At 39.4% G+C, this 72089-nt stretch overlaps 2 protein-coding genes and 1 pseudogene across 3 annotated transcripts; all 3 read right to left on the reverse strand.

The window, feature by feature from the left end:
- Positions 1-9261: 9261 nt before the first annotated feature.
- Positions 9262-20374, reverse strand: LOC119529680 (alcohol dehydrogenase E chain). Its single transcript, XM_037830304.1, has 9 exons — positions 20242-20374; positions 17431-17532; positions 16650-16788; positions 14801-14888; positions 14483-14702; positions 13858-14118; positions 11821-11956; positions 11087-11225; positions 9262-9437 (listed from the first exon to the last, which is right to left on the reverse strand). The coding sequence occupies exons 1-9, from the start codon at positions 20257-20259 to the stop codon at positions 9413-9415; spliced, it is 1128 nt and encodes a 375-aa protein (XP_037686232.1). The 5' UTR covers positions 20260-20374; the 3' UTR covers positions 9262-9412.
- Positions 20375-28078: 7704 nt separating this feature from the next.
- LOC119529681 (alcohol dehydrogenase E chain-like) lies at positions 28079-39483 on the reverse strand. Of its 2 annotated transcripts, XM_037830306.1 has the most exons (10): positions 39420-39483; positions 39017-39089; positions 37237-37338; positions 36460-36598; positions 34595-34682; positions 34276-34495; positions 33651-33911; positions 31788-31923; positions 30848-30986; positions 28079-29186 (listed from the first exon to the last, which is right to left on the reverse strand). In XM_037830306.1, the coding sequence occupies exons 2-10, from the start codon at positions 39032-39034 to the stop codon at positions 29162-29164; spliced, it is 1128 nt and encodes a 375-aa protein (XP_037686234.1). In that variant the 5' UTR covers positions 39035-39089; positions 39420-39483; the 3' UTR covers positions 28079-29161. The 2 variants fall into 2 exon arrangements, with proteins under 2 accessions (XP_037686234.1, XP_037686233.1); XM_037830305.1 differs by lacking the exon at positions 39420-39483 and having other exon boundaries at positions 39017-39114.
- A 32195-nt stretch (positions 39484-71678) lies between these two features.
- LOC119529683 overlaps positions 71679-72089 on the reverse strand; it is a 5895-nt pseudogene continuing 5484 nt past the window's right edge.

A 72089-nucleotide genomic window follows, 5' to 3' on the forward strand; every position in this document is an offset into this window, starting at 1 on the left:
CACTTTTACAAATTTTATAGTCAGAGACACCTCTCATTGATTCTGTTTCCCTAGAGAACCCTAATACAGCTTGGTACCAGGAGTGGTTCTTGAGAAACAGAATCTTAAAATGGGCTTTTACAATTTGTTTTCTACTCTTATTAGATTCAAAGGCACTAATGACTATATTTCCAATAATCAAGAGGGCACTGACAGTCCATGGCATGAGTTGGCAAAGGCGATACACAAAATAGCACCGTTTGATTCTCCTTATCATACTCTAGTATGATGCAAGGTTCTGGGTGACAGTGTTTTCGACACCTTCACAGAGTTTTGCAGAATTAAGAGGTATAATGATGATGGCTGGCTGCTCTTAGATACTTTGGATAAAGTTGTAAGAGAAAGGGATGAGCTAAAGGCTTCAAATTCAAAACTTAAATGCCGTATGACAGATGTAAAGGTTTCTATGTGTGCTCTGAAAGAAAATCTTATTTCCTGTGCCCACAGACAGGAAGTTTCTGAAAACCAGATACAGACTCTCATTGTGTGAGTAGCAGATTTACAATGTAAACTAAAATCTCAACCTCTCAGAGTGTCTGCTGCTAAAGTGAAGGCATTGATTGGAAAAGAATAGGATCCAGAAACTTGGGATGGGGACATATGGATTGATAATAATGGCAGTGAGGACATTGGAACCCTGGATTCTGCTGAGTCACAGTTAGATTTACCTGTAGAGGGCTGTCCTGAGGAAACAGCTTCCCCACCTCCAGTCTGCCCTAAGGAGCCTGCCATCCAACCTCCACCTAAAGAGATTAACCCCTCCATGCCTGCTAATCCTGTAATTACCTTCTCTGAGGAAGCAGCCCTCACTCCTTTGTCTGGAGAGATTAATCCTGTTTTAAGAGATAAAAATGTAGCAGAATGTGCTGAGGTAAATGGCTTGAGGGATAATTCTAACTCTTTTCATGACCCACCCCCACCACGAGTCTTTGCTTCAAGACTTATAACTAGGCTAAAGTCCCAACAGGCCCCAAAGGGTGAGATACAAAGTGTGACCATGAAGAGGTATGCTATATCCCAAAGGAACTGTATGAGTTTTCCAACTTATACAGATAGAAACCAGGGGAATATGTGTGGGAATGGATATTAAGGGTGTGGGATAATGGTGGAAGGAATATAAGGTTGAATCAGGCTGAATTTACTGATATGGGTCCACTAAGCAGAGATTCTGCATTCAATGTTGTAGCTCGAGGGGTTAGAAAGGGTGTTAACAATTTGTGTGGTTGGCTGAAACATGGATCAAAAGGTGACCAGCATTGCCAGAGGTTGAAATGCCAGAACTGCTCTGGTACAATGTGGAGGAAGGGATTCAAAGGCTTAGAGAGATTGGAATGTTAGGGCAGATTTATCATGGAAGATCTGCTCACACAACCCTGGAATGTCCAGAGGACACACCTTTTACCAGGAGTGTAAGGAATAAATTTGTGAGACTAGTTCCATCATCCCTGAAGAGCTCTGTAGTAGCCTTTCTCTGTAGGTCAGATATTACTGTAGAAACTGCTGTCACTGAGCTGGAATAATTAAACACAATGGGGATCCTCGGGTCCCAAATTGGCAGAAGCCAAGTGGCTGCAGTGAATTGCCACAGACAAGGTGAGTGTGGCTACCATAATGGAAAACAGGTTCAAAGCAGCAATCAAAATAATTTGATTCACGGAGACTTATGGTGTTGGCTAGTGGATCATGGAGTACCAAGTAGTAAAGTAGATGGGCAATCGACTAAATTCTTGTTTCAACTATATAGGCAGAAGAATTCTAGGTCACATGAACAAAAGTCTCCCTTTAATTACAAAAACAGAGAGTCATGGCCCCTTAATCAATTCTCAGACTTGAGACAGTTTACAGATCCAGAGCCCCTTGAATGAAGGGAAGGCCAGTTACCCTTGGGGAAGGACCCTGTTTACACTTCCAAAAATTTGTACTCTTAATCTTCCTCCCAGCCTTCCCCAGGGGGTCTATGGCCTTTTATCAGGGTAACAGTGCATTGGGGAAAAGGAAATGATCAGATATTTCATGGATTATTAGACACTGGTTCAGAAGTGACATTAATTCCTGGAGACCCAAAACATCACTCTAGTCCACCAGTCAGAGTTGGGGCTTATGGAGGTCAGGTGATTGATGGAGTTTTGGCTCAGGCCCATCTCACAGTGGGTCCGGTGGGTCCCTGGACCCATTCTGTGGTTATTTCCCCAGTGCTGGAATGCATAATTGGAATAGACATACTGAGCAACTGGCAGAATCCTCACATTGGTTCCCTGACTCCTGGAGTGAGGGCTATTATGGTGGGAAAGGCTAAGTGGAAGCCACTAGAACTGCCCCTGCCTAGCAAAATAGTGAACCAGAAGCAATACCAGATTCCTGGAGGGATTGCAGAGATTAATGCCACTCTTAAGGACTTGAAGGATGCAGGGGTGGTGATTCCCACCACATCCCCATTCAACTCTCCTATTTAGCCTGTGCATCAAACAGACGGGTCTTGGAAGATAAGTGTGGATTATCATAAGCTTAACCAGGTGGTGACTCCAATTGCAGCTGCTGTTCCAGATGTGGTATCATTGCTTGAGTAAATCAACACATCCCCTGGTACCTGGTATGCAGCTATTGATCTGGCAAATGCTTTTTTCTCAATTGCTGTCAGTAAGGACCACCAGAAACAGTTTACATTCAGCTGGCAAGGCCAGCACTTTATATTCACTATGCCACCTCAGGGTTATATCAACTCTCTAGCCCTATGTCATAATATTGTCCACAGGGATCTTGATCATTTCTCCCTCACACAAGACATCACACTGATCCATTATATTGGTGATATCATGTCGATTGGACCTATTGAGCAAGAAGTAGCAACTACTCTAGATTTGTTGGTAAGGTATTTGTGTGGCAGAGGATGGGAGATAAATCCAACAAAAATACAGGGGCCTTCCACCTCATTAAAATTTCTAGGTGTCCAGTGGTGTGGGGCCTGTCGAAATATTCCTTCTAAGGTGAAGGATAAGCTGTTGCATCTGGCCCCTCCTATGACCAAAACAGAGGCACAATGCTTAGGTGGCCTCTTTGGATTTTGGAGACAACATATTCCTCATTTAGGTGTGCTACTCTGGCTCATTTACTGAGTGACCAGAAAAGCTTCTAGTTTTGAGTGGCAACTGGAACAAGATGAGGCTCTGCGACAGGTCCAGGCTACTGTGCAAGCTGCTCTGCTGCTGGGACCATGTGATCCAGCTGACCCAATGGTGCTGGAAGTGTCAGTGGCAAAAAGAGATGCTGTTTGGAGTCTTTGGCAGGCTCCTATAGGAGAATCACAATGCAGGCCCTTAGTATTTTGGAGTAAAGCTTTACCATCCTCTGCAGGTAACTACTCTCCATTTGAGAAACAGCTGTTGGCCTGCTCCTGGGCCTTGGTAGAGACAGAACGCTTAACCATGGGCCACCAAGTTACCATCAGACCTGAGTTAGCTATCATGAGCTGGGTATTGTCTGACCCACCAAGCCATAAAGTTGGGTGTGCACAGCAGCACTCCATCATAAAATGGAAATGGTGTATATGAGATAGAGCTCAGGCAGGTCCTGAAGGTACAAATAAGTTACATGAGGAAGTGGCCCAAATACCCATGGCCCCCACTCCTTCCACCTTACCTTCTCTTTCCCAGCCCATAGCTATGGTATCTTGAGGAGTTCCTTACAATCAGTTGACTGGGGAAGAGAAAACTTGGGCCTGGTTTACAGATGGTCTGCACAATATGTAGGCACCACCCAAAAGTGGACAGCTGCAGCACTGCCGCCCCTCTCTGGGATGTCCCTGAAGGACAATGGTGAGGGGAAATCCTCCCAGTGGGCAGAATTTCGAGCAGTGCACCTGGTTGTTCACTTTGCTTGGAAGGAGAACTGCCCAGAGGTGCATTTGTATACTGATTCCTGGTCTGTTGCTAATGGTTTGGCTGGATGGTCAGGGACTTGGAAGGAATATGATTGGAAGATTGGTGACAAAGTAGTCTGGGGAAGGGGTATGTGGATAGACCTTTCTGAGTGGGCAAACAACGTGAAGATATTTGTGTCCCAGAAGATGATTTTAATAGCCAAGTGGATAAAATGGCCCATTTGGTGGATACCAATAAGCCTCTTTCCCCAGCAACTCCTGTCATTGCCCATTGGGCTCATGAACAAAGTGGTCATAGTGGTAGGGATGGAGGTTATGCATGGGCTCAGCATCATGGGCTTCCACTCATGAAGGCTGATCTGGCCACAGCAACTGCTGAGTGTCCAATCTGCCAGCAGCAGAGACCCACACTCAGTCCCCGATATGGTGCCATTCCCTGAGGTGATCAGCCTGCTACCTGTGGCAGGTTGATTACATTGGACCACCTCCATCATGGAAGGGGCAGAGATTTATTCTTACTGAAATAGACACATGGTCCAGATCTGGTTTTGCCTTCCCTGCATGACATGCTTCTGCCAAAACTACCACCCATGGACTTACAGAATGCCTTATCCACCATCATGGTATTCCACACAGCATTGCTTCAGACCAAGGAACCCACTTCACAGCAAATGAAGTGAGGGAATGGGCACATGCTCATGGAATTCTGTGGTCTTACCATGTTCCCCATCATCCAGAGGCAGTTGGGTTGACAGAATGGTGGAATGGCCTGTTGAAGACTTAATTACAGCACCAACTAGGTGGCAATACCTTGCAGGGTTGGGGCAGTGTTCTCCAGGAGGCTGTGTATGCTCTGAATCAGTGTCCACTCTATGGTGCTGTTTCTCCCATAGCCAGGATTCATAGGTCCAGGAATCAAGGGGTGGAAACAGGAGTGGCACCACTCACTATCACTCTTAGTGATTTACTAGGTAAATGTTTGCTTCCTGTCCCTGCAAGCTTAAGCTCTGCTGGTCTATAGGTCTTGCTTCCAAAAGGAGGAGTGCTTCCACCAGGAAACACAACAATAATCCCATTGAACTGGAAGTTAAGACTGCCACCTGGCCACTTTGTTCTTCTTATGCCTCTGTATCAACAGGCAAGTAAGGAGATTACTGTACTGGCTGGGGTGATTGGTCCCGACTATCAAGGGGAAATAGCACTGCAATGACACAATGGAAGTAAAGAAGAGTTTTCCCGGAATACAGGAGATCCCCTAGGGCATCTCTTATTACTACCATGCCCTGTGATTAAAGTCAATGGAAAACTGCAACAACCCAATCCAGGCAGGTCTACCAATGGCCAAGAAACTTCAGGAATGAAGGTTTGGGTCACCCCACCAGGCAAAGAACCACAGCCAGCTGAACTGCTTGCTGAGGGTAAAGGGAATATGGAATGAGTAATGGAAGAAGGTAGTGATAAATATGAACTATAGCTACATGACCAGTTACAGAAACGAGGACTATGATGGCATGAATATTTCCTCCGTGTTTTGTTATGATTATGTTTGCATTTGTCTGTAAAGGAAATATCTTTGTTTTCTTGTCTGTCTTATCCCCTTGTCACAATGCATAACCCGTACTGTTCATTTTGTTGTATTTAAACTTAAAGGAAATCAATTTTAAGAGCTAATGTCACCCAAGGACTTGCACCCTATTCTGGAGAGATTTGGTGCATTTCCAGTTGTATGCTGCACAGGGGAGTATTGTTAGGCAAAATATATGTCTGTTATTGTTTTCTACTTAGAGATAAAGTATTGTTTTAGGTGTGTGTATAACTGCCAAGTTGACAAGGGGTGGACTGTGATGGTTAGGTTCATGTGTCAACTTGGCCAGGTGATAGTACCCAGCTGCCTGGTCAAGCAGACACTGGCCTAACAATTGCTGTGAGGACATTTGAGGCTGGTCAATAAACCAACAGGCTGGTTTATTAAATCATCAGTCAATTGACTGCAGCTGTGACTGATGACTCACCAAAGGGCATGACTTCCACAATGAGAGATTGCAATTGGCTGGATTAATCCAATTAATCAGTTGAAGACTTATAAGCGAGAGAGATAGAGGACCTTCACTTCTTCTTCGGCTGCTCAGTGAGGCGTTTCCTGAGGAGTTCGTCGAAGTTGCCGGTTCGTTTCCTGAGGAGTTCATCGAACACGTTTGTCGAAGATCCCAGTTCATTTCCTGAGGAGTTCGTTGAAGTTGTGGGTTTGTTTCCTGAGGAGTTCATTGGACATCTTCCTTGGAGTTGACAGTTTGCTGGCTGCTCTACAGAATTTGGGCTCGTGCATACCCACAGTTGTGTGAGTCACTTTTACAAATTTTATAGTCAGAGACACCTCTCATTGATTCTGTTTCCCTAGAGAACCCTAACTAATACATATGGATTCTTGTTGTTGTTGCTATATGACTCTTTTCTTTTTTTTTCTTTTCTTTTCTTTTCTTTTCTTTTCTTTTCATTTCTTTCCTTTCCTTTTATTTTATTTTATTTTACTGTATTTTATTTTATTTTATTTCCTTTTATCTATTTTATTCTTCATTTTCTTTTTCTTTTCTAAGTCTTTCATTGTGGAAGAAATGGAAATGTCCTGATATAGATTGTGTTGATAAATGCATAACTGTATGATTGTACTGGGAATCATTGATTGTTTACTTAGGATGGATTGTATGGTGTGTGAATAAAACTGTTTGAAAAATAAACAGAGATATAGAAGTGCTGGAGAAAATATGAAGTGAGGGATGCGCCTAATCACTGTTGGTGGGGAAGTAGAATGGTGCAGCCCATCTGGAGGACACTGTGGTGGTTCTAAAAGAATCTAAGTATATGGTTTCTATATGGTCCTGCACCCCTATTATTGGTGGTACACTTGGAAGTGCTGAGAGTGGGACACGAGTGGCAGTATTCATGATTTGCAATGGATGAAGGTGGCCTAAGGGTACATTGACTGATAAACTTAAAGGTGAACTGTGGTGTCTACATACAATGGAATGTTGAGTGGTGTCAAGAAGGAATGAAGTTGTGAGATATGCAATTAGGTGAATGGACTTTGAGGAGAGTAGGTTGAGTGAAATAAGCCAGAAATGAAAAGACAAACATTATAATGACTCCCTAATATGAACTAACAATAATGTGCAAACTCTGACAGTTGAATCTGGGAGCATGGGTTATCAGAGGGAGGCTTATGTAAAGGTTCCTAGAGTGTAAGCTCTTACAGCAGTCACTTCTATTCATGAGTGGTAAGAATTATTTCTAAAGTCTGAGATGTTGAGCTGTTGTGTGTGACCCGGTTGGTCCCTTAAACTTTGGATGTCTGTGTGGTGCCTGGGACTTGGACCCAGAGTTCGGCAGCTATGAGTGCTGGCATTGCCCCATGCAGCAACTGTTAAAGAGGCTGAAAAAGAGATCAGACTTTGATTGGATATATGAGACTGGGGTAGATCAGATTAAAGGGTAGAGGATGATATTAACTATGTTTTAAAACTTTGGCTTCTGTGTGGGACCAAAGGAAGAGATGTTTATTTGGTACAATTTTTTTTTTCTGTAGCACAGTATATAATTTAACTTGTATGGTCAGTTTACTCAAAGCACCATAATTACATGGAAACTTGAATAGGGAGTAAGATTTGGTTAGTTTGTACAAGTTAGCAATATATCCCAGAGTAATTTGGGCAGAATAAAAAAACATTTGTGGGAATATTAAACTTCCCCAGCTGGGGAATTCCTGATATTCTCACAAGCATTGGGGACTGCCAGTTTGGTAGGCTGAGCCCTTGATCTTGGGGCTTGACTTTATGAAGCTTCTTACTGCAAAGGACAGGCTAAGCCTACTTATAATTGTGCCTAAGAGTCACCCCCAGAGAACCTCTTTTGTTGCTCAGATGTGGCCTCTCTCTCTAAACCAACTCTGCAGGTAAACTCACTGACATCCCCCCTATGTGGGGCATGACTCCCAGGGGTGTAAATCTCCCTGGCAACGTGGGATGTGACTTCCGGGCATGAGTCTGGACCTAGATTCGTAGGATTGACAAAGACTTCTGGATCAAAAGGGGGAAAAGAAATGAAACAAAATAAAGTTTCAGTGGCTGAGAGTTTTCAAATGGAGTTTAGAGGAAATTCTGGAGGTAACTGTTATAAATTATATAGACATCCCTTTTTGGTTTTTAGTTTATTAGAATAGCTAGAAGGAAATATCTGAAACTGTTGAACTGCAATCTAGTATCCTTGATTCTTGAAGATGATTGTTTAAATATATAGCTTATATTGTATGACTGTGTGATTGTGAAAACCTTTGGCTCACACTCCCTTTATCCAGTGCATGGAAAAACGAGTAGAAAAATGGGGACAAAAAATAAATGAATAATATGGGGGAGGAGGGGTATGGGATGTTTGGGGTGTTCTTTTTCACTTTTACTTTTTTATTTTTATTTTTTGGAGTAATGAAAATGTTCAAAAATTGATCGTGATTTTGAATGCACAACTGTATGATGATACTTTGAACAGCTGTACACTTTGCATGATTGTATGGTATATGAATGTATTTCAATAAAATTGCATTAAAAAAACTTAACAGGTAATATATGGAATATAGTATGGATGATCTAGTTAAATGAGTGACATTTTTATAACTTTAAATTCCTTTCCTTAATGTCTTATTAAAAGTTGGTTAAAATTTTCTAGTCATCTTAGCTTCCTGAATTTCCTATCCAAATTGCTACTGAAAAACTGTGTAAAGATAGACTGTTTAGAAATAGATAAAAAGAGGCTTCTAGGGTTAAGCAATGTTGTAACTTTGACAGGTATTTGCCTTGTAACTATTTGTTAAACTGTACTTTGAAATTTGTTCTATAACTGCTTGTTAAACAGTACTTTGAAATTTATCACTTTTCTGCATACGTGTTATTTTTCACAATAAAAAGTTTTAAAAAAACCTACCTGATGTTCACCATTTCATATGTCTCTCATTTGCATAGATGGTGGATACATGAAATTATGCATTTGTAAAAACCTATAGAACTGTGCAACACAAACCGGGAAACTAAAGTAACCCATGGACTTACGTTAATACTACTACTACTACTGCTACTACTACTACTACTACTACTAATAATAATAATGGATCAGTATTGGGTAATGAATTTTTACAAAAGTATCACTCTAATGTATATGTCAATAATAGGAGAAATTGCCCACAGGGCTGGAGGAGGGTGAGTATATGGAAAGTATTTCCTGTGCAATTTTTCTGTAAACCTGAAAGTTCTCTAAGAAACTATTTATATTTAATCCTCAAGACAACCACTTTTTCACAACAGTTTCTGTTTCTTTTGTATTTATTGATAGCATGTGTATTTATTGACAGCATCTCTGAAGGGCAGGGTCAGTGCTGGAGTTGGTCTCATGTTCTAGATGATGAGGGCATGGGGCAGCCAGAAGGAGGGGGCAAGTGAAGGCGTCTGCATGGCCTTAAAATGTCAGGATGGTGCGGATACTGAAACAGAAAAGAAAATATATTAATTATTTTAACATTAGACATTTGATCTCTTTCTCTGAGAGTCCAAGGAGGATTCCACGTGTCTTAGTGGAAACCTGGCTGTGTTTCTAGACACTTCACTCCCATCCCTATACCTTCAAGTACAAACAAGTAAAATGAAGCTCATTTTTACTGCTTCTCTCTCATGATTTCTTCAAATTTAAGCTCACAGATCACTTTGAAATATGTATCTTCCTAGACTTTATTTTATATTGGCATCTTCAAAAATCATTTTTGAAATTCTGAGTGTCAGGCATATTAATAAAGATAAACCAACAATGGGTAATGACTTGTAATTAATTCTTGCTATCTGCCATGAACTTTGTAGATGCTTTTCAGGCATTAGCTCATTTAAACCTCAGCCTAACAAAAAATGCCCACCATGGGGCAACAACTAAGATTTGTTGACTACTGTGTCATATATATATACATATATGTGAATATGAACATATATGTATATGTATATATAAGTATATATGTATAAGTAGGTGTGTGTGCATATATGAGCTCTTGTGAGTCAGTGCAGTATAACAGAAAATAAATAGGCTTTGCTAAGAAACAGATCTAATTGAATTCTGGCTCCCTTGCTTACTAACTGCATGTCATTTCTGAGCCTCATTTTCTCTATTCTTATATAGTGAAATTAAAACTAGATATCAGCATTCCTTGGGAATCTCATGAGGTAACACAGATAACACCATTTGTATAGTACCTAGTGATATGCATTAGCTTCTTAGTTTTCTCAAGAATATACACATACATATGCCTATTTTTTTTACCAGATGCAGTGTCTCATAATATTATATACATGTCATTATTTAAGATACAATTTAAATTGGAAATCTCATGAGAAGAGTGAGGTTGCAGAAAAAGCATGGACTGTTCAACAAGAAGTTCAGGGTGGAATAAAATTGCCTATTACTTGTTGTGACTCATATCAATGCAGGTGACACAATTCATCTTATTAAGTAATTGTAAGAGTCAACTGTTAGAGGTTGAAATGGCATTGGCCCATCTTCCTAAGATATCTTTAAAAAATAGCATTTTGGACCCTAATCCTTTAAAATAACTTTTATTTGTGAACATATCTTTGAATACTGCAAAACGAAATAACAGTAATAGTCAGTGTCCTTTACGAAGAATAGAAGACACAATCCCGGCATAGCTCCACTAACAACTATAATGAAAGTCTTGGGATGTCCTGATTAGAATCTAAATTCCCGTCCATCAGTGGGCAGCCTGTGTTAGGGGCCAGGCAGAGGCTGCAGGAGTCCCATGGTCTGATGAAGACTGTGTGACTCTGACCCTCTTTCCTTTCAGGGGGAGTGTCCTCCTGTCAGGAGGTTGAACTGCTCTGATGATTCAGATTTGTGACAAGCCACAAAATTTGACTTTCGCAGAATCAAAATTCAAAGCAACAACTGTTCTTGGATCCTCACAAGAAGATATAAAATATTCTAAATGAAAATGAACTGGTAAGGGAAAACCAAGCACTCCACTGTTTTTCTCCTCCTTTTACTTCTCATCTATGTGCCAAATCTATGAGCAGATAAAATTTTCTCTGTAAGCCTAGCCCACCCCATAAAGAAGATGGAAAAATAATCTACCTTTTTCCAGAGCGAAGCAGGCCAAATCCCTCATTGATTTCTTGAAAAGGTAAAACATGTGTTATTAATGGGTCCAGTGGAAACTTGTTGGCCATAAAATCAGCCACAAGTTTGGGGACAGAATCTTTACTCTTAAAGCCTAGAAAGAAGAAGACATCGTTGGTAGATTCAGGCAGCAATAAGTAGAATTGGTGAGGATACTTTTCAAAGAGAATAAATTCACATTGTATAAAATGAGCTGCATTCCACAGGCTGCTATACTGGGGTTAATAAGAAATAATGTGCAAATTGTATTTTTTTGTGTTTTTTTTTTTTTTACCCCTCAGTACATTAGCACTCTTCATTATTAGCTCTGTCAGAGAGAGAGTATAGTATGGATGATTATGCCCAAACTCATGGAGTCAATTTAGGGGTTGCCTAAATTTGGGCAATGAGTGCAAATATGAACTATGGAGCTATGGATTTCCTGGGTACTACTGGATATTTCAGTGCCTTATCCAGGCACCACCTTCCAAGGAGATTTTACTATAAGTCCTACTAGTTGGATTATCAGAGTGTGTGCCTTGGGAGCTTCAGGCTGCATTCGTTCTACATCTAGTGGATTTGGAGCCTAAAGATACATGAGGACCATTAATTTATCTTTGACTACATTGCTTTCAAAGCCTAGCCTTGTTATTTATAAAATGGAACAAATCCTGTGGTAAGAATTCACCCCCTTAAGCCTTATGACATACCTCCAAAAATTGCCCCTTTCCAGGTGCGCCCAGTCAGCAGCAACATGGGGTCCATGGAGAGGTTTTGGGAACCTGGAGGCACCCCTACAATGACACTTACACCATATGCCTCATGACAGCATGACAGGGCCTCCGCCTGGAATGAAATCAGTATTCAGCATTGTAACAACAGGTCCTCTGATTGTTCCCACTCATGGCACACTCTAAGAATTTACATAAGGTCAGTTACATAGTGAGTATGTGTAGGATAGAAATTTTGTGTTTTGCTTCTATTTTCTCCATTGTTTGTACCTGAGTGCTGTGGAATTAGCAAATGGGCAGAAAATATCTTTGGATAAGAGAATTAAAGGCTGTATTTGTTTGTACATAGTTTTTTCTTATAAAGTATTAAAGAGGCAAATATTATTACAAACATAGAAAAAGTTGGTTCCCCCAAAAAGGGTAAAATTTTATCATCACATGAATCTTCAGTCATCTATGAGGTGGTTAATCATTTCTCATTTATTTATTGAGTAGTCACTTTTAACCTCATACTTAGACCAGTTATATTGGTGGTAAACAACATGTAACATTGATTGCATAATTAAAATTTGTCTCTAGTCCACTTGATGCACTTTGTTTAATGGATTCCTATTTTACTATCCATCTCTAAATTGGGCATGTTATAAAATTTATATTTATCTCCTGTAATGTAATTTGGTTTTATCTTAAACTTCACCTATTATTCTGGAATCTCAAAAGACAAGTCCACAAGACTTTGGCTCATTAAGGTTTAGAACACATTCTCTAGTAAGAAAATTGTTTAGGAATCCCCAGAAATGTATACTTATTAATGCTTTGAGTTTGGAGCATGGTTTGGAAGATCAGATATCCATAGAATTTGTGGATATCAGCCACTTGATATCATCAAATAAAATAACAATCCAGTCCATGTGAAAATATGGGAGAAAGAAAATACAGTAAGAACCTAAGAAGAAAAACTGACATCTCACAAAAAGTTAGATTCCCTTGGAACTTCAGTTGTTTGTGGCATATTGTCCCAGATCAGGGCTGCAAATTCAGTACTCTCAGGGAGCTGCACCATGTTACTGACGTTGCTTGATCTTACCAGGGAATCTCAACAATGGGAATTGACTGGTCTGGGGACTGTTTCAGTAGAGAATTTTGTTAGGTGGAATGGAGCCATAGATATGTTTTCCATCACAATTGAGGATATTTATATTTATATGAAAATAATATCATGGACATGCCAAAGATGTCGAAAGTACTTCAAGATTGTAAATAGTATGTTATAATAATAACATCAGCTAACGTTTATTGATGCTAACCACTACCCAGGTAGCACTATTCTAAGAATTTTCATGAATTGTAAATTCATGAATTGTATGTAATGCTATTTTATACATGTAATGGTATGAGACATGTATGCTTTAATTTTGTTTGGTAGTAAAATATGTCAATCTTTTATAGTTTTTGATACCACATAGAGAAATTGGGTGATTATTAAATGCCAAGCACTAGGCTCTCTGCTCTGGGGATATCTTAGTAAGGCATTAAAAGAGTAATTTCCTTTAATGTAAAATTTTGTTAATAATGTTTTTTTTTTGGCCTTATTATGATTATTTCTTTTTGTCAAACTATGACATGTGAAAAGAAATCTTAATTCACAGACATATAAAAAAATTAACACTTTTTTATGAATATGGGGAAAATCCAATTTTCTCTGAGAATAGAATATTTATTATTGATATTTCCTTCATGTTGAGATTTTTAACAGAAGTTAATAAAATAAATTTATAAAGCCTTAATATAAAACACCCTTTCACCTGGAACTTTGACTTGAGACATTTTTCCTTAGCCAAAGGAATGAAAGTTTCCTTATAATAGCAGATAAAATAATCATTAGTAAGAAACAGGAGATAGATTATTGCAAATCATAATTTAAAAATAGTATTTATACACAATATTAATATTCTGCTATTTAAAAACATGGCCTTGATAAAAGATGCATGAATTAGGGCATGTCATGATACATACCATGGTGTCCAGCCGACCAATGACTTCAAAGGAAAAGTCCACACCACCCCCAGTCATTTCCGTCAGCACCTCATGGATGGGTTTCTGGAAGTCCTGGGGGTTGATGCACTCAGTGGCACCCAGCTCCTTAGCCTTTGCATATTTGTCCTTGTTGATATCCACCCCAATGATCCTGGCTGCTCTAGCTGCCTTACAGCCAATGATGACAGACAAGCCGACTCCTCCAAGGCCAAACACAGCACAGGTGGAGCCCGGGGTGACCTGCATTTTCAGAAAGGACAAGAATGGATTAAGAAATGATTGTGAGGCAGAGTGTAAGCTGGACTAGGTGCCACCATTGACTGTTATCAGGAATTACTTGTATTCTTATGCCCAACTTTCCTATATAGCAACAGCTTGTTGTTCTTTGACAAGCAGGTGATTTGTTTAGGATATGCTCTCAATTTCTTCTGGGGCCATATTTTACCCATAATCACATCCCAAATTCTAAGATGTGTATGAAAGCTATAATGGCAGCAGGGGAGAAGCTGTCACTTAATTTAGAGGAATGATTCATGATTCCTGTGAAATAAATGTTTCTGACAGTTTGAGTACATGTGGTGTTATTGCCTGTGGTCATTCCTACTTTGGCAACTTTGACTGCAGACCCAAAACCAGTAGAAAATCCACAGCCAATGAGGCAGACTTTCTCCAGCGGTGCAGCTGCATCGATCTTGACCACAGCAGTCTCATCCACCACTGTGTACTCAGAGAAGGTGCTGGTGCTGACGAAGTTGTGGATGGGCTTCCCTCTGCAGGTGAACCTGGTGGTGCCGTCCTGCATGGTCCCCCGAGGGTTGGTCAGACTGGTGGGTGTAACAGAGACAGAAACAGAAGGGCATGAGACAGGAGCCTCCTGTTGTGCAAACTCATTGGCTCTACATACAAAGTATCAACAACCTACTCATTTTTCACGCAGAAGTTGGCTTCTGGGTGTTTACAAACGACACATCTTCCACACTGGGGAGTAAACAATGGGATGACTTTATCACCTGGAAGAGGATAAAGCAAATGCTTTTTAAATTTCTACCCAACAATTGCTAGAACAAGAACTGAAAGCTTAGGTGCATATATTAGACTCATTTGGTTTGGAAAGATGTCCCAAGAAATACAGTGCAGTCAGCACTATGTCATTGACTGTCAGCAGTGTTTATCAGTTTGATTTTATACTGGTCTGAGGATTCCCAAAGGAGAAATGCAAATGTGGAAAGCAACATGAATTAGGGTTATTTCTTCTGTATGAATAATTATCTTTTATCATGTCTAGATTTCTATGGGGGATTTACACACTTAATCTCATTTAATTTTAGTTAATTAAATCTTAAGTATTCTCACTATAAGTGTTAATATAAATTTTAGTTGCAAGCAGACTGTCATAATGGTGATCTGATATTTTGCACTAGTTTGGATTGCAGTAGTATGAGTGTTCTTAAAAATATGATTTGCAAAATCTCTTCCTTATCTTTGTTTTGAAGTGAATATTAATTGTTAATTTAGTTATTTTCCTGGAAAACTGAAAAGAATACATCAAACAATAGGAATTCAAAAAATTGTTCTGACTATGTCAATCATTCCTGAGTCAAACATTTTCTTGTAGAATTTCAGCAGTTAATTTTTAAATTATCTATTTTTTCCTCCACGATGGAAAGAGCAGAGTTGTAATGTGAGGGTATCAATTTATTACTTATATTTTTGTAAAAAGGAAATACTGAAAGTTCAAACTCAAACCAAACAACTATATTTTTCTCTTCACAAGTCATTTTAATATATATATCAGAGGGAGAGAGCGTATCCACTGGCTAAAAATATTTTTTTTGAATTAAACATTTTTATTTTTAATCCACCAAACTACCTATTCCATAAGATCAAAATAATGATTGGATCATTTTACCTAATAGATAATCTTTAAGTGGAAATGATAGCATGGACATTTTCTATTGTATTCACCCCTTACCTCTAAAGCAGTCATCTAAATTAATATAATTAGGATCAATAGTACAGTGCAATTAGGATAAGTTAGATGCTAAAGATGGAATTTAGTAGTTCATAATCCAACATTTTTTTCAATGGTTAAAGGTAATAAAATACATGCTCTTCTGGCAGGATGCCTTCTGCCAGGCCTCCTCCATCTGGTCTGTTTCACTTGCTCTATGTTCAAGAAGGGAGGCCACATAGGAAGAGGAATCAGTGCACAGGCTCCACTGCTGGACATAAAAGATTTCATGGTGATTCAGCCAGAGCCTCCCAGCCCCATCCTGTGAACTCAGCAAATCCCTGTTGCCATACAGTAACCCAGCGTCTCCAGACATAGACATATGTTTTTTCCTTGACTCATACAGTTTTTCCCTTGCCCATATTTGTGATTCTGTTCTGGGCCTTGAAGGAAGGCAGTGCTCAGGAACACTGAAACAGCATTATTAGAGTGTGAACCCCAGGGTAGCAGTTACTCTGTGTCCTTTGGTCTCCCAGCATCCCCAGGATCTACCCTGGCTCCTGACGTCTAGGAGGAACCCATGAGTCACTGCTGAAGGAGAGAATCATGAGGTCTGTCCTGGAGCCATGGCTGGACACAGGGAGGAAGTGAGGCAGGGAGAGGGGCAACAAGGACATCCCTGTCTAGTCCTGATCTGCCATTGGCTGCTGCTGGACCATGTGCAGGTCGTTCACCTCTCACTGCCTCAGTTTCCCCCTCCAGGCTGCATGACCTTGGGAGGGCTGAACAGAGACACATTCCCTGAGTGAAAATCCTGTACCTGGTTTGACTGCAGTCACCCCCTCGCCAATGCTCTCCACAATGCCAGCTCCCTCGTGGCCTAATATCGCTGGGAGTGGTGTGGAAAGGTTCCCAGTGACCACATGGTCATCTGAGCGACAGATTCCTGTGGCCACCATCTGTGAAGGAAAGGGAAAATACTTACATTCAGAAAAATTTCTGTCCCTCAGAAAGACTGACTGCCTCCAATTCCCTGAAGTTGGGCTCCTAAAGAGTTTTCAAGGTATTTGCTAATTCCCCACTCTTCCCAAATAAAAAATTCAGTTTACTCCTAAGATTAATCAGTATAAATCCTCCACTCCTTTCCTTTCTTGCATTAAAAAATATGGGATAATCTGTGAAAAAAGTGTTTCTGTAATATGTATAACTTTTATTATATGTAAGATACAGGAATGCATGCTTTTTACTGAAGTAGAAATTTAAGATTAGAACCTAGAAAGTGGCCCTTTATATTATATAATACAATGCTAATTCATTTTGGATCTTAATATATATCCCTTTGCACTTTTTTCCTGAAGAAACACAAACTTTTCTTTATTTTCCTAGAGTAATACAGTACATGCTCTTTAACCACTTCAAGGAAATTTAATGATATATAGGCCATTTATACCTTTTCTTGATAACCAGTGTAATCCCATTGTTCTGATTACCACAATTTATATAAGGAGCTTCTTTAATGGATTTTTGGTTGTTTCTACATTTTTATATTCTTTGATTTTTTTAAAACCTTAATTAAATAGAAGGAGAAAGAAGTGTTTCACCTTAATACGAACTTCATAGGCTTTGGGAGGCACGACCTCCACTTCCTCAATTGAAAAGGGTTTCTTTAGCTCCCAAAGCACAGCAGCTTTGCATTTTATTACCTGGAAAATCGAACAGAAAGGTGACTCTAGTTTTCTCCCCCGTTTGAAGCCAGGGATTTTGTCTTTTCATCTTTGTGTTGCCACATTATCCTCAAGTTTATACAAACAACTGCTATACAGAAAAAGAACAGAAATATACTTTTAAACAACAACAACAAATCCGTGTAAAGCATAAGGAAAGTAGAAAGAGAAATAGCCATAATTAGACATTAAGATAAAGCTGAATATTCTCCTAAGTCATTCTTAGATGTTTATTCCTCCTTTCTAATGCTGTCCTGAAAGTGGTTGTTTATCCACAATTGTTGGCAATATATGAAATTCTGAGTTACCACTATTTCTTTGACAGAAAGATTCAGTGTCTGTTCACATAAAACCTACTGCTCTCTTGCTTAATTCTTTATGAAGCCCAAACAATCTGAATTTATGAAAACAAGTTATTACTTGCTTCCCTGCCTAGAATGGCTTCTCATTGTCTGTTTGTTTGCTGTCCTCTTTCTTTCGTTTTCCCTCCGCCACCACTGTGTGCTTCTTGTTTGCTTCATTCTTTTTGCACTTAGCTTTGCAGCCCTGTTTTGTTTTCAGATTTATGTGTAGGTATTCCTTCCAGATTACATTTGAACCAAATACTGCAGGGCTTAATGCTAGAGCGTAAAAATAACAAACATACATTCCCATTGCATACATACATATTTTAAAATAGGAGAACTGCGTTTGTGTTTTAATTTCTAGCTAGGATTGCTAAAACAGAGATGTGTTTCAAAATAAAGGTTGAACATGTATTTGCAGTGTTTGAGAATACATTTTAAACTCTTTTCATTGCTCTAAAGTGTGTACAGTTAAGAGTGCTTTTTAATGGCAAATTGAGATAACTGCAGATAAGATAAAATCAATTTGATCGAAATGCATTCCTTTGAAACTCATTAGCATTATTATTTTTCAAATCCTTCCAATTTTCAGGCTCTTTGCTATGGCTAATGCAGCAATAAGTTTGAGAGTTCTTGAAAAATGTACACTAATGGCAGTAGGTCCTGAGTGTTGGTGCCTATGATTGACAGGCACTCTGTGTCTTGTCCCGGGGGCTTTTCATGCTTGATCTTTAATCCTTAGAGGTATGCTACAGGGTGGTATTATTGGATTACTAGCAGTATTTTCGAGATGCAAACATCGAGGCTTTAATGGACTGAGTAATTTCCCCAAACTCTCTAAGCTACTGTCCAGAGAATTAAGATAAATCCATTGTCATATTTTTCCTACCCAATGGTGTCCAAATTATTTAACAGGACATTAAATAACCTCTTCAGCAACAGTAATAGCATTGGCTGACATTTATTGAGCTCTTTCTATGTAGCAGGTACTATTCTATGTACTTACAGTATTAGTTCATTAAATCCTCACATTCACTTCATGTGGTAGGTATTATTACTATCCCTATTTAATATTTGAGGTAAATAAAATGCAGAAGGGTAAACAGTTATGAAGTTTTATCATAAAGCTAAAAGTTATTGATGTTGCAATATAAGGAGAAGGATTGATCACTTATTTCATCATTTATCATTTTCATTAATAATCAGTATACTCTTTTGCTCTATGAACTCTTTCTTATTATTTCTTTTATGCTGATTTTTATTATATTTAATCTTTCCTTTTCCTTTGGAATGTACCATTGTCAGTGCTAATCAGTAATGAATGAAAACAAAGACGTGGAGTAAGAACTGACAAGTGACCACCTATGGGATTCTCTACCCATCTTATGGAAATAGACCTTCCTGATATCACACAGTATCTGTGTAGAATCCTCAGGAACTTTAATTGAGTTGTCATATCAAGATATTATACAACATGATCCACTCTCATTACAGCAAATATACTGGAAAGACTTGCACAGGCTTTTTGCAATTAAAAACTGATTATATTGAGTGAACACATGCATTTCTCTATACTTGCAAACACCTTGAGCAAATAGGAGCCTGAGAACCAAATATCTCTGTTTCCAGTTCTAATAAGTAGTTTGAATTATATTAGCATTAATTTTCTGAAACTTCGTATTGACTTTTGTATGGAGAAGATACTGTTCTGTAGGATTTCTGGAGAAATTTCCGAATTGTGCAATAATGGTACCCTTATAATCCGAATTTGTGTGTTGTTGTCAACTGCTTAACCTTGATGATTTGAATACTTTGAAATCAAAGTGCCTTTTGTGAGAGGCTTTGTAGTAAAGTTCAAAGGACATTTCAGAGTCTTGGGAATCAAATTCCTTTTATAAAACTTTTATCAGACTGATAAAGTTATGTGTTCGTAAAAAGAATATGATCACACAGATTAACACATTTAAATTATGTTTTCTTAATATGAAGACAACTTCTTAATTAAAACATTTCTAGACTTAGATTTACAAATTAGTCAAGATTTGCTTGGACAAACTATCACAGTAACTAGTGTGTATTAATTCAGTGGTAGGAAAGAAGAATTAAGTAGATTCTATACATTCTGGTAAAGTTATATGGGAATAACCTTTTTCCAAGTAGTTTGAAAGCATTGTATATTGTGGTATAAATTTTATATTGTATTTTATAATATATTGCTTCTAATTTAAATAGGAAATTTAAATTATTCCTTAAAAATTGTATACCTTTACTTCTTATACAATAAATAAAATATATTTAATTATTATATGAAAGAGAAATTAACTCCAAAGTAAAATTTGCTTACTTTTCCTGCTGTGCTCATGTTGGTTCTGTCTTCTCTGTAGGGCTGGTGAATTCTTCTGGACTTCCTCCCTGTTCCAGGAAACAAAAACAATATATTGCCAGATATTTTGTTGACATGAGTAACGGCCAATTCAACATGTGATCTCCGGTCTTTAATCCACAGCCACCAGTTTCTTCTCAGACCAAGTCAAATCTGTAACAGGACGCTGAAGCAGTATTCAAAACTAGACTTTGTTTGCAATATGCCAAATTCAGATAACGTTGTGATTACTTTTGGTTAAATGTTTTCCTACACATAAATTTTAATCACTCTCTCTCATTTTCTTATTTCTGCTTCCTCAGTTCCACAAAGGTAGTTCTGCTTTCTCTTGGTCTGCACTGAACTCCAACTTCTAATCTAATTGTTGCAGTTAAGGTAAGAGGAGGAAAGCAGAGGGCAGAGGAGGCAGGGCCGAGAGAGCTACCAAACTGAGGAAGGTGCTTGATTCAGCGCTCTCTTCTCCAGAGCAGAGAAGACAGCCACCCAAAGAGTCACAGCAAAGTGCTCACTGTCCCTGGAAGTTCTTCTTCACTCAGTACCAGTCAGACTGACTGAGCACCTCCTGGTGCCAGGTGCTCATCTGGGTACAGTGCGGGTGACAAGAATGAATAAGAGATGGCCTCTCCCCAGGCTGAGAGACTTTCTGGGCAGTGGCTCTGTTCACGGCATTTGGGTCCAGACCTACCCAATCACTTACTAGCTGTGTGAATGTGGACACGGTATATAACAGTTCTTTGCCTTAGTTTCCTTACCTCTGAAATGAGGATGAAAAATGGTATCCACCTCACAGGACTGTTTGGTGAATAAACGAGAAAATCCATGTAAGGCACTTTTCATGGATCCCAGCAGAAAGGAAAACCCTCATTAAACGTAGGCTACAATTATTATTTATGAAAGGTCACAATCCATGGGCAAATGAGACAGATAAGCAACCAAACCTATTTCATGTCACTGTGTCTAAGAAGTACTGTACATTAGGTAGAAGACAGTGATTTCGGAGCAGGGAAGGGGTGGGGTGGGGTGCTGTGCCAGAATAAAGGAATTTGAGTCTAAAATGGAGGCTTTTTAGAGGCGCAAGCATTTGAACTAGACTTTAAATTATCTTGGAAAATGGAGACAAATCCTCACTTTGGTATTTCTGTTGCCTTTGATTCATTGTAACTAGTATGTGTGGGGTGGCCAGAGATAGGAGTTTGATTTTTCTTTAATCCACACTGGGAAGTCCTGAAACCCATAGTGCATATTGTTATTCATTTAGATGTAACCTATCACAGGGTAAGTATAACTTAAAGGACATATTTCTCTGGAATTTTATGACTAGTTCAAGGCTATGTGAGCCATGTTTTATGATGTGGTTTTTCAGAGTCACAGCAGGGCTGGAAATCATTTCTCCAGCAGAGATGCAAGGGAGGTCCTAGGATTTCAAAATGCTTCTACTTAGGAAAGGTTTGAGGAAAGTAGAACGTAGAAAGTCCCAAATCTTTGGTCTGGAATTCCCCTCCAAATGTGTTTGCATCCTACTCCCTGGAAACTGAATTTGTCACCTTACATGGCAAAAGGGATTTTGTAGATGTGATTAACTCAAGGACTTTATAATGTGGAGATTACACTACAATATCCAGGTGATCCCAATCTAATTATAATGGTCTCAAAATTGGAGAACCATTCCAGGCTGTGTTTAGAGGAGCAGATGTGACTTAGAGGGTCATGCTTGTTTCATTCATTCTCTGTTGTTCCTGGGAAAAATTCCACGCACTCTCTCAGTGGTTAGCAGGAAGGCAAGAAATGGCATCCAACATTTTCTCATCTGTTTCAATTCATAGAATTAACTGATAAGATAGATATCAGTACCATGCACATTTTACAGATGAAAACACTGAGGCTTAGTGAGTTTCCCTAAATTTCTCAAAGCAACACAGCTGATGGAGGAGCCAGAATTCTCCTCTTCCTCCTCCTCCTCCTCATGGCATTCTTACCATTGTTATGTACCATTTTAATTGCTTTACATTTAACAACTCATTTACACCTCACTATATGAGGTAAATACAACTATTATCACTTTTAAAAGATGAATGTTTATTAATAGTGTTCTTGTCATTAAAACCACTTTTTGAGTCTCCTTGCACAGTGTTCCAGAACATGTCAACTATCCTTCCATCTGTGGTGCTTAAAGCACAACATGTTTTATATGTTACTAGGATAAAAATCTGCTACTCATTATTATTTGAAGATTTTGGAAAGATAAAAACAAATGCCTTCAAATTTCCTTCCATTAATAAAAGCATCATAATTAGATAAGCATTATCTGGTGATTTTCCGACCTTCTTTCATTAATAATAAATCTGCTGAGATATTTGGTGACAGGCTACATACCTCAAGGAACAAGTTTGGAAAAGGACACTAGATACTTTTCTCTCTTTAGTTATCTTTGTATGTGACTTAGTAAGTAACCTCAGGATGTTCTTGATGTTTGTGGTTACTGTTGTGCAGATGGTTTTCTGCACCCTGAGTCCTGAGTGGGTGAATTCAGCCTTGACTGTGCCCTCCTGCTCCCCACTCTTCCCTATTCCCTACAGTCTGGGAGGGAGGTGGGTTGGAGGAGTAGTAGCCTTTGTGCAACTAGTGGGATTTTATGCCCACCGTCCTGTCATGTGCATTTAGAGCCCTCCCCTTCTCTGTATTCCAAAACATCACCACTAATATAAAAATCTCAGAGAACCCAGCAACAGGCAGTGCCCCATGATTTATTTCTGGGACATTCTGAAGGCTGCCTTGACCTCCAATGTCTCCTGCAGTCTCTTTGACAGAATAATTAAACTATTCCCAAATTCACATGGTGCTTTGCATTTATAAACTGCTTCCACAATCATCATCTCTGTGATCTTCCTAAATATTTGATGGGTTGGTGGAGCAATTTTTTAAAACAAAAGACAAAACAGGCTCAGAATGTTAGAATGACTTACTGAAGGTTACACAGTAAATAGAATATCATTTTCTGTAATTCTGAAATCCTGTCTACAATACCAAATACATAGTGGACTTGCCAGCAAATAACACATTTGGAAATATACAACTTTAAACTTTTCATGTCACCTTAAAGTTCAAAATGCAAATCTTCCCCTGCAAGTGGGAAAGAAATGTCAAATAGGGAGCATAGGTTTTCTATTTCCACATTACTCAACGAACTTCAGGTTTAGAAAATGATTTAAGACATAATAGTTAATAGACTGAAAATAATCTTATAAAAATATACATCCATATTTGTGTATATATCTATGTGCTTTGGATGCTTGTGATAATTCTTGATAACCCAGTTTACATGCTGAGTTCACATTACTATCTCTTACTTCAAGCACCTGTTAATTTTTTTAATTCAGTTTTATTGAGATATATTCACATAACATACAATCATCCACGGTGTACAATCAGTTGTTCACAGTGCCATTATATAGTTGTGTATTCATCACTACAATCAATTTTTGAACACTTTCATTAACACACACAAAAAGAATAAGAATAAAAGTTAAAGTAAACAAGAACACCCAAAATATCCCATACCCCTCATCCCTCCCTATTATTCATTTACTTTTTGTCCTCATTTTTCTATTCATCTGTCCATTCTCTGTATAAAGGAAGTGGTAGCCATAAAGTTTTCACAATCACACCGTCACAGGTGTAAGCTATACAATTATACAATTGTCTTCAAGAACAAAGTCTCCCGGGTTGCAGTTCAACAGTTTCAGGTATTTCCTTCTAGCTATTCCAATACACTAAGAAGTAAAAGAGGTACCTGTATAGTGCATAAGAATAACCTCCAGAATGACTTCTCAACTCTATTTGAGATCTTTCAGCCATTGAAACTTTATTTGGTTTCATTTCTCTTCCCCCTTTTGGTCCAAGAAGGCTTTCTCGATCCCATGATGTCAGGGCCAAGCTCATTTCCATGAGTCATGTCCCAGATTGCCAGGGAGATTCACACCTCTGGGAGTTGTGTCCCATGTAGCAGGGAGGGCAGTGAGTTTACTTGCAGAGTTGGCTTAGAGAGAGAGGCCATATGTAAGCAAAATGAGATTCTCTGGGGGTGACTCTTAGGCACAATTTTAAGTAGGGCTAGCCTCTCCTTTGCAGTAACAAACTTAATATTGTGCTCCAAACCTCTCTCTCCTGTTTTTTTCCTATCTGCCTGTAGTGCTTCCTTTAGTATTTCCTGTACAGCAGGTTTCTTGTTCACAAACTCTCTCAGTATCTCTCTTTTTTTTTTTTTTTAGTAGGAACAGGAAAGCAATGCAGCTCTAGATAGACTCAAATAGACTGAGCACTGCCACACTGCACAGACCTTGTCTATTCTTTTTTTTTTTTTTTCATTTTTATTGAGATTGTTCAGATACCATACAATTATCCAAAGATCCAAAGTGTACAATCACTTGCCCCTGGGTACCCTCATACAGCTGTGCATTCATCACACTTAATTTTTGTTCAAATTTTAGAAACTTTTCATTACTCCAGACAAGAAATAAAATGAAAGATGAAAAAAGAAAAAAAGAAAAGGAAACTCTAATCCTCCCCTATCCCTAACCAACCCCCCTCAATTTTTGACTCATAGTATTGATATAGTACGTTTGTTACTGTTTATGAAAAAATGTTGAAATACTACTAACTGTAGTATATAGTTTGTAATAGGTATATAGTTCTTTCCTATATGCCCCTCTATTATTAACTTCTAATTGTATCATCATACATTTGTTCTGGTTCATGAAGTGATTTCTAGTATTTGTACAGTTGATCATGGACATTGCCCACCATAGGATTCAGTTTTATACATTCCCATCTTTTGACCTCCAACTTTACTTCTGGTGACATATATGACTGAGCTTCCCCTTTCTACCTCATTCACACACCATTCAGTGCTGTTAGTTATTCTCACATCTTGCTACCAACACCCCTGTTCATTTCCAAACATTTAAGTTCATCCTAATTGAACATTCTGCTCATACTAAGTAACCACTCCCCATTCTTAAGCCTCATCCTATATCCTGGTACCTTATATTTCATGTCTATGAGTTTACATATTGTAATTAGTTCCTATCAGTGAGACCCTGCAATAATTGTCCTAATGTGTCTGGCTTATTTCACTCAGTATATTGCCCTCGAGGTTTTGTCATCGACCCATTTTTTTTTTAATATGGTTTTGTTCACTCACCATACATTCCATCCCAAGTAAATACTCGATGGTTTTCTGCATGGCCATACATTTATGTGTTCACCACCTTCACCACTATCTATATAAGAGCATCTACATTACTTCCACAAGGCAGGAGGGAGAGTCAAAGAAGGTAGAGAGGCAAAAGAAAAGGAAAAAAAGAAAATGACAGCTAGGAAGCAGCAAAAGGAAAAATAACCTTAAATCAAAGTAGAATAAAGAATCAGACAATACCACCAATGTCAAGTGTCTAACATGCCTCCCCTATCCCCCCCTCTTATCTGCATTCACCTTTGTATATCACCTTTGTTACATTAAAGGAAGCATAATACAATGATTCTATTAGTTACAGTCTCTAGTTTATGCTGATTGGATCCCTCCCCCAATGCCTCCCCATTTTTAACACCTTGCAAGGTTGACATTTGCTTGTTCTCCCTCATAAAACAACATACTTGTACATTTTATCACAATTGTTGAATACTCTAGATTTCACCAAGTTACACAGTCCCAGTCATTATCTTTCCTCCTTTCTTGTGGTGTCTCACATGCTCCCCATCTTCCTCTCTCAACCGTATTCATAGTTACCTTTGTTCAGTGTACTTACATTGTTGTGCTACCATCTCCCCAAGTTGTGTTCCAAACCACACACTCCTGTCTTCTATCACCCTGTAGTGCTCCCTTTAGTACTTCCTGTAGGGCAGGTGTCTTGTTCACAAAGTCTCTCATTGTCTGTTTGTCAGAAAATATTTTGAGCTCTCCCTCATATTTGAAGGACAGCTTTGCTGGATACAGGATTCTTGGTTGGTGGTTTTTCTCTTTCAGTATCTTAAATATATCACACCACTTCCTTCTTGCCTCCATGGTTTCTGCTGAGAGATCCGCACATAGTCTTCTTAAGCTTCCTTTGTATGTAATGGATTGCTTTTCTCTTGCTGCTTTCAGGATTCTCTCTTTGTCTTTGACATTTGATAATCTGATTATTAAGTGTCTTGGCGTAGACCTATTCATATCTCTTCTGTTTGGAGTACGCTGCACTTCTTGGATCTGTAATTTTATGTCTTTCATAAGGGATGGGAAATTTTCATTAATTATTTCCTCTATTATTGCTTCTGCCCCCTTTCCCTTCTCTTCTCCTTCTGGGAAACCAATGATACGTACATTACTGTACTTTGTTTCATCCTTGAGTTCCCGGAGACGTTGCTCATATTTTTTCATTCTTTTCTCCATCTGCTCCTTTGCGTGTAGGCTTTCAGGTGTTTTGTTCTCCAGTTCCTGAGTGTTTTCTTCTGCCTCTTGAGATCTGCTGTTGTATGTTTCCATTGTGTCTTTCATCTCTTGTGTTGTGCCTTTCATTTCCATAGATTCTACTAGTAGGTTTTTTGAACTTTTGATTTCTGCCGTATACATGTCCAGTGCTTCCTTTACAGCCTCTATCTCTTTTGCAATATCTTCTCTAAACTTTTTGAATTGATTTAGCATTAGTTGTTTAAATTCCTGTATCTCAGTTGAAGTGTACGTTTGTTCCTTTGACTGGGCCATAACTTTGTTTTTCTTGGTGTAGGTTGTAATTTTCTGTTGCCTAGGCATGATTTCCTTGGTTATCCAAATCAGGTTTTCCCAGACCAGAACAGGCTCAGGTCCCAGAGGGAAGAAATATTCAGTATCTGGTTTCTCTGCGGGTGTGTCTTAGAAAATTGCTCTACCCTTTGATGCCTCGGGTCACTGTGCTTTTCTGCCCAGCAGGTGGCGCCTGTCAGCCTATAATTCTTGACTGGTGTGAGGAGGTATGACCATGTTCCCCCAGGCTCTGGGGTCTGGTTCTGAATCTCTCAGTATCTCTTTGAGAATATTTTAAACTCTCCCTCAGTTTTGAAGGACAGTTTTGCTGGATATTGAATTCTTGGTTGGCAGTTTTTGTCTTTCAGTGACTTAAATATATCATACCACTGCCTTCTTGTCTCCATGGTTTCTACTGAGAAATCTGAATAGTCTTATTGAGCTTCTCTTGTATATGATGGATCACTTTTCTCTTGTTGCTTTCAGAATTCTCTCTTTGTCTTTGACATTTGATAATTTGATCATTAAGTGTCTTGGCACAGGTCTATTTGGATCTATTCTGTTTGGGGTATGCTGCACTTCTTGTATCTGTAATTTTGTCTCTTTCATAAGAGATAGGAAATTTTCAATGAGTATTTCCTCCATTATTGTTTCTGCCCCTTTCCCCTTCTCTTCTGTTTCTGGGACACCCATGGCATGTATATTCATGTGCTTCATGTTGTCCTGTCTTCCAGTTTGTGTATCCTTTTTTCTGCCTCTTCAGATCTGCTGTTGTATGTCTCCATTGTGTTTTTCATCTCTTGTATTGTGCCTTTCATTCCCAAAAGTTCTGCCATTTCTTTTTCAAGCTTTCGAATTCTTCCTTATGGTCACTCAGTGTCTTCTTTATATTCTTCATCTCTTTTGTCAGATTTTCATTCAACTTGCTGATTTGATTTATGCTGCCATCTTGCCCACCTCCAACCCTATTACTTTTTAATTGCCTTATATCTCAATTCCTAGTTAATTATAATCAAGAAAATTATTTAACCAATAAAGCACTTTTTTTTCCATAAAGCACTTTATTGAGTACAAATTGCCAATATGTTTTTATGGTTCTAGGAATAGTTCAGTTTTTACTTTAATATCTGATTTATCACATGCAGCAGGGCACCTGCTTTTATTTCAAAGGACAATTCTATATTCTCTGCAAACAAACACTATAAACAATAAAAACCAATTTCTTTTACTTTATGAATATGTTTTGTGTTTCCCTTGGGTTACTAAGAATTTCACTGGATTTGGAAGTTCTGGAACCTCTCCACTTATATATCTAAGTCTATACAGTCTCTTGTTATAGTTTTTACCCTAGAACTTTTGATCATTTCATAAGTAGGGAAATATACAGGCAGTGGGAAGAATTGTAGAAACCAATGGCTTCATGCACAATAGCCTGTCATGTGTGTGTTGGGGGCAGAAATAATGAGAGTTCCCTCCAGTAGGCTTCAGTGACTAAGGGAGCCAAAAGTACAAAAAGGGTATAAAGTCACAAGAAATACCTTTGCTCAATGGGAAAGACAACACATATAAAATGATCAAGAAGGAAGGTTTACTGACTTCAATTATCCAGCTAATGTTTGCCATTTCATCTGTCTCATGTGCATTTCAGACATGCTGGAGAAGTGATTTCAGGGAACACAGGGCATTTTTAGGGCAGTGACACTATTCTATATGATACCATAATGGTGAATACATGAAATTATGCATTTGTAAAAACCCACAGAACTGTGCAACACAAACAGGGAAACTAAAGTAACTCAGGGACTTATGTTAATAATAATAATAATAATGTATCAATATTGGGTAATGAATTTTTGCAAATGTATCACTCTGATGTATGATGTCATTAATAAGAGAAATTGCCCACAGGGCTGGAGGAGGGTGAGTATATGGAAACTATTTATATTTAAAACCTCAGACAACCACTTTTTCACAGCAATTTCTGTTTCTTTTGGAATGCTCCCATGTGTATTTATTGGTAGCATCTCTGAAGGGCAGGTAAGTGCTGGAGTTGGTCTCATGTTCTAGACGATGAGGGCATGGGGCAGCCAGAAGGAGGGGGCAAGTGAAGGCGTCTGCATGGCCTTAAAATGTCAGGATGGTGCGGATACTGAAATAGAAAAGAAAACAAATTAATTATTTTAACATTAGACATTTGATCTCTTCTTCTGAGAGTCCATGGAGGATTTCATGTATCTTAGTGGAAACCTGGCTGTACTTCTAGACACTTCACTCCCATCCCTGCGTATTCAAGTGCAAACAAGTAAAAGGAAGCTTTTTCTTTCACTAATTCCCTCTCATGTTTTCTTCAAATTTAAGCTCACACATCACCTTGAAATATACATCCTTCTAGACTTCATTGTATATTAGCATCTTCAAAAATCATTTTTGAAATTCTGAGTGTCTGGCATATTAATGAATATAAATCAAAAATGAGTAATGATGTGTAATTAATTCTTGCTATCTGCCAAGATGCTTTTCATGCATTAGCTCATTTAAACCTCAACCTGATAAAAATGCCCACCATGGGGCAATGACTAAGATTTGTTGACTACTGTGTCATGGATATATATATTCATACACACATGCACACACATATAAGTAAATACATACATATATGTATATATAAGTATATATGTATATGTAGGTATGTATGCATATTAGCTCTTGTGAGTCAGTGCAGTGTAATAGAAAATAAATCAGCTTTGCTAAGAAACAGATCTAACCTTGAATTCTGCCTTCCCTGCTTACTAACTGCATGTCACTCTGAGCCTCATTTTCTCCATTCTTAAATAGTGAAATTAAGACTAGATACCAGCATTCCTTGGGAATCACATGAGGTAATGCAGATGAGATCTTTTGTATAGTAGCTAAGGATATGTGGATATTAGTGTCTTAGCTTTTACAAGAAATACTTGTACATATGCCTATTTTTTGTCAGACATCGTGTCTACCATAATATTATATGCATGTGGGTGCTCAGATATACCACTTAAATTGAAAACCTCATTGGAAGAGTGAGGTTGCAGAAAAAGCATGTACTGTTGAGCTAGAAGGTTGAAGTTGAATAAAATTGCCTGTTAATAGTTGAGTCTCATTAACAATGCAGTTGACAAAATCATCTTATTAGGAGATGGTAAGAGTTCCATGTTAGAGTCTGAAAATAGCATTGGCGTATATTCCTAAATAATTTTTAAAAAATAGCATTTTGGACCCAAACTCTTTAAAATAACATATTTGTGAAAATTTTTTGAATACTGAAAAATGAAATAACAGTAATAGTGTCTTTTATGAAGAACTACAAAGATTAGTATGGGAAACAATCCCAGTGTAGCTCCACTTACTCCTATAATGAAAGTTGTGAAACATCCTGATTAGAATCTAAATTCCCATCCATGAGTGGTCAGCCTGTGTTAGGGGCCAGGAAGAAGCTGCAGGGGCCCCATGGTCTGATGACGACTGTGTGGCTCTGACCCTCTTTCCTTTCAGGGGTGAGTGTCCTCCTGTCAAGAGGCTGAACTGCTCTGATGATTCAGATTTGTGACAAGGCACAAAATTGGCTTTGGCAGAATAGGAAATACAAAGCAACTGTTCTTGGCTTTTCACAATAAGAAGAAAATATTCCACTAGCAAATGAACTGGCAAGGGAAAACCAAGCACTCCACTGTTTTTTCCCTCCTACCTTCTCATCGATATGCCAAATCTCTGAGCAGATAAAATTTTCTCTGTAAGCCTAGCCCACCCCATAAAGAAGATGGAAAAATAATCTACCTCTTTCCAGAGCGAAGCAGGCCAAATCCTTCATTGATTTCTTGAAAAGGTAAAACATGTGTTATTAATGGATCCAGTGGAAACTTGTTGGACATAAAATCAGCCACAAGTCTGGGGACAGAATCTTTACCCTTAAAGCCTAGAAAGAAGAAGACATCACTGGTAGATTCAGGCAGCAATAAGTAGAATTGGTGAGGATACTTTTCAAAGAGAATAAATTCACATTGTATAAAATGAGCTGCATTCCACAGACTGCTATACTGGGGTTAATAAGAAATAATGTGCTTTAATATACTTCTGCAACAAATTGAATTTTTTTGCATTGTTGTTAACCCCCCTCCCCCAGTAAAGTATTGCATTGTTGTTTAACCCCCAATAAACTTTGTTATCATCTCTCTTACAGAGAAATTGTAGTATAGATGATTATGCCCAAAGTCAGGGAGTCAATTTAGTTGCTGTCTAAATTTGGGCAAAGAGTGCAGATATGGTGGAAATAATTGAAATTGTGGAACTGTAACTCATAACATTCTTTGACATTTGCTCTCTAACTACTTGTCAAATCTTTTCTTGGACGTTAACACTTCTCTGTATATATATGTTGTATTTCACAATAAAAAAATGTAAAAAAAAAAGGTGCAAATATGAACTATTGAGCTATGGATTTCCTGGGTACTACTGGATATTTCAGTGCCTTATCCAGTCACCATCTTCCAAGGAGGTTTTACTATAAGTCTTAGTTAATTTATTGGGTCATCAGAATATGTGCCTCGGGAGCTGAGGGTGCATTTGTTCTACATAAAGTGGATTTGGAGCCTAAAGATACATGAGGACCCTTGATTAATCTTAGATCACATTTCTATTCAAAACTTGTCCTGTCACTTACAAAATGGAACAAATCTTGAGGTTAGTAAGAATTCAGCCTTTAAGTCCAACTACTTACCGCCCCAAATTGCCCCTTTCCAGGTGCGCCCAGTCAGCAGCAACATGGGGTCCATGGAGAGGTTTTGGGAACCTGGAGGCACCCCTACAATGACACTTACGCCATATGCCTCATGACAGCATGACAGGGCCTCCACCTGGAATGGAATCAGTATTCAGCATTGTAACAACAGTTCCCCTGATAGTTCCCACTCATGACACACTCTAAGAATTTACATAAGGTCAGTTACATTGTGAGTATGTGTAGGATAGAAATTTTGTGTTTTGCTTCTTTTTTCACCTTTATGTGTACGTAATGCTGTGGCATTAGGGAATGGGCAGAAAGTATTTTATGATGAGAGCATTAAAGGATGTATTTGTGTGTGCATATTTTTTTCTTATAAAGTATTAAAGAGGTACACATTGCTATAAACATAGTAAAGTTGGTTCCTCCTAGCACAGTAATTTTTTAAATCACCATATGAATCCTAGGCCATCTATGAGGTAATCATTTCTCATTTATTTATTTAATAGTCACATATAACCTCATACTTAGAGCAGGAATTTTGATGGTGAACAAGATTTGATGTTGATTATCTCATTAAAATTTGTCTCTAGTCCACTTGATGTACTTCCTTTAAACAGATTCCTATTTTATTATCCATCTCTAAATTGGGCATGTTGTAAATGTTACATTTATCTCCCAAGATGTATGTTGTTCTTACTTTAAACTTCACCTATTATACTGGAATCTCAAAAGACAGTCCATAAGGCCTTGTCCTCCATTACAGTTCTCTAGAAGAAAATTGTTTGGGATTCCCCAGAAATGTATACTTATTAATCCTTTGAGTTTGGACTATGGTTTGGAAGATCAGATATCCACAGAACTGGTGGTTATCAGCCATTTGATATCAAGAAATAAATTAACAATCCAGTTCGCATAGGAATATGGGAGAGAGAAAATACAATAAGAACCTAAGGAGAAATACTGCCATCTTGTAAAAAGTTGGATTCCCTTGGAACTTCAGTTGTTTTTGGCATGTTGTTCCAGATCAGGGCTGCAAAGGTCCTTACTTTCAGGGAGCTGCACCATGTTACTGATGCTGCTTGATCTTATTGGGGAATCTCGACAATGGGGATTGATTGATCTGTGGATTTTTTCAGTAGAGAATCTGGGTAGGTGGAATGGAGCCATAGATATCTTATCCCTCAAAGTTGATGATATTTATATTTATATGAAATTTAATGCATGTAATGCTATGAGATATGTATGCCTTAAATTTGTTTGGCTATAAAATCTGTCAATCCTTTATAGTTTTCAATACCACACAGAGAAATTGGGTGACTGTTAAGTGCAAGCACTGGGCTGTTTGCTGTGTGGCTATTTAGTGAGGCATTAAAAATTAACTTTCTTTAGGGCATAATTTTGTTGCTAGAATAATTTCTTCACCTAAAAGTGATGATTGTTTCTTTTGGTTAAGCTATGACATGGAAAAGAAATACTAATTCACAGACATATAAAACATTAATAACAAATTTTTTAAGAATATGGGGAAAATCCAATTTTCTTTCTTTGAGACTAGAATATGTATCATTTATACTCCCTCCATTTTGAGATTATTACCAGAAGTTAATAAAATAAATTTATAAAGGCTTAATATAAAACACCCTTTCACCTGGAACTTTGACTTGAGACATTTTTCCTTAGTCAGTGGAATGAAAGATTCCTTATGATAATGAATAAAATAATCATTGGTAAAAAACAAGATATAGAATATTGCAACTCAACTTAAAAACAGTACTTACACATAATATTAATATTCTGCTATTTAAAAACATGCCCTTGATAAAAGACACATGAATCAGGGCATATCATGGTACATACCATGGTGTCCAGCCGACCAATGACTTCAAAGGAAAAGTCCACACCACCCCCAGTCATTTCCATCAGCACCTCATGGATGGGTTTCTGGAAGTCCTGGGGGTTGATGCACTCAGTGGCACCCAGCTCCTTGGCCTTTGCATATTTGTCCTTGTTGATATCCACCCCAATGATCCTGGCTGCTCCAGCTGCCTTACAGCCGATGATGACAGACAAGCCGACTCCTCCAAGGCCAAACACAGCACAGGTGGAGCCCGGGGTGACCTGCATTTTCAGAAAGGACAAGAATGGATTAAGAAATGATTGTGAGGCAGAGTGTAAGCTGGACTAGGTGCCACCGTTGACTGTTATCAGGAATTACTTGTATTCTTATGCCCAACTTTCCTGTATAGCAATAGCTTGTTCTTCTTTGACAAGCAGCTGATTTGTTTAGGATATGCTCTCAATTTCTTCTGGGGCCATATTTTACCCATAATCACATCCCAAATTCTAAGATGTGTATGAAAGCTATAATGGCAGCAGGGGAGAAGCTGTCACTTAATTTAGAGGAATGATCCATGATTCCCGTGAAATAAACATTTCCGAAAGTCTGAGTATATGTGGTGTTATTGCCTGTGGTCATTCCTACTTTGGCAACTTTGACTGCAGACCCAAAACCAGTAGAAAATCCACAGCCAATGAGGCACACTTTCTCCAGCGGTGCAGCTGCATCGATCTTGACCACAGCAGTCTCATCCACCACTGTGTACTCAGAGAAGGTGCTGGTGCTTAGGAAGTTGTGGACGGGCTTCCTTCTGCAGGTGAACCTGGTGGTGCCGTCCTGCATGGTCCCCCGAGGGTTGGTCAGACTGGTGGGTGTAACAGAGACAGAAACAGAAGGGCATGAGACAGGAGCTTATGTGATGTGGAAACTCACTGGCTCTACATACAAAGTATCAGCAACCTACTCGTTTTTCACACAGAGATTGGCTTCTGGGTGTTTACAAACGGCACATTTTCCACACTGGGGAATAACCAATGGGATGACTTTATCACCTGGAAGAGGATAAACATATGCTTTTTAAATTTCTACCCAAGAATTACTAGAACAAGAACTGAAAGCTTAGGTGCATATATTAGACTCATTTGGTTTGGAAAGATGTCCCAAGAAATAGAGTGCAGTCAGCACTATGTCATTGACTGTCAGCAGTGTTTATCAGTTTGATTTTATACTGGCCTGAGGATTCCCGGAGGGGAAATGCAAATGTGGAAATCAACTTGAATTGATGTTATCTCTACTGTATCAATAATTATCATTTTTCATGTCTAGATTTCTACTGGGGCTTTACACACTTAGTCTCATTTAATCTTAGCTAATTAAATCTTAAGTATTTTCTATGTAAGCTTTAATATAACTTTTAGTTGCAGCAGACTGTCATAATGGTGATCTGATATTTTGTAATAGCTTGCATTGCAAAAATATTGTGTTTTCATAAAAATGATTTACAGATTCTTTCCTCATCTTTATTTTTAAGTGAATTTTTACTTTTTAGTTCCTTTCCTTGAATAGTAAGAAAAATTTGTCAAACCATGGGAATTCAATAAATTTCTCAGGATATCTCAATCATTCCAAAGTCAATTACTTTCTTGTAGAATAATAAATATGACTGAAGTGGATTTAGACAGTTAATTTTTTTAACTATCTATTTTTTCTCCTGTGGTGCAAAGAGCTGGGGTGTAAAGTCATTTTATTACTAATATTTTTTTAAAAGGAAGTACTAAAAGTTCAAACTTAAACCAGACAGCTTATTTTTTTTTCTCTTCACAGGTCATTTTCATATATATGTCGGAAAAAGAGAGCATATCTATTGGCTAAAAAGATTTTTTAGAATTAAACATCATTTTTATTTTTAATCCACCAAACTACCTATTCCATGTGATCAAAATAATTATTGCACTCTCATATCTAGCAGGTAATATTTAGGTGGGAATGATAGCATGAGAATTTTCTATTGTATTTACCCCTTACCTCTAAAATATTCATCCATAGTAATACAATTAGGATCAATAATACAATACAATAAGGATAATTTAATTGCTAAAGATGGAATATTTAGTCCATAATTCTTAATCAGACAATTTTAGCTATGGCTGAAGTTGATAAAATAGACACTCTTCTGGCAGGATGCTTTCTGCCAGGCCTCCTCCATCTGATCTGTTTCACTTGCTCCATGTTCAAGAAGGGAGGACACATAGGAAGAGGAATCAGTGCACAGGCTCCACTGCTGGACATAAAAGATTTCATGGTGATTCAGCCAGAGCCTCCCAGCCCCATCCTGTGAACTCAGCGAATCACAACTGCCCTATACCAACCCAGAGTCTCAGGACATGGAGGTAGTTTTATTCTTCGACTCATATAGTTTTTCCCTTGCCCCACATGTGGTTCTGTTTTGGGCCCTGAAGGACGGCAGTGCTCAGGAACACTGAAACGGCATTATTAGAGTGTGAACTCCAGCATGGCAGTTCCTCTGTGTCCTTTGGTCTCCCAGAATCCCCAGGATCTACCCTGGCTCCTGACGTCTAGGAGGAACCCATGAGTCACTGCTGAAGGAGAGAATCATGAGGTCTGTCCTGGGGCTATGCCTAGACCCATGGAGGAAGTGAGGCAGGGAGAGGGGCAACAAGGACATCCCTGTCTAGTTCTGACCCACCATTGGCTGCTGCTCGGACCTGTGCAGGTCATTCATCTCTCACTGCCTCAGTTTCCCCCTCCAGGCTGCATGACCTTGGGAGGGCTGAACGGAGACACAATCCCTGAGTGAGAATCCTGTACCTGGTTTGACTGCAGTCACCCCCTCGCCAATGCTCTCCACGATGCCGGCTCCCTCGTGGCCTAAGATCACAGGGAGTGGTGTGGAAAAGTTCCCAGTAACCACGTGGTCATCTGAGCGACAGATTCCTGTGGCCACCATCTGTGAGGAAAAGGGAAAGTAATTACATTCAGGAAAATTTATGTACCTAGATAGACTTAATGTATCCACTTCCCTGAAGTTGGGCTCCCAAACGGTTTTAAAGAATTTCACTAACCCTTACTCTTACCAAATAAAAAATTCAGTTTATTCTGGATATTTTCAGTTTACAATCATCCTATGCTTTCCTTTCTTGCATTAGACAATGTGGAATATCTACAAGATAATAGTTCCTGTAATGCGTAAGTCTTACGCAATATACAATAATGCATGCTCTCTGTAGAAGTAGAAATTTTAAATTGACACCAAGAAAATAGGCCTTTATATTCAATCAACCACTAATGATTTTGAAATCTAGATACATAACCTTTTGCACTGTTTTTCTTTATAAACACATAAATTCTTTTTTAAATTTCTTGGTTTTGTGCTGCACATTTTTTCTAGGGTCACTTTGATTGCTTTAAAATATTTAATTACATATGCAGTTATATAGTTTTTTGATAACTAATGTCATTCCATTGCACTGATTACCATAATTTACATTAAAACATTCTTTAAATGGATTTTGTGTTGTTTCCACTTCTTAATATTTTTCGCTTTTTATAAATCTAAATTAAATTAGAGGTAGAAAATAGTTTCACCTTAATGCGAACTTCATAGGCCTTGGGGGGTGCCACCTCCACTTCCTCCATGGAGAAAGGTGTGTTTAGCTCCCAAAGCACAGCTGCTCTGCATTTTATTACCTGGAAAATCAAACACAAGATAATACTTGTTTTCTCCCAATCTTGAAGTCAGGGAGTGTTGTCTTTCCATTTTTGTATTGCCACATTTAGCCCCACGTATAGTACAAACAACAGCTACATTGAAATGGGCAAGCTCTGGGTAGGAAAATAAACATAATGTTTTAAACATGTAAAGAATAACATAGGGAAATAGTGGAGAATTTGTCATTATGAGACATTAAGATAAATTTGCATAGATTTTTTTTTGGGCTATTTTTATGTATCTTTTTTTTCCGTGAATATTTATTCTTGGTATATGCTAATGCTAGCCTGCAATGGGTTGTTGACCAACAGCTGTTGGCTTAAACATGAATCCCTGCATCAGTGTTATTTCATGGACACTGATAGAAAGATTTTCTATTTACATAAGACTTACTGCACTCTTGTTCAATTTTTTGCTTAAGCTAAAATAATCTGAATTTATAACAGGTATTAATTGCCTCCTGTCTAGGAATATTTTCTTTGTCTCACTGTTTTTCTGCTTGCCTCTTTTTATGATTTCTTCCTTCCCCACCACTTCTATATGCCTCTGTTTGCATTACTCATTTGGAACATAGTCTTTGCAAAAACTGTTTTGTTACCTGATTTATGTGTAACAACTCCTTCCAGAATACATTTGGACCAAAATTGACAAGTTAAGCCAGACACTGGTGAATGCAAACACTCCCAGATGAATACACATATAATTTAAAATCAGGAGATCTGTGCCTGTGTTTGAATTGCTAGCATATATAGCTTAACCATAGATGCTCCTCAAAATAAGAGATGAAAACATATTTTCAAAGTTTGGGAAGGTCCTTAAACCCTGCTTTTAAGGTGGTAAAGTTAGACTGCCTTTTTAATAGCGAAATGACATACTTGCAAATATGATAAAATCAATTATATTGAAATATTTTCTTTTGAAATTCATTCCCATTATTTATTTTTGAAATCTTTCTAATTTTTAGGCTTTTTTGCCATGGCCAATGCTCCAATAAATATGAGAGTTCTTGGAAAATGTACACTGATATCAGGCAGTGTGTCCTGAGTGTTAATGCCTATGATTGACTCTGTGTCCTGTCTTGGGGGCTTTCCATACTAGATCTTTAACTTTTACAGGGTTGCTATTGGAGGGAAATACTGAATCCTGGCCTTATTTACAGATGAAAATATTGGGGCTAAAATTGACTGAGTAGTTTTCCCCAAGTCCCAAATCTGGCTGTCCAAAGAAATAAGATGCATCCATTGTTATCTTTTCATCACCACATAACAGATTTAAATTATAGTTTTTGAATATATGATAATTTATTGATTAAAACATTTCTGATTTAGGTTTACAAATTAGTCACAATATGCTTAGACAAACTACATCTCCACTAGTGAGCATTTGTTTAACAGAAAGAGAGAAAACAATAAATACACATGGTATATATTCTGGCAAAGATATAGAATAGCCTATTTCCATTGTAGTTGAGGATGCATTGTATATTTTAGTATAATTGTATACTGTATTTTACTACATATTTTTTCTAATATAAATATGAAATTTAAATTATTCATTAAAAACTCTATCCTTTCATTAATTATACAATAAATACAATAAATTTATATTTATTATATAACAGATAAAATATTTCTGAAGTAGAATATTTTTGCTTACTTTTCCTGCTGTGCTCATGATGTTTCTGTTTTCTCTGCAGACTGGAACTGATGACTTCTTGTGGACTTCCTTCCTGTTCAAGGACACAAAGCAGATATTGCCAGATACTTTGTTTGCTTGAGTAATGCCCAATTCTACACCTATGATCAGTGGTCTTAAGCCACACCTTCCAGTTCATTTTCAGCCCACATAGAATCAGTTAGGAAAGGATGCTGTCCCAGTATTCAAACCTGACTTTTTTTGCAATAAGCCAAATTCAGATATCTTGTTTCCCTTAGGTTACATATTTCTCTACCCATAAACTTTAATCATACTCTCCATTTAGCTATTTCATGTTTACCCCTTCCCCAATCCCACCCACGAAAGTAGTACAGAGGTCTGTTTTCTCTTTGTTTGCACTAACTTCCAACTTGCAATCTATCTGTTATAGTTCAGTAGGAAGCGCTGAGAAGCAGGGGAGATGAGGCAGGACAGAGAGAGCTAGGAGCCAGAGGAAGGTGCTTGACCCAGCTCTCTCCTCTCCAGAGCAGAGAAGTCAGACACCTAAAGGGTCACAGTAACATGCTCCCTGTCCTTGGCATTTCTGTTCTGCTCAATATCAGTCAATGTTGACAGAGTGCCATGCTGTGCCGGGTGCTAATGGCCTCTCCCCAGGCTGAGAGCCACTATGGGGACTGTGTTATGGCCTTTGGGCCCAGGCAGACACTATGTTTTACTAGCTTTGTGAATATGGACACATTATTTAACTTTCCTTTGTCTTAGTTTCCTCATCACTAAGACAGGGGTGAATAAAAGTACTCACCTCTTAGGACTGTTTTGTGAATAAATGAAAAAAATCAACAAAGTAACTTTCATTGAGCCCAGCAGATAGAAAAACCCTTGGGAAATACAGGCTACATTATCATTCATGAAAGAGAGTCACAATCTATAAGCAAATGGTTCATGTAGGCAACCAAGCCTTTTTCATGTCAGCCTATCTGGAAAGTATTTTATATATTATGTTTAAGATAGTGCTTCAGGAGCGAGAAGGGGAGGGGGGGGCATTGTATCCAGAATAAAAGACTCTGACTCTAAAAAGGAGACTTTTTAGAGGAGCATGCATTTAAACTTGACTTCGAATTATTTGGAAAATAGAGGAAAATCTTCACTTGGGATTTCTTTTGTCTTTGATTCAAGAGTTTGATTTTTCTTTTATCCATTCTTGGAAGTCCTGTAATCCTTAGTGCATTATTTCTTTGATCAGATATAATATGTAATGAGACTATTATAACATAAAGGACATACCTCTCTAGAATTACTGTGGGAACAATTTTATGGCTAGTTCAAAGCAGTGTGAGTAATGTTTTATGATATAGTTGTTTTGAGTCACACCAGCCTTGGAAAACCTTTCCCTAGCAAAGAGGTAAGGGGGGGGGGGGGTGGTCCTATGATTTCAGGGTGCTTCTAGTAAGGAACGTTTTGAGGAAAGTACAAAGTCCCAAATCTTGTCTCTGGAATTCAAGTCCCTCTCACCTTACTCTAAACTTCTCATCCACCTCGCTCATCCCTAGTACCATGTTATTTAAAATTTGTGTCTCCATTGTCCCACAAATCTAAGTCCATTCCTCACTCCAGATCTTACTCACTATGTTCCTTCAGAGTTGTGGGAGGTGGGCTGGTTCGACCTGGCTCAAAACCCCAACCCCCTAATGACATGGTTGGCCTTTCTGGTGTGCCCAGTCGCCACCCCAAGACTTCACGTCTGGCTGGCCCCTTCCTGTAGCTCTCTGGTGTTCCCCTTGACTCGCCATGAAGAACAGGAGATCCTCTTCTCACAGGAAGTTCCAAAGATTTAGAGGTTTCTGTCCTAGAAACGGGGGACAAGGACCAGCTATGCTTCTCATTATACCACAGGGGTGCTTGGAGATTCAAATAGAAGTCATGTGCAGAATTGAGAACCATGCAGGTAGATCCAGAAAGTCTGTTCTATTAATATCTTAAGACTATTAGTCAAATCTAGAAGGCATTATAATAATCTCATATTTAGTAGCTCTAAATGTTTTATTCTAAGATCTGTGACAATTTTGATACATCTTGCCTCATATATCTGCTTTAGATAACCTCAGTTTCTTAAATGACCTGGTAAAAAAAATAAACATATGTCCTTGTCAAGTTTTCTATGAGCTTTTGTCCCCTCCTAAGAATATGGTATAGAGAAGTTTGAGAATATGAACATTTCAGTTCTACTTAATCCCTCTGATGTTGTTAGTTTTCCTGAAGAAAACTTTTATTAAATCAGCTGTGTTGGCTGCTTTAATAAAACAGCCTGCCATTCCATTTCCTCTTAGATTGTCTGGTAGAACTAGATCTTTCTGAGGTTTCCTCTATCCCTGAGTTTCTACAATTCTTGAGGAAGCAGAAGTTTGATGCTTCAAATGGGCAGAGAAATCTACTTAATTAGGAGACATGCCAAGCTTGCCACAGCTATCTAAGGCTGGAGTTAGGTTTGGTAATTCATGAGTCTTGCCACTTGATGCTTTACTAAAGCTAGACCCCCAGAGTTACTGCCCATACTTCTGCTTACTCAGCAGAGGAGCATGTGACTCTTTTTTTCTGCTGTGCCGGTTTGAATGTGTTATGTCCCCCAGAAAAAGCCATATTCTTTGATGTGGTCTTGTGGGGCAGACACTTTGGTGCTGATTAGATTTGCATGGAAATGTGCCCCACCCAACTGTAGGTGATAACTCTGATGAGATATTCCCATGGAGGCATGGCCCCGCCCATTCAGGGTGGGCCTTGATCAGTGGAGCCATATAAATGAGCTGACAGGCAGAGGAAATGCAGTGCAGCTGTGAGCGACGTTTTGAAGAGGAGCTACAGCCGAGAGGGACACTTTGAAGAAAGCACAGGAGCTGCAGATGAGAGACAGTCTGAAGATGGCCGTTGAAAGCAGACTCTTGCTCTGGAGAAGCTAAGAGAGGACAAATACCCTAAGTGCAACTAAGAGTGACATTTTTGAGGAACTGCAGCCTAGAGAGGAACATCCTGGGAGAAAGCCATTTTGAAACCAGAACTTTGGAGCATATGCCAGCGAATGTGCCTTCCCAGCTAACAGAGATTTTCCGGACACCATTGGCCGTCCTCCAGTGAAGGTACATGATTGCTGATGTGTTACCTTGGACACTTTATGACCTTAAGATTGTAACTGTGTAACCAAATAAACCCCCTTTATAAAAGCTGATCCATTTCTGGTATTTTGCATCCTGGCAGCATTAGCAAACTAGAACACTTGCTCATGTCTCTTTCTGTTCGTTTGGAAATTTTAATAAATATTCATATTTCCTTTCATAAACCCATAATAATTCACATTTTCCACTAAGAGTTTAAGCTAGTAGATAAGTAGTAATATCTCATTTACTTTTTTTTTCTATTTCACTGACCACTACCAAAGAGACTTAGCAGGTTTTCATATTCTTGTTGGCCCTTTTTTATTTCCTCTGATATGAATTCCTATTATTGGCCATTTTGTTATTGAGTTGTTTGTGGTTTCTTGTCAAGATAATTATTCTTATCAATAACATGTGCTGCCAATATTTAAAAATATACTTTCATGAAGTTATTAAAGACAATCGCTCTCTGTATTTCAATTTAAATGTCTCATGAGAAGTAAAATAATAAAAGAAATGTCTTGCCCATTTTCTCTCCTGTCTCTTTATCTTTGTCTGTGTTGCTCCCATAATCCTATTTTTAACACTCATCACACCTGCCCACCTCTGCCTTTTGTCTATGGAAATAACTGATTACAGATGTAGCCAATAAGTTTTGTGCTAGAAAAGCTTTTTATATAAACATGTAAAATTAAATATTTAAACAATTTGCCCCATAGTAAAAATTGTTTTGTCAAATATACTGGTCTTTGGGTAAAGTAATATATAGATATATTACAAGGAGTTGGCTTATGCAATTTAGGGGGGTGGAGCTAGAAAATTCAAAATTCATAAGGTAGGAAAAAGGCTAGAAGCTTTGGAATGGAGCCAATGTTGCAATGTTGAGACAGAATTTCTCCTTCCTCAGGGAAACCTCAGTTTTGCCTCTAAGACCTTGCAACTGACTGAATGAGGGTTACCCACATTATTGAAGTTATCTCCTTTTCTTAAAGACAATAATTTCCAGATGTTAACCACATCTACAAAATACTTTCACAGAAACACTTAGATTCATGTTTGATTACAGGGGTACTATAGACTAGCCAAGTTGATGCATAAAACTAACCATCACACTAGATATTCCTGAAAGTCTTGAAGAGAGATATGGTAATTGAATTCCTGTCCATCTCATGATGTCATAAATTATAAGTGCTGGGCCTCACAGATGACCAGGTATGAACTCTATTGTCACGGTGTGCTAGGTAGAATCTAAGAGGACTCCCAAGCTCCCCATACCCTGGTGCATGTGCCTTGTGGTCCCTACAGTTAAGTGTGGATTGATCCTGTAAATATGAAGGGATATTCACATCCGTGACAGGTTCTATTATATGGCAAATAAGTGGGGATGGGAAGGTCACTCTTAGGATTATGTTTCCTTATATAAGACCCTATATTAGCATTGGAGGATTATTAGAAGTCAGAAGATTCAAGGTGTGAGAGGCATGTGGGGTGGGCCCCATGACAGGGAACTGTGGGCAGCCTCTGGCATCTGAGACTAACTCCTCCCAACAGTCAGTGAAAGATGTGGCTTCGGTTCTACAAATTCAGGGAACTGAATATTGACAACAACCACGTGTGCTTGAAAGAGAATCCCAAACTCCAGAGAGGAATGCAGAACTGTTGTCACTTTAGTTTCAGCCTTGGAAGACAGTGAACTAGTTCAGCCATGCTTGGAATTTTGACCTGCAGAAACTGTCAGATAATAAATGAGAATTGTTTTAAACTGCTAATTTTGGAGTAGTTTGTTACACAGCAGTAAGAAATTATTTACATACTTTTCACTTTATGCATGTAAAGAAATGATTCATGTGATTAATCATTACACCCTGTTTTTCAATATATTTTTACAAATTTAGAGTAAAATTTTATGAGTAAAAAAGGAGATGATGTTTAGGAAGTGATCAATTTCTGTTAATAAGATAACTCTTCAAGGAGAAGAGTGCATTTTTGAACTTTCTGAGTAATGGGAAGGAGACTTGAGTAGAGATGAGAAAGTCACTTTGGATAAGATTTTGACTTCCAGGAGGGCAAAGAAGACACTCCAAACAGAAAACTACTTTCTAAAAAAATTTTTAAAAAGGAAAATTTAGGTTGAAGAGGAAAATATGATACAAAGAGAAGTTAGAAATCTGTTCTAACATAATTTAGAAAGTCCTATATACTGGGTAAATGCTAAAATAATTTACATCTATTTCCAATATTTATATACAGGTGTTCGATCAACTATAGGATTCAACCAACTATTTTTACAGTGCTGGAAAAGTAACAAAGAAACACTAAGGACTCCATTATCAATCGAGACCAGAGGTTCCCTGCACAAAGTACTAAGACAACTGAGACTCCCAGTCCTCCAAATACATCTGAAAATTGGGAAGGGAAGAGAGGGAATTGTTGGAGTCATGAGTGTTTTCCCCAGTGGGAAGAGTTGTGGCTGTTCACTCCTCTCTGCTTTCTTTTATGGAGTGGGGTGGGGAGGGATGCTCTGAGCCTCTTGCGCTCCCATAAAGTTGGACAGATTCATACTTCTCCAAACTATGTTTATTGTATATTCAAGGTGGTGCAAATACTCAAGTTTTGTATTTCTATTATATAAATTTTTCTCCTCTCACAGTGCAGGAAAATAACTGAAGATATTAAGTGAACTTTTTCAGAATCTTCATCATTTATTTGTCACTTAAAGTTTAATTTTGATGCTGGCTAGGACCCTCTGTTTCAGGTATCATTTCTGTTGTTTCCAAATTGCCCAGAAGGTGGACTGGTTAGTATCACACAATGAAAGTTTTTCTTTGTTATCATTCCTTTCTTTGTGTAAAACTAATTTTCATTTGTGAATTAATGTTACCTTTTTTTTTTTCATCACTTGCCAAAATAAAAAGAAATGTAATTGTCCTTTTGCAAACTATTGTGTGGGGAATAAAAATATATGGGTATTTCACAGAAATGATAGTATTGATGAAGTGTAGACAGCAACAGAATTAATGGAAATAAGGACCCTGGACAGGCAATAAGTCTCACTTAAGGCCTTAATTTGTCCATGCACTTTGGCTATCATGGCTCATAATTCATATTCCTGCCTCAGCTTCATTGAAAACACTGCATGTCATGGACTTCCACAGCTGTCTTTGAAAGTCAAAACTTAATGTACTAGATATGCTAATGCATATCTACAACATGTACAACAATTTTACTACAGTTTGACCACTTTGGAAAATTATATATTTACATATTTAAGTTTCACTGAATTAATATGCAAAATGGAGACTTTTCATTTTAACTTTTATTTCTTTGATATTGATGAAACAATTCTATCTTTATTGTTAGATTTATGTTTGCTGGGCAACCTCCAATTTAACTCTAGTTCTTTGCATTAATGCCTAACTATTGAAACTCAGGACAACATTTCCTTCATCATCCTCAGCCTGACTGATAAATATACTTGCTACTTCTGTTGTCCTGGTTTCCTAGTAAAGCTGTAGTCTAGTGTGAGAAAATAAAATTTAACTACTGCTTATTAATTCATGATTTATTGCCAATTGCAATGTTAAATTGTAAAAATATAAAGTAAAAAATCAAAGTTTGCTGCCTCTTACCAGTATGTATTGTACTGTATTAGGTACAGGTGTATTAGATATATGCAAAAACACCATTTTTACCATGGCAAGACACAATCCCTTAAAATATTATCTAAGAGTAACAGTTCAAGAAAATATTGGAGTGTGTGTATGACAACACAGGAACACCTGATATATAAATGGTAAACTGTTTAGGTGCTCAGAGAGGAGGAATCTTGCCACACTCCTGTGTCATGTGATGTCATGCTCTCATTGTGGACAGCTGTTATCACAATAAAGCAGCTTTGGTTTCTCTTACAAAAATGTTTTAATAGCTCATTTGGTTTTTTGTTTGTTTTCTTTGTACATGAAAGCATAGGGACTGTATTAATAATAGCTAACATTTATCATTAACTTACTATGTGCAGGCAGTATGCGGTGGTGGGGGAATCGGGGGGCACTTTATGTTTGCTCAGCTCATACCAGGGAGGACTAGGCTGGGGAATGGTGCTCAAGTTCAAATTTGTCAAGGGTATTAGGAAGACTAAACATTAGAGAGAGTTTAAGTTAAAATACTCTGAAGGGCATTCTTGAAAGAAAACTTTCTTTTGTTCACCCCCAAAATGTGAGCATATTCTGGTCCTTTGCTCTGAGATATACTCTTCATTTTCATTCTTTCAACAGTTGCCTCTGCCTGGAATGTCCACCACATCTCCTCTGACATCTTGAGCTGAAGTCCCACAGCTGCTTGTTGGACATTTTTTGAATGACCCTGCCATGTTATTAACCCATCTTTCTGTGACTCGGTCTATGTTTGAGTTTGTGAAATCTGCTGAAATGCAATATACCAGAAATGGGTTGGCTTTTACAGTAGGGATTTATTAACTTATGAGCTTACAGTTTTGACACCATGAAAATGTCCAAATCAAGGAATCATCAAGACGATACCTGGACTTTGAAGACAGGCTGCTGGTGATCCTCAGCTCCTTTGTCACATGCAAGAAACATGGTGGTGTCTGCTGGTCCTTCTCTCCCATTCACAATTGTTTTCAGCTTCTGGCTGTTCCATCTGTGGCTTTCTTTCTGAGCTTCTATGTCTTTCTCTTTCAGCTTCTTACTGTTTGTGTATGTCTCTCTCAGTTTTTTCCTCTCTCTATCTTCATTCTCTTATAAATGACTCTAGTAAGAGGATTAAGACCCACCTAGGGCATGTTTTGACTGCACCTAATCAAAAGGTCCCACCCATAATGGGTTTATACCCACAGGAATGGATTAGCTTTGTGAATGTGATCTTTTCTGGGGTATATACAGCTTCAAACCATCCCAGCCTACTTCATTTCTTTTCTAAAACCATTTTCTTTTGATGCTCTGCATGTGTCAATAGGTTCATTCTTCTTCACTTCTGCCTTGACCTACATAGCTATGGTCATCTATGAATTGTCTCACATGACAGACACCAATCCTGATGATTCTTACCTGACGGTTTTTTGCATCCATCTCTTGTGGTCTTATCTCTGTCACCTCTTTAACTGATGTCTCATGATAAGTTTCTCAAGTTGGTCTCCTTCTTCAGCCTCAATCTGTCTACCACTACAGGGATATTAATTTTCTGGATTGGCACATATGCTACACCTTCAATGTCTCTCATGTGCAGAAAGAAGAAAATCCTGAGCTAAGGATCTCCCAAATTTGGCAACTCTCCCTGTTCAATCATAGCTCCTATTTTGCAACTAACCAACTCACTCACAGTTCCACAGATAACAGTGTGAACACATTTTCCTTTGGTCCTTAGCTGTTTCTGTCTCCCTCACTGAAATGCCGCTTCTGTGTCTCCTTTATCTGTACTCTAACCTTTCTTCAAAGCTCAATCACACCTTTTCTCCTCCATACACTCACCTCAGGCTACATAGTTATCTCCTTTGTTACACTCTTCAGACTCTTCTATTCTTACCACTGACTGAAACAGCCCTTGGTTGGCTGCTTTCTCAATTGATTGTAAGCTCCTTGAAAGCTGGAATCTTGTCACAAATCTGTTTACTCATTGGAGGTGTGAAATGTGCTTTGCATAGAAAGATACTCAATAAATACTTATGAATGGCCATTAAGTTATAAGGCTGTGAAGAAAAATGGTACAAAATAATATTATTTCAAGTGTCCTCTATATGTGACATAATATGGGTTGAACATATTTTCTAGGCTGTTATGGCAATCTCAGCACCATTTTAGAGTGTTTAATGGGAAAGTATAAGCCATTAAGAGAAAAATAATACATTTGAAATGCTTCTATCTTGAAGGAAACCTGAAAACTCCAAGAATATTTTTCTTGCTAAGGTTACCAGTAATACCTTGTTGCCAAACTCAGAGGATCCTGTTTGTTCCCTCATCTTACTTCTTTGTAATACTTGACCCTGGTGACTATGGTTCCATATTATTATCATTATTATTATTTTATCAGAGAAGTTATGGGTTTACATTACAATCACACATAAAATTCAGGATTCACATACAATACCCCGCCACCAACACCTTGCGTAAGTGTGGAACACTTGTTACTATTAATGATTGCAACTCTTTTTTATAAATTGTACTTTTTTTAGCACTAGTTACATTTGTTACAGTAGATGAAAGATTATTTAAATAGCTCTGTCATTCATTATTTACATTAGATGTTTTTCCCCTAAACCACCCTATTATTACCACCCTGTATTAGAATCATACATTTGTTGTAATTCATGAAAGAACATTATCATAGTTTTACTACTGACTATAGTCCATTGTCTACAATAGTGTTCACTGTGTTGTACATTCCGATGTTTTGTCTTTTGATTTTTATTCTAGTAATACATATACCCTTAAGTTTCCTCTTTTAACCACATTCACATACATAGTTCAGTGCTGATGATTACACTCACAACAATGTGCTACCATCACCACAATCCATTTCCAAACCTTTCCCATGAGACTGAATAGAAATTCTGTATAAGTCAAGCATCAACTCCCTATTCTTTAACCATAGTCCATATCTTGGTGACCTATAACTGGATTCTAATTCTATGAGTTTTCTTATTATAATTAGTTCATAACAGTGAGATCATGCAAGTTCTCTCAAACTCAGATAATTTCTTTGTTCTCATCTTTGTTCTTTGTGGCTCTTGTTCCTTGTAGGTGTAGTTCCATCTTGAAAGGTATTTTTTCCTTGACAGTAATCTGCCTTGCTTCTCTTATTACTTTTCAGATTATTTGTATTTCCTTGGTTTCTTTTCTGGTTTGCTGAAGCTGCTGAAATGCAATATACCAGAAATGGATTGGCTTTTACAATGGGGTTTATTAGTTCACAAATTTACAGTTGTAAGTCCATGAAAATGTCCCATTTAAGGCATTAACAGGATGATACCTTCTCTGAAGAATGGTCAATGGCATCTGGGTTTCCTCTGTTACATGGAAAGGCATATGGCTGAGTCTGCTGGTCCTCTAGTGGATTTAGCTTCTGGTTTCCATGGCTTTCTCCAAAATGTCTCTGGGCTTCTGTCTTAGCTTCTCTCTTAGCTTCTCTCAGGGGTAAACTCTGGATTACATAGCTTCTCTGAGCTCTCTCCAAAATGTCTCTGCCTTTTATCCTCTCATAGAGAACTCCAACAAGGCTATTAAGATCCACCTTGAATGGGCAGGATCACAGGTCCATGGAAACAGTCTAATAAACAGGTCCCACCCACAAGAATGGATTTAAAGAACATTGTCTTTTATGGGGTACATAACAGATTCAAAGCACCACAGCCTCTTTGGCTGCCTCCTTTATTTATGGCATGTCCTCTATTATGGTCCCTCCTTAAGACTGAATTCTTCCCTGACATCGTATATTTCTCATTCAACAATTTTTTTCAATGCCCAGGAATTCAGTGAACACCATGTACTGGTCAGAGTTCATCATTATATTCAACAGATACCTCCAAGCAGTTTACCCAAAAAGGATTTACTGAGGGATATACGTAGCTCACAGAATTTTTGAGAGGGTTGAGAAAGCACTCTAAGCTGAACTTTCAGTAATAGAAGTCAGCACCCGCTTTGCCAAGTGAGCTGTGCCTCTGCAGTGATGAGTGGGCTGCCATAGCTGTCATCTGCCCCAGCAGAATGGATGCTCCATATCCAGCATCTTCCTGGGAAAATCAGTTCTGGGTCCTGGTCTCTCATGTGTGTATTTGATTGACAGAACTTAAATCATACTTATGTACCTGGCAGGTTTCTTTTAAATTCAATGTTAGGGAAAGAGGATGTACACTGTGCAGAACTATCAATGTCAGAATTTACCCAAAATCTGTATATTTTGCTCAAAACATACTCAAAACATCCTATACTTCATATAGGCATCTCATTTGAATTCCTAGAGTCATTCCAAACTTGTCAATTTCAATGCCAAAATTAACATAGCCACCACTTAAATATATGATGGTGTTTAGAGCCCAAGTTGGCAAATGGGGTCATCATCAACACCTAATGTTCAGGATAAACATATTGCAGTCAGCCTTGATTCCCCCAACTCCACCTTGTGCACCTAACTCACATGATCTTGATGTTAAATCATATTTTGTGTTCATTTGAGAATATCTCATTGAGCTAATGGTCTTCTTCCCTATCAATATTGCTCTAATTCAGACTTAATTCTCTCCTGCTTTACAGAGCTAAAGCCTCATCACTCTCTGTTCTTCCCCTCACCTCTATAACACAATCCTTAGTACTGCAATAATGCCCTTACAATGTGCCAGCATGATCCTATCACTGATTTGCTCAAAAAGTTTTTATCTTTTTTTGCAGATTTTATTGAGATCTATTCACCAACTATATTTCCATCCAATGTGTACAATCAGTGTCTCACAGTACCATCAGAGCTCCTGTTGCCCCAAGAATAAAATCTAAATCTTGTACATAGAATTCCGGAATCTCTGTTACCTGAGCCCAGATATTTCCCATCATGGGGTTTATGGAGCTGTGTGGTAGTCTGAAGTTGTTATGTACCCTAGGAAAAGTCATATTCTTTTAATCCATGCCTGTCAGTGTAGACCTACTGTGGGTGGGACATTTTGATTAGGTTATTTCAACTGAGATGTGACCTACCTTATTCGAGGTGGGTTTTAATCCTCTGACTGTGGTCCTTTATAAGAGCACAAAACACATAGAGAAGCTAAGAGATGAAATTAAGAGAAGCTCATAGAGAAAAGCCTCAGAGAAACTAAGAGAGACCCACAGAGAACAAAGAGAAGCCACTGAAGCCAGAAGCTGAAAGCAACAAAGCCCAGGAGAGTAGGATCAGCAGACACTGGCCATGTGTCTTCCCATGTGACGGAGATGTCCTAGGTGTCACCAGCCTGTCTTCATCATCCTGTTGATGCCTTGAGTTGGACATTTTCATGTCCTAAGAACTGTAAATTATAAATTAATAAGTCCCCATTGTAGAAGCCAATCCATTTTGGTATATTACATTTTGACAGCTTTAGCAATACTAAATACTTGCAATTTCCTAAACACAATCTGCCCATTCTTGAGGAGCCATCTGCATGGGATGCCCTTTGGAAATTTTCTTTCTGTTTCACTCATCACCAACCTATAAATTTAGGCATAAATCTCTGTCTCTAGGTAGCAATCAACATAATCACAGAATTCCAGATAAAATATTTCTGATTTCCCCTTTAGCTTTCAGTTGGTTGTAATTGTTAACCCTCTCCTAACTCCTCATTCCCTTCTTTTTCTCAGTATTGGGGAGATGGAGACTCTGATAGCTCAAGGAGACTCAAATCACTCTCAAGCTCATGTCAACCCACTTTTTGTAAAATTCAATTTTATTGAGATATATTCACATACCATACAATCAGCTAAAGTGTACAATCAATTGTTCATAGTACCATCATATAAGTGTGCATTCATCACCCCAATGTATTTTTGAACATTGTCCTTGTAACAGAAAAAATGAAAATAAGAATAAAAAAAAAAGTAAAAAAGAACACCCAAATCATCCACCCCCTCCCACCCTATTTTTCATTTAGCTTTTTGTCCCCATTTTTCTATTCATCCATCCATACACCAGATAAAGGGAGTGTGATCCACAAGGTTTTCACAACCACACTGTCACCCCTTGTAAGCTACATTGTTACACTATCATCTTCAAGAGTCAAGGCTACTGGGTTGCAGTTTGATAGTTTCAGGTATTTACTTCTAGCTATTCCAATGCATTAAAATCTAAAAAGCATTATCTAAACAGTGCATAAGAGTGCCCACTAGTGACCTCTTGACTCCATTTGGAATCTCTCAGCCACTGAAACTTTATTTTGTGTGGGAAACTGAGTCTTCCATGTTGCCTGAGGCATATCTAGGGTGGTGGCTTAGAACGCTAAGCCACAGGCCTGCATGGAATGCCAAGCAGGCCCGCCCTGTAAAGATATGTGTCTTGTGACTATGACAACAATGTTTACCATTGTCCTAAACCTAGATTGTTCCTTCTGATATGCAACAGGATGTAAACATAGGTATCTGGTGGGCTCTCCCAAGCCTGAGGACATTTAGCATATACTCCCTGATCTTCTGAAATAAATAACTGGAGCAAAGGTGCATTATTGTCCACTTAGCACGAGATGCAGTGGGCCCCTTGCTCCCTTAATTCTTAACTTTGTGTCTGTGTCTCATTCCTGCGCCGCCCTGTCAGCAAGAAGTGGCACCCAACGTGGGGCTCGAAGAACCGGACCTGGTTCCTGACAGAAGAATCGCTTGAACGACTGAGGTACAGCAGCGCTGGAACTCGGGTGGAGGTAATGGCCATCTTTTGTATGTGGTCCTTGTAGAACGACCCCGAGCATTATAAGCAGGGTAATGGGTAATGTTGAAGGACACAGTAAATATGTTTCCTGAATTTCCCTCTTACAGCAGCTGCTGCAGGCCAGTGGTGTCAAGGTGGGGGAGTCACAAATCTTAGAATTGCTGCAGGTTATTGAAAAATACTGCTCTTGGTTCCCTACTTTTGGCACCCTTGAATTGCATGACTGGGAGTGGGTAGGTAAGGAATTGAAACAAAAACATATGCATGGAGTTAATTTACCTGCTACTATTTGGTCTACATGGTCTTTAATTAAGTCTATTCTTGAGCCTTTAAAAACTGATGGTGATGAGGAAGAATATGAGTCTGATAACAATACTGGTCCCCAACCTCTTTCTGATGATGATAAGGGTAAAAAAGATCCAGTAAAATCTGCTAAAGTTTTTTATTCTTGTCAATGCCCAAAACCTCCTTCTGTGCCTTGCTGGGAGGAATGGCCTCCGCCTCCTCTGCTGCCTCTTTCTGAGCATAGCTGTACCCTGGTAGTTAAACCTGCCCGCCTCTCTGGCATACAGCAGGGTCTGGCAGAAGCCAGGCAGCATGGAGATCTGGAAGCCATGTGCTGTCCCTCCACGAACTCCAAGCCCTCCATCTTGGAGCTTTCTCCAGCTACAGCAGGGAGCACAGCGGTAGACCTTGCTGCCAATGCTGAGGTATGTCTTCTCCCCAATAATCCTGTTAAGGTCCCCACCAGCTATTATGGTCTCTTACCTAAAGGGACGGTGGGTCTTTTGCTTGGACGCAGTTCTCTCAATCTTAAGGGTGTTTGTGTACACACTGGAGTCATTGACTCTAACTATACTGGGAAAATTCAGGTGGTCATGTCTTCTTCTATTCCATGGACTGCCCATAAAGGCAAAAGAATTGCTCAACTCTTATTATTACCTTATATACCTGTTGGTTCCTCCTCTAAAAATCAGGAAAATGGAAGTTTTGGTAGCACAGACAAGGCAGGAATTTTCCTCACAGAGGCTCTGCAGGAGCCGCACCCTATGTGTACTCTTACAATTCATGGGCATAGCTTTACTGGGCTTATAGATACGGGCACAAATGTCTCTATTATTAGTCAACAACATTGGCCCCGACATTGGCCATTGCAAGAGGCATGAATTACTGTTGTGGGCCTAGGCTCCCCTCAGGGACTTATGCAAAGTGTTCATATTTCGCCTTGCCTTGGCCCTGAGGGACAGAAGGCCACTTTACAACCTTATGTGGCTGCTCTGCCTCTTAATCTTTGGGGCAGAGACCTACTTGAACAATGGGGTGCTACTGTACATATCCCTCCTCCTAGTGGAGTGTACAGTATTCAAAGCCACAACATGATGGCAAATATGGGGTATGCCCCTAGCTGTGGGCTTGGCGTACATTTGCGAGGTACCCCTTCACCCACCCAAGTCTCACCAAAATGTGATCAATTTGGTTTAGGATATAAACCTTTTTAGTGGCGGCCGCTGTTCATTCACCTCCCCAACCTGTCCCATTAGTATGGACTACAGCAAAACCGGTATGGGTAGAGCAGTGGCCACTTACACAAGAGAAATTAGAGGCTTTACATGAATTGGTTCAAGAACAATTGTCCTTGCAGCATATCGAAGAGTCTTTTAGTCCTTGGAATTCTCCTGTGTTCCCAATAAAGAAAAAATCAGGAAAATGGAGAATGTAACTGACCTAAGAGGTGTTAATGCTGTCATTCAGCCCATGGGACCTTTACAACCTGGGATCCCCAATCCTAGCATGATTCCTGAAAACTGGGCCTTAGTGGTCATTGATATTAAAGACTGTTTCTTTTCCATCCCTTTAGCTGATCAAGATAAGGAAAAATTTGCTTTTACTATTTTGTCCCTTAACAATAAAACCCCTTCTAAACGATATCAGTGGAAGGTTTTACCACAAGATATGCTAAATAGTCATACAATATGTCAATATTATGTCGACGGTGCCTTACAGCCTGTCTATTTAAATTTTCCTAAAGCTTATATAATCCATTATATGGATGATATTTTGTGCTCTGCACCTCAGGAGACTGAAGTAGAAGCTTTGTTCTATGCTGTTCAAAAAGCTTTACGGGATGTAGGATTGCAGTATTTGGGTTCTAGTATTAACAGACTTACAATTTGTTACGGTGCTCGTGAGTTAAGGTACGAGACAGCCAAACAGAATTTAAAGAGCCTTTATTAGCCAGCTGGCGACTGCCACCTGTCACTCCGTGCAGGGAGTTCAGTAAGCAGCAGCCCCGACCTGAGAGTGCTTGAGACATATAGGCAGAAACCACATCCTGAAAATGCAAGCAAGCTATTTTGACAAAAGCAGAGTTGGCAGTTAATTAATGGTTGCTTAAGATCTTTAGCAAGCTTGGGAAATTTTCTCAAGGTCGGCGCAATGGTTAATTATTGAAACGTTTACGCTTGGCTAATGCGTACATCTGCAAGTCTCACTCCCTAAAACGGTACAGTTTCACTCCCTTCCTCTCAGGGCTTAAGGTTTACTTTGCAGTTGTTGCCAGTTGAGGGGGAAGGGGAATCTCTTGTTACAGATTAAGGGGAGGGGGCCCACTTCACAATTCAACCCCCAAAAGTAAAACTCCCCAGAGATGCTGTTACCACCTTAAATGATTTACAAAAACTACTAGGGGATATTAATTGACTTTGCCCCAAAGTAGGTATAGCTAACTATGAGCTCTCCAACCTATTTTCTCTCCTTTGTGGGGATTCTAAATTAAACAGCCCTAGATCTTTAACTTCAGCTGCAGAGAAGGAATTACAATTAGTGGAAGCTAAAGTTCAGCAAGCTCAGATATCCCGTGTTGATCCTACACAACCTTTATCTCTACTTATCTTTTCCACTCCCAAATCCCCCACAGGCTTGCTTTTGCAAAACAATAAGCTTGTAGAATGGATCTTCTTGCCCAATTCTTCTGTCAAATCCATTTCCCCTTATCTAGATCTCTTAGCTACTTTAGTTGCTCAACCCAGAAAAAAGGCAAAACAACTCAATGGTTTTGACCTTCATTTAATTGTGTTCCCTGTAACTGCTAAAGAACTCTCAGTTATTTTGCAACAACACCTAGCTTGGCAAATTGCTCTATGTTGGCCAGCTGGATAATCGTTACCCCAAAAATGATCTATTCCAGTTCATTTGATGTACACAATGGATACTGCCTAAGTATACTTCTTGTGAGACTTTAATCAATGCTCCCATTGTTTTTATTGATGGGTCATCTAAAGGTTGAGCTGCCCATACTAGCTCTAAGTCCAAAGTTTTAGATCTTCCTCATTTCTCTGCCCAGCAAGCTGAACTGGGTGCTGGAATAGCTGTCTTAACAGATTTTCCTGAGGCTGTTAATATTTTATCTGGTTCTGCCTATGTTGTTCATGTAGCTAGTAAAATTGAACCAGCATCCATTAAGCAACAGTTGCCTCCTTGTTTATTTAACCTTTTTCTTGAGCTACAATCAGCTATTCATGCTCATGTAGCTCCTTTTTATATTACCCATATTCGTTCCCATACCAACCTCCCAGGCCCTTTAGCAGCTGGCAATGCTGCTGTGGATAAATTATTACTGCCTGTTATTTCAGAAGCTTCTCATTTTCACTTGCTTACTCATCTTAATGTGCAAGGACTCATGACTCAATTTTCCCTTACTAGAACACAAGCTAAAGATATTGTTTCTGTCAGGCCCCAGAAAAAGAGTCTAACATATAGGAGGAATGTCTGATCCACAGGCCCTGCTGCTTATCTCATAAATACCAGGTGTGCCATAAACTAAGGGTTGAAGGCTGTTTTAGGAATCCCAGTCACAGTGGCACCTGGACTCCAGGGGGCGGACAAGGCAAGATCAAGATGAATGACCACAAACAAGCCAAAAGGCCTGCTTCCTCCACGTAGATAATATAGTGCACATCAAAGAAGAGTAGTGTGTTAAAACCCTAGTAACCAGTCAGCAGAAACTGATAAGCACTCACCCAGTTGAGGCCCAGAACACACTCAGCAGGACCTTCCCCCCCAATACCCAATGTGGGTTTTTCCTTTAAAAAATGCTGCTCTCAGAAAGAGGGCCAGAGCCATTTTTCCTTTCTTTCTTTTCTGATGGCTCCCACCTGCTTTCTTCTGCTTTCTTCCTCTAATAAACCTTAAACTCTCTACTTAAACCATGACTCGCTGCGTTTGTGTGGATTCTTGAATGGCTCTGAAACTGTTTCTTCTTGTCCTAACTGTCAACTCCTTACTGCTCCACCTTTGCAGGATCCTAGTGTTAACCCTCATGGTCTAGCCCCCAATGATTTATGGCAAATAGATGTTACTCATATCCCTTCCTTTGGCTGCTTAGCCACTGTTCATGTCAGCATTGACACGTACTCTGGCTTTCTTTGGGCCACAGCACAAGCTATTGTTGAGCGTGCCCATCATACTTTAAAAACTATGTTAAAACAAAAAGGGGGAGATGATGGAACTCCCCATGAATGCTTATCAAAAGCTTTATTTACTTTAAAGTTTCTAAATGTTTATGAAAAACTGGGTGGCACTGCTGCAGAATGACATTTTCCAGCTGAAAAGACAACACTGAAACATTATTTCCATAAAGCACCTCCTATATGGTGGAAGGACATGCTAACTAATGAATGGACAATGGGTACTTTATTAACATGGGGAAGAGGTTATGCTTGTGTTTCCCCAGGTGATGGATGAGCACCACTTTGGATACCGGCCCAATGACTGAAGCCGTACCATGAACCCAGCAAAGAAAAGAAAATTCCTGTGGGACGTCGAGCCACCAGTGATGCAGTTCCAGGGTCTGATGCTGAAGACAACAGTGATCGGGCCAACACCCCAAATTAGGGAAGCCCAACATCCAAATTGGGGTCAGATGCAAAAGCTGTGTCAGGATGCAGAAAAAGAAGTCCAGCAAGCCATGCTGCCAGTAACAGGTCCTAACCCAACTGCAGCAATGTTGGCTCTTATCGCTGCTGCTGTGAGCATATCTCCAGCATGTGCTCATTCAGGAAATTATACTTATTGGGCTTAATTCTCTCTATGCTCAGGCTAAATATCCTATTTTTTGGCACAGTGTTGGCTGGTCTCCACTTAGACCTACTTTAAATCATTCTTATGTTCAAGATACACTTTGGAGGCTTCCTATTAGTTTATGAAATATTTATTTCACAAAAATAGATACTTTTGCAATACAAGCCTGTGTCAGAGACCCCTATGTGTTCTGGGTAGGAAACTTAACTATTAACACTACTACCAAAGAAATTACTTGTCTGACAAATTGGAGTTGCTCATTATATACTTGTTTAAATAACACCATAAATTCTAGCAACATCACTATTGTAGTTCTTAGACAATGAAAGGGTCCATGGCTCCCTGTTTCACAGCATAAACCTTGGGAGTCATCACCTGATATGCATATGTTACTACAAATTTTAGAAAAGGTATATAAAAGAAAAAAAAGATTTCTTGGATTATAAATAGCTTTCATTATAGGTATAATAGCAATTGCTACAACTGCTGCTGTTGCAGGAACAGCTTTACATCAATCTATTTGGACCACCAAATTTGTCCAAAAATAGCACAAGAATGCAAGCAAGCCTTGAGATGAGCAATTACAAATTGACAAAGAAGTTATTGCTTGCCTTGTATACCTAGAAAATGCTGTTCTCCTTCTAGGAGGAGAAGTTGAGAATCTATGGTATCAATTTAAGTTAAAATGTGACTGGAATACATCCACGTTTTGTGTGACCCCTCATGAATATAATCACACACTTTTTAATTGGCGTAAAATCAAAAACCATTTACTTGGACACTATAATAATCTCACATTGGATATTCTAAAACTGCAGGTTCTCTTACTGAAACTGAAACTATGAAAGGCATCGCTAAAGGCCTTGAATGATTAAATCCCCTTATATGGGTTATCTTAATAATTTTCCTTTGTCTTTGTTTAGTCCTCAGATGCATGAGAAAAACCATCTCAAACCTAAAGCAAAAAGAAGCTGCTTGGTCCATCCTCTCTGCATTGAAGAAACAAAAAGGGGGACATGTGGGAAACTGAATCTTCCATGTTGCCTGAGGCATATCTAGGGTGGTGGCTTAGAATGCTAAGCCACAGGCCTGCATGGAATGCCAAGCAGGCCTGCCCTGTAAAGATATGTGTCTTGTGACTATGATGACAACATTTACCATTGTCCTAAACCTAGATTGTTCCTTCTGATATGCAACAGGATGTAAACATAGGTATCTGGTGGGCTCTCCCAAGCCTGAGGACATTTAGCATATACTCCCTGATCTTCTGAAATAAATAACTGGAGCAAAGGTGCATTATTGTCCACTTAGCACAAGATGGACAATAATTTAGTGGGCTCCCTGCTCCCTTAATTCTTAACTTTGTGTTTGTGACTCATTCCTGCACTGCCCTGTCAGCAACAATTTTGTTTCATTTTGCATCCCCCTTTTGGTCAAGAAGATGTTCTCAATCCCATGCTGTCAGGTCCAGATTCATCCCAGGAGTCAAATCCCATGTTGCCAGGAAGATTTACACCCCTGGATGTCAGATCCCACATAGCAGGGAGGGCAGTGAGTTCACCGGCCCAGTTGGCATAGCTGGAGAGAGAAGGCCACATCTGAGCAACAAAGATGTACTCAGGGAGAGACTCTGAGGCACAATTATAAGCAGGTTTAGCCTCTCATTTGCAATAGTGATCTTCATAAGGGCAAGTCCCATGATAGAGGGCTTGGCACATCAAACTGCCAGTCCTCAATATTTGTGAGAACATCAGCAACAATCCAGGTGAGGAAGCTCAACACCTTTGCATTTTCCCCCAGCTCCTCAGAGGGGCTCTGCATATATGTTTTTATTCTCTGTCCAAACTACTTTGGGATGTGTCTCTATTTCACACTAACCTATGCAAACATACCAGGTCTCACATCCTATTAAAAATTCCATGTAATTACGGTATTTGAAGAAACTGTATGAGTAAAATTGTTTAGGAAATACAGATCTTGAACCAACTAAACATTTCTCCCTTTGGTTTCACCTGGAATTTGGAGTTTTAAAGCACAGTCAGTATTGTCCTTTACCCTCTGGCCCAATTTGCCCTAGTCCTAAGCAGATCTGCTTCATTCATATCTCTAGTTGAAGTCTGGACTCTTTTCCAGGTTTTTTAACAGTTGCTGTATGTGCTATTACTGACATTCATATCTGCTGAGTTCTAGCTCTGAGTTTCAGGTGTCACAGGGATACCCAGTGTTCCAGAGATGAGTCAGGTTATACACAAAGGGATCAACATCTCAGAGTTTGGAGATAGCCATTGCAATTCAGGAGTAGATGTGACTGCTGTAAGAGCTTACAGTCTAGGGACCATTATCATACGCATTCCCCTGATAAGCTGTGCTCTAAGGTTCAATTCTGAGTTTACACATTGTAGTTAGTCCATATTGATGAGGCATTATAGTGTTTGCCTTTGTTTCTGGCATAGTTCACTCAAAATGCTGTCTACAGGTTCCATTCACCTCACTGCCTGTCTCACAGCTTCACCCCTTCTTGCAGCTGCTCAATATTCCACGTTTTGCACACACAATAGTTCAGCATTCTGTTCCTCAGTCGATGTACCCTTAGGCCACCTCCACTCATTGGAAATCATGCATACTCTCTCCATAAACACCAGTGTGCACATGTCCATTCATGTCCCTGCTCACAGAACCTCCAAGTAAATTCCCCATAATGAGGTAGCAGGACCTTAAGGCACCCACATACTTAGCTTCTTGTGGAACCACCCCACTGTCCTCTGGAAAGGCTATACTATTCTGCCTCCTAACCAACAGGAAATACGTACATATCTCTCTCCGTGTTTTCACCAGGACTTTTATCCCTGTTTATATTTTTTCTATACAGTTTTATAGAGCTATATTCGTATACCATATAATAATACACAGTGTACAATAAGTTGTTCATGGTATCGTTGTACAGTGGTGAATTTATCACCACAGTCAGCACTTAAACATATTGACTACTATGAAAAAAAGTTTTTTTAATGAATAATAAAAAAGATAATAAGAAGAAAAATAAAATATCATACAATACAATAGTAGGGTCAGACAATAACACCACTACCAAGAATTCCATATCCCTCCCTTATATCCACCTCTCATACATATTTAGCTTTGGTGTATTTCCTTTATTGCATTTAATGGAAGCACATTAAATGCTACTGTTGACCATAGTCTCCAGTTTGTTTGATTATATTTTTTCCCCAATACCATCCCCTTTCCAACACTCTGCATGGTTTACATTCATTTGTTCTCCACATGCAAGAACAGTTTTATATTTGTACATTTAGTCACAATCTTGGACCACTCCAGTTTTTGCTAAGTTAAACAGTCCCAGTCTTTATCCTCTATATTCACCTCAGGTGTTATTCATGCCCCTAGCCTGCCTTCTCAGCTTTACTCATGAACATCTTTGTTCAGTATAGTTGCAATATTGTGCTACCATCACAGTATTATGCTATATTTCTGGATCTATACAATCAATCCTGCTGAACATTCTGTAGTCCTTCAGCATTAAATGCCCAACTTCTGTGCTCTATCTCTTGGTAGCCTGCATTATTAGCTTTTTTTTTTTTTAAATCTTCATTTTATTGAGATTTATTCACATACCACACAGTCATACAAAACAAATCATACATTCAATTATTCACAGTACCATTACATAGTTGTACATTCATCACCTAAATCAATCCCTGACACCTTCATTAGCACACACACAAAAATAACAAGAATAATAATTAAAGTGAAAAAGAGCAATGAAAGTAAAAAAGAACACTGGGTGCCTTTGTCTGTTTGTCTGTTTGTTTGTTTCCTTCCCCCATTTTTCTACTCATCCATCCATAAACTAGACAAAGGGGAGTGTGGTCCTTATGGCTTTCCCAATCCCATTGTCACCCCTCATAAGCTACATTTTGATACAATTGTCTTTGAGATTCATGGGTTCTGGGTTGTAGTTTGATAGTCTCAGGTATCCACCACCAGCTACCCCAATTCTTTAGAACCAAAAAAGGGTTGTCTAAATTGTGTGTAAGAGTGCCCACCAGAGTGAACTCTCAGCTCCTTTTGGAATCTCTCTGCTACTGAAGCTTATTTCATTTCCTTTCACATTCCCCTTTTGGTCAAGAAGATGTTCTCCATCCCATGATGCTGGGTCTACATTCCTCCCCGGGAGTCATATTCCATGTTGCCAGGGAGATTCACTACCCTGGGTGTCTGATCCCATGTATGGGGGGAGGGCAGTGATTTCACCTTTCAAGTTGGCTTAGCTAGAGAGAGAGGGCCACATCTGAGCAACAAAGAGGCATATGGGAGGAGGCTCTTAGGCACAATTATAGGGAGGCCTAGCCTCTCCTTTGCAGCAATACTCTTCCCAAGGGCAAATCCTGTGGTAGAGGGCTCAACCCATCAAATCACCAGTCCCCTATGTCTGTGGGCATGTTAGCAACCATTGAGGTGGGGTACGCCAATACCCCTGCTCTCCACAGGCTACTCATTTTTTTCCTTGTTTTTTTTTTTAACTTTTTTTTTCTTTAAATCAACTGTATGGAAAATAAGAAAATTAAAAAAATATTAAAAAAACATACAATAAAAGAACATTTCAAAGAGACCATAACGAGGGAGTAAGAAAAAGGCAACTAACCTAAGATAACTACTTTACTTCCAACATGTTCCTACTCTACCCCAAGAAAGTTACCTAATATAGCAACATTCCTATGAACTTGTTCCTACTATACCCATCAGAAATTAACAGACCATAGTCATTCCTGGGCATTCCCAGAACGTTAAATTTACCCATGATAGCTTATCTGTTCTTCTTGGATTATTGTTTCCCCTTTCTTAATTGCTCTCTATTGCTAGTTCCCCTACATTCTACATTATAAAACATTTGTTTTACATTTTTCAAAGTTCAGATTAGTGGTAGCATATAATATTTCTCTCTTTGTGCCTGGCTTATTTCGCTCAGCATTATGTCTTCAAGGTTCATCCATGTTGTCATATGTTTCACGAGATCATTCCTTCTTACTGCCGTGTAGTATTCCATAGTGTGTATATACCACATTTTATTTATCCACTCTACTTTACTAGCATATAGTTGCTCATAGTATCTTCTCATTATCTCCTTTATTTCTGCTGGGTCAGTAGTTACATTTCCTTTCCCATTTCTGATTGTATTTAATTGTCTCTGTGCTCTCTCTCTCTCTCTCTCATTAGACTAGATAGGGGTCCATCATTTTTGTTGATTTTCTCAAAGAACCAACTTCTGGTTTTGTTGATTCTCTCTATTTTCCTATTCTCAACTTCATTTATTTCTGCTCTAATCTTTGTTATTTCTTCCCTTATGTTTGCTTTGGGGTTAGTTTGCTATTCGTTCTCTAGTTCTTCCTGGTAAACCATTAATCCCTCAATTTTTGCTCTCTCCTCTCTTTTAATATAGGCATTTAGGGCAATAAATTTCTCTCTCAGCACTGCCTTTGCTGCATCCCATAAGTTTTGATATGTTGTGTTTTCATTGTCATTTGTCTCAACGTATTTACTAATTTCTCTTGTAATTTCTTCCTTTACCCACTGATTTTCTAAGAGTGTGTTGTTTAGTCTCCATATATTTGTGAATTTTACAATCTTCTGCCTGTCATTTATTTCCAACGTAATTTCATTATGGTCCAAGAAAGTCTTTTGTATAATATCAGTATTTTTAAATTTGTTGAGACTACTTTGTAACCCAATGTATTAGTTAGGGTTCTCCTTGGAAACAGAATCAATGAGAGATGTTTCTTATTATCAAATTGTAAAAGTGACTCACGCAACTGCGGGAGCTCACGAGTCCAAATTCTGCAGAGCCGTCAACAAGCTGTCAACTCCAAGGAAGACGTCCGACGAACTCCTCGGGAAACGAACTGACAACTTTGACGAACTCCTCAGGAAACGAACCGGCAACTTTGAAGAACTCCTCAGGAAATGAACCGACAACTTTGACGAACTCCTCAGGAAACGAACTGGCAACTTCGACGAGCTCCCCAGGAAAAGCCTCACTGAGCAGCTGAAGAAGAAGTGAAGGTTCTCTAACCGTCCGGCTGATAAGCCTCCAACTGATCACCCGGACCAAATCCAGCCAATTGCATTCTCTCACTGTGGAAGCACGCCCCTTGATGAGTCATCAGTCAGCTGCAGTCAATTGACTGATGATCCGACAAACCAACCAGCCTCAAATAGCCTCACAGGAATCGTCAGGCCAGTGCCCGCTTGACCAGACAGCTAGGCCACCTAGCCAAGTTGACACATGAACCCAACCATCACAGTCCACCCCTTGTCAACTTGGCAGTCATACACATCACCTAAAACCATATCTTCAAAATGAACGTTACAGCTTATGCCATATGATAAGGGGATAAGACAGAGAAGAAAGCAAAAATATTTTCTTCACAGACAAATACAAACATAATCATCACAAAACGAGGAGGAAATATTCATATCATCATAGTCCTCGTTTCTGTAACTGGTCACGTGGCCGTAGTTCATATTTATCACGACCTTCTTCCACTACCCATTCCATGTTCCCTTTACCCTCAGCAAGCACTTCAGCTGGCTGTGGTTCTTTGCCTGGTGGGGTGACCCAAACCTTCATTCCTGAAGTTTCTTGGCCATTGGTAGTCCTGCCTGGATTGGGTTGTTGCAGTTTTCCATTGACTTGAATCACGGGGCATGGTAGTACTAAGAGACGCCCCAGGGGATCTCCTGTATGCCAGGAAAACTCTTCTTTACTTCCATTGTGTAGTTGCAGTGCTATTTCCCCTTGATAGTCAGGATCAATCACCCCAGCCAGTACAGTAATCCCCTTACTTGCCTGTTGATTCAGAGGCATAAGAAGCCCAAAGTGGCCAGGTGGCAGCCTTAACTTCCAGTTCAATGGGATTATTGTTGTGTTTCCTGGTGGAAGCACTCCTCCTTTTGGAACCAAGACCTGTAGACCAGCAGAGCTTAAACTTGCAGGGACAGGAAGCAAAAATTTACCTAGTGGATCACTAGGAGTGATAGTGAGTGGTGCTACTCCTGTTTCCACCCCTTGATTCCTGGACCCATGAATCCTGGCTATGGGAGAAACAGCACCATAGAGTGGACGCTGATTCAGAGCATACACAGCTTCCTGGAGAACACTGCCCCTGCCCTGCAAGGTATTGCCACCTAGTTGGCGCCATAATTGAGCCTTCAATAGGCCATTCCACCGTTCTATCAACCCAGCTGCTTCTGGATGATGGGGAACATGGTAAGACCACAGAATTCCATGAGCATGTGCCCATCCCCTCACTTCATTTGCTGTGAAATGGGTTCCTTGGTCCGAAGCAATGCTGTGTGGAATACCATGGCGGTGGATGAGGCATTCTGTAAGTCCACGTATTGTAGTTTTGGCAGAAGCATGTCATGCAGGGAAGGCAAACCCATATCCGGAGTATGTGTCTATTCCAGTAAGAACAAATCGCTGCCCTTTCCATGATGGAAGTGGTCCGATGTAATCAACCTGCCACCAGGTAGCAGGCTGATCACCGCGAGGAATGGTGCCATATCGGGGACTGAGTGTGGGTCTCTGCTGCTGGCAAACTGGACACTCAGCAGTGGCTGTGGCCAGGTCAGCCTTGGTGAGTGGAAGTCCATGTTGCTGAGCCCATGCATAACCTCCATCCCTACCACCATGACCACTTTGTTCATGAGCCCATTGGGCAATGACAGGAGTTGCTGGGGAAAGAGGCTGATTGGTATCCACCAAACGGGTCATTTTATCCACTTGGTTATTAAAACCTTCTTCTGCTGAAGTCACCCTCTGGTGAGCATTCACATGGGACACAAATATCTTCATGTTGTTTGCCCACTCAGAAAGGTCTATCCACATACCGCTTCCCCAGACTTCTTTGTCACCAATCTTCCAATCATGTTCCTTCCAAGTCCCTGACCATCCAGCCAAACCATTAGCAACAGCCCAGGAATCAGTGTACAGACGCACCTCTGGCCAGTTCTCCTTCCAAGCAAAGTGAACAACCAGGTGCACTGCTCGAAGTTCTGCCCACTGGGAGGATTTCCCCTCACCACTGTCCTTCAGGGATATCCCAGAAAGGGGCTGCAGTGCTGCAGCTGTCCACTTTCGGGTGGTACCTGCATATCGTGCAGAACCATCTGTAAACCAGGCCCGTGTCTTCTCTTCCTCAGTCAACTGACTGTAAGGAACTCCCCAAGATGCCATAGCTGTGGGCTGGGCAAGAGAAGGTAAGGTGGAAGGAGTGGGGACCATGGGCATTTGGGCCACTTCCTCATGTAACTTACTTGTACCTTCAGGACCTGCTCAAGCTCTATCTCATATATACCATTTCCATTTTATGATGGAGTGCTTCTGTGCACACCCAACTTTATGGCTTGGTGGGTCAGATAACACCCAGCTCATGATAGGTAACTCAGGTCTCATGGTAACTTGGTGGCCCATGGTTAAGCGTTCTGTCTCTACTAAGGCCCAGTAGCAGGCCAACAGTTGTTTCTCAAATGGAGAGGAGTTATCTGCAGAGGATGGTGAAGCTTTACTCCAAAATCCTAAGGGCCTGCGTTGTGATTCTCCTATAGGATCCTGCCAAAGGCTCCAAACAGCATCTCTATTTGCCACTGACACTTCCAGCACCATTGGGTCAGCTGGATCATATGGTCCAAGCGACAGAGCAGCTTGCACAGCAGCCTGGACCTGTTGCAGAGCCTCATCTTGCTCCGGTCCCCACTCAAAACTAGAAGCTTTTCTAGTCACTCGGTAAATGGGCCGGAGTAGCACACCTAAATGAGGAATATGTTGTCTCCAAAACCCAAAGAGGCCAACTAAACGTTGTGCCTCTTTTTTGGTTGTAGGAGGGGCCAGATGCAGCAGCTTATCCTTCACCTTAGAAGGAATATCTCGACAGGCCCCACACCACTGAACACCTAGAAATTTTACTGAGGTGGAAGGGCCTTATATTTTTGTTGGATTTATCTCCCATCTTCTGCCACGCAAATACCTTACCAACAAATCTAGAGTAGTTGCTACTTCTTGCTCAATAGGTCCAATCGACATGATATCATCAATATAATGGACCAGTGTGATGTCCTGTGGGAGGGAGAAATGATCAAGATCCCTGCGGACAATATTATGACATAGGGCTGGAGAGTTGATATAACCCTGAGGTAGCACGGTGAATGTAAACTGCTGGCCTTGCCAGCTAAATGCAAACTGTTTCTGGTGGTCCTTGCTGACAGCAATTGAGAAAAAAGCATTTGCCAGATCAATAGCTGCATACCAGGTACCAGGGGATGTGTTGATTTGCTCAAGCAATGATACCACATCTGGGACAGCAGCTGCAATTGGAGTCACCACCTGGTTAAGCTTACGATAATCCACAGTCATCCTCCAAGACCCATCTGTTTTCTGCACAGGCCAAATAGGAGAGTTGAATGGGGATGTGTTGGGAATCACCACCCCTGCATCCTTCAAGTCCTTAAGAGTGGCATTAATCTCTGCAATCCCTCCAGGAATCCGGTATTGCTTCTGGTTCACTACTTTGCTAGGCAGAGGCAGCTCTAGTGGCTTCCACTTGGCCTTTCCCACCATAATAGCCCTCACTCCAGGAGTCAGGGAACCAATGTGAGGATTCTGCCAGTTGCTGAGTATGTCTATTCCAATTATGCATTCCGGCACTGGGGAAATAACCACAGAATGGGTCCGGGGACCCACTGGACCCACTGTGAGATGGACCTGGGCTAAAACTCCATCAATCATCTGACCTCCATAAGCCCCAACTTTGACTGGTGGACCAGAGTGACGTTTTGGGTCTCCGGGAATTAATGTCACTTCTGACCCAGTGTCTAATAATCCACGAAATATCTGATCGTTTCCTTTTCCCCAACGCACAGTCACCCTGGTAAAAGGCCGTAGGTCCCCCTGGGGAAGGCTGGGAGGAAGATTAACAGTGTAAATTTTTGGCAGTGTGACAGGGTCCTTCTCCAAGGGTACCCGGCCTTCCCTTCATTCAAGAGGCTCTGGATCTGTAAACTGTCTCAAGTCTGGGAATTGATTAAGGGGCCGTGACTCTCTGTTTTTGTAATTCAAGGGAGATTTTTGTTCACGTGGCCTAGAATTCTTCTGCTTATATAGTTCAAACAAGAATTTAGTCGATTGCCCATCTATTTTACTACTTGGTACTCCATGATCCACTAGCCAACGCCATAAGTCTCTGCGAGTCATATTATTTTGATTGCTGCTTTGAGCCTGTTTTCCATTATGGTAGCCCTGTCCACCTTGTCTGTGGTGATTAACTGCAGGCACTTGGCTTCTGCTGACTCGGGACCCGATTATCCCCATTGTGTTTAAGGATTCCAGTTCAGTGACAGCAGTTCCTACAGTAATATCTGACCTACAGAGAAGGGCGACTACAGAGCTCTTCAGGGATGATAGAGCTAGTTTCACAAATTTATTCCTTACAGTCCTGGTAAAAGGTGTGTCCTCTGGACATTCCAGGGCTGTGTGAGCAAGTTTTCCATGATAAATCCACTCTAACATTCCAATCTCTCTAAGCCTTTGAATCCCCTCCTCCACATTATACCAGGGCAGTTCTGGCATTTCAACTTCTGGTAATGCTGGCCACCTTTTGATCCAGGTTTCAGCCAGCCACCCAAACAAACTGTTAACACCCTTTCTAAACCCTCGAGCTACAACATTGAATGCAGAATCTCTGCTTAGTGGGCCCATATCAGTAAATTCAGCCTGATCCAACCTTATATTCCTTCCACCATTATCCCACACTCTCAATATCCATTCCCACACATATTCCCCTGGTTTCTGTCTGTATAAGTTGGAAAACTCATACAGTTCTTTTGGAGTATAGCGTACTTCCTCATGGGTCACACTTTGTACCTCACCCTTTGGGGCTTGTTGGGACTTGAGCCTAGTTATAGGTCTTGAAGCAAAAACTGGTGGTGGAGGTGGGTCATGAAAAGAGCTAGAATTATCTCTCAAGCCATTCACCTCAGGGCACTCTGTTGCATTTTCATCTCTTAAAACAGGATTAGTCTCTCCAGACAAAAGAATGAGGGCTGCTTCCTCAGGGGAGGTGATTACAAGATTAGCAGGCATTGAAGGGTCAATCTCCTTAGGTGGGAGTTGCGTGGCAGGCTCCTTAGGGCAGACTGGAGGCAGAGAAGCTGTTTCCCCAGGACAGCCCTCTACAGGTAAATCTAACAATGACCCAGCAGAATCCAGGGTTCCAATGTCCTCACTGTCATTATTATCAATCCATATGTCTCCATCCCAAGTTTCTGGGTCCCATTCTTTTCCAATCAATGCCTTTACTTTAACAGCAGACACCCTGAGAGGTTGAGATTTTAGTTTACGCTGTAAATGTGCTACTCGCACAATAAGAGACTGCGTCTGATTTTCAGAAACCTCCAGTCTGCGGGCACAGAAAATAAGATTTTCTTTCAGTGCACAGATGGAACTCTTTACATCTGTCATACGGCATTCAAGTTTTGAATTTGAAGCCTTTAGCTCATCCCTTTCTCTTACAACTGTATCCAAAGTATCTAAGAGCAGCCAGCCAACATCATTATACTTCTTAATACTGCAAAACTCTGTGAAAGTGTCGAAAACGCTGTCACCCAGAGCCTCGCTTCGTACTAGAGCACAATTAGGAGAATCAAATGGTGCTATTTTGCGTATTTCCTTTGCCAACTCCTGCCATGGACTCTTAGTACCCTCTTGATTATTGGAAATAGAGTCATTAGTGCCTCTGAATCTAATCAGAGTAGAAAACAAGTTGTAAAAGCCCATTTTAAGATTCCGTTTCTCAAGAACCACTCTCGGTACCAAGTTGTATTAGTTAGGGTTCTCCTTGGAAACAGAATCAATGAGAGATGTCTCTTATTATCAAATTGTAAAAGTGACTCACGCAACTGCGGGAGCGCACGAGTCCAAATTCTGCAGAGCCGTCAACAAGCTGTCAACTCCAAGGAAGACGTCCGACGAACTCCTCGGGAAACGAACCGACAACTTTGACGAACTCCTCAGGAAACGAACCGGCAACTTTGAAGAACTCCTCAGGAAACGAACCAACAACTTTGACGAACTCCTCAGGAAACGAACTGGCAACTTCGACGAGCTCCCCAGGAAAAGCTTCACTGAGCAGCTGAAGAAGTGAAGGTTCTCTAACCGTCCGGCTTATAAGCCTCCAACTGATCACCCGGACCAAATCCAGCCAATTGCATTCTCTCACTGTGGAAGCACGCCCCTTGATGAGTCATCAGTCAGCTGCAGTCAATTGACTGATGATCCGACAAACCAACCAGCCTCAAATAGCCTCACAGGAATCGTCAGGCCAGTGCCCGCTTGACCAGACAGCTAGGCCACCTAGCCAAGTTGACACATGAACCCAACCATCACACCCAACATGTGGTCTATTTTAGAGAATGTTCCATGGGCACTTGAGAAAAGTATGTATCCTGCTTTTGTGGGGTGTGGTGTTTTATAAATGTCACTCTCAGCTGTTCTGAGTTCCCTCTGTCTTTCAGCTTGTTTATATAGCTCCAATGATTTAATTTATACCCACTCGGAATGGACAGGATACACAGGATACACAGGATACATAATGGAAATTATCCAACCAAAGTCTTGCCCAAAGTTGATTGAGTCACATCTCCATGGGAACACTCAATTAATAGATTCCAACCTAATCAATACTTACATGTCTGCCCCAACAAGATTGCATTAAAGAATATGTCTTTTGTGGGACATAATATATTCAAACTAGCACTGTTCGTGAGTTCACAATGGCATCCTTACAATCCCTGTACTTCAAGCCACCCTGTTATTTTAAATTACATTATACCTTAATTCTTAACCAATTCTAATCAGAAAAAACTATTTAAACAATTAAACACTTTAATGAGTAAAACTTAGAAGTATTTGAGTGTGGTTCTAGGAATAGTTCAATTTTGCTTTTAATATTTGTACCTCACTTCATCACAAATAACAGAAAACCTGCTTTCAAAGGAAAATCCTTTAAACACTGCAAGTAAGCAGTATAAATAGTAAAAACCAATTCCCTTTACTTTATGAAAATGGATTTTTCCTTGAGTTACTAAGAATGACCCTGAGTTTAGATGATCTTGATCTTCTCCACTTGTAAATCTGACTCTATACAGTTTCATGCTGTAGTTTTTCCCCAGAACTTTGAACATTTCATCAGAAGGGAATTACAGGTAGTGGGAATAGAGGTAGAAGTTGATGGCTGCAAGTACAGTAGCCCATCACGTGTGTGTTGAGGGCACAGATAATGAGAGCTCCCTTCACTGGGCTTCAATGACTAAGGGAAGCAAAGGCACAAAAAGGGTATGAAGTCATAAGAAATATCTTTACTCAATGGGAAAGACAACAAATATAGAATGATCAAGAAGGAAATTTTACTGGCCTCCATTACTCAGCTGATGCTCAGCATTTCATCTGTCTCACTTGGAGTTCAGACATTTGCTTGTGAAGATAATTTCACAAAGCACAGGGTATTTTTAGGGCAGTGAAACTATTCTGTATGATACTGTAATGGTGGAAATATGAAATCATGCATTTGTAAAAACTCAAAGAACTATGCAACATAAAGGGTGAACCCAAAGTAACCCAGAAACTTTAGTTAATAATAATAATAGTAATAACAATGAAAATGTATTAATATTGTGTCATGAATCTTTACAAATGTATCACACTAATGCAAGATGTTACTAGGAGAAATTGCCCATATGTGTGGGAAAGAATGCATATTTGGGAAGTACTTTCTGTGCAATTTTTCTGTAGACCTGAAAGTGTGCTAAGAAATTATTTATGTTTAAAATACTGAAAAAAAATGTTTTCCCAGAAGTTTCTGTTTCTTTTGGAATGCTCTGGTGTGCATCTCTGAAGGGCAGGGTCAGTACTGGTGTTGATCTGGGTTTCTAGATGATGAGGACATGGGGCAGCCAGAAGGCAGGTGCAAGTAAAGGCATCTTCATGCTTCAAAATGTCAGGATACTGAAATAGAAAAGAAAAAACATTAATATTTTAACACAAGATATTTGATACTCTTCCTCATGAGAGTCCCAGGAGGATTTGATGTGTTGCAGTGGAAACCTAGTTGTATTTTCAGTCACTCCATTCCCATTCCCATGTATTTAAGTACAGACACTTAAAAAAGAAGCTCACCTTTCTCTTTCATGTTTTCTTTAAACATAAGCTCACTCATCACATTGTAATATAACTTCCTTTTATACTTTCCTGTTATAGTAGTATCTTCAAATATCATTTTTGAAATCCCTAGTACCTGGCATATTAATGAATATAAAACAGTTATGGATAATTACATGTAATAATTTCTGGCTATCTGCCATGCACTTTGTAGATGCTTTTCACGCAT

Source organism: Choloepus didactylus, chromosome 3 (genome assembly GCF_015220235.1).
Source record: "Choloepus didactylus isolate mChoDid1 chromosome 3, mChoDid1.pri, whole genome shotgun sequence".
In the NCBI taxonomy this organism is placed as follows: domain Eukaryota; kingdom Metazoa; phylum Chordata; class Mammalia; order Pilosa; family Megalonychidae; genus Choloepus; species Choloepus didactylus.

Coding starts and splice junctions, on each gene's coding strand:
- LOC119529680 (XM_037830304.1), bottom strand. Junction 11,226..11,820: donor GAAAGGGGCAATTTTTGGAG/GTATGTCATAAG, acceptor TCTTCTTTCTAG/GCTTTAAGAGTAAAGATTCT. Junction 9,438..11,086: donor CTGCTTCGCTCTGGAAAAAG/GTAGATTATTTT, acceptor TTTCTGTTTCAG/TATCCGCACCATCCTGACAT.
- LOC119529681 (XM_037830306.1), bottom strand. Junction 36,599..37,236: donor CCTATGAAGTTCGCATTAAG/GTGAAACTATTT, acceptor TTTTCCTCACAG/ATGGTGGCCACAGGAATCTG. Junction 34,496..34,594: donor AATCTCTGTGTGAAAAACGA/GTAGGTTGCTGA, acceptor TACACCCACCAG/TCTGACCAACCCTCGGGGGA.